This window comes from Rhinopithecus bieti, unplaced genomic scaffold, assembly GCF_001698545.2.
Source record: "Rhinopithecus bieti isolate Rb0 unplaced genomic scaffold, ASM169854v2 scaffold_9693, whole genome shotgun sequence".
Classification (NCBI taxonomy): Eukaryota; Metazoa; Chordata; class Mammalia; order Primates; family Cercopithecidae; genus Rhinopithecus; species Rhinopithecus bieti.
Window position 1 is genome coordinate 326,817 of NW_016806178.1, and position 70,097 is coordinate 396,913.

Consider the following 70,097-nt stretch of genomic DNA (forward strand, 5'->3'; position numbering starts at 1 on the left):
AGGGACCTCTGTCTCTCACCTGTTACCCATACACATCCTGACCAGGGCCTCTCCCCAAGCCTGGGAAAACCTTTCAAGCTTGGCCCTCTCTCACCTGGGCTGTCTCAGCCTCCTGCGCCCTCCCCCCACCCACCCTGCCCCCGTTCCCCACTCCCAGTCTCATGCTGCCCCAGGCCTCACCCCATCAGAGCTAAAAGGACCCCAGGCTGGGCATCTGGAGATCAGGGATCTGGTCTCCCTCTGCCCGTACCTTTTGGGATGACCTTTGGGAAGTCATTCCCTCCTCTGAGCCACAGTTTCCTCATCTGGCTTGGGTTGTGGGCATAGAGTCTGCAGGTGAGGGCTCTGATGGTTGAGTTTCAGGCCAGGCTGAGACTTTGCACATTGTAACACTGAGGCACCCGGCACCTTGACCACCACTCATCCTGGGGACTTGGGAAGGGGCAGAGCCTGGGATTGGGCAGTAACAGCCAAGACCTCCCCAGGGCACAAACGCTGCCTCCCTGAAGCCTGCCCTGCCTGTCCACGCAGGTCACTCCCATCACTTCACCTCCTCCTTCCCTCTGCTCAGCACCAGCCACCACTGGGTCACATCTCTGTCCCTTTGGCTCTACAAGAGCAGCCTGGGCCCCTGCATCCCCTACCTCAGCACAGGCCTGACACCAAGCAGGGACTCAACAAAATATGTGTTGAAGGCTAGGCACAGTGGCTCATTTCTGAAATCCCAGGACTTTGGGAGGCCAAGGCGAACAGATCTCTTGAGTTCAGGAGTTTGAGACCAGCCTGGGTAATGTGGTGAAACCCCATCTCTACAAAAGATACACAAAATTATCTGGGTGTGGTGGCATGCACCTGTGGTGCTCCTGAGTCAGGAGGCTGATGTGGGAGGATTGCTTGAGACCAGGAGATGGAGATTGCAGTGAGCCAAAATTGTGCCACTGTATTCCAGCCTGGGTGACAGGGCAAGACCTTCTCTCAATCTCTCTCTGTCTCTCTGTCTCTCTCTGTGTGTGTGTGTTTGTGTGTTTGTGTGTGTGTGTGTGTGTGTGTGTGTGTGTTGAAAGAATAAAAGCAGAGAGAATAACAAGTGCTGGTGAGACTATGGTGAGATTAGAGCCCTCACACTCTGATGGCGGGGATGTAAAATGGTATCACCTCTGTGGCAAGCAGTTTGGCAGTTGCCCAAAACGTTAAACACAGAGTTACCGTGGGATTCTGCAGTCCCACTCCCAGGTAAATAGATGTTCCAAAGAGTTGAAAACATCTGATCACACAAAAACTTGTACACAAATATTTATACAGCATTATTCTGGATATTATAATAATAGCCAAAAAGTGAGAACATGTCCATGTCCATCAACTGAGGCACAGATAAACAGCATATGACCTTAGCCACACAATGAGGTATCATTCAGCAGTGAGAAGATGGGGCGTCCTGGTTCATGCTACCACATAATAAACCCTGAAAACAGTATGCTAAGTGAAAAAAGTCAGACACAAAAGGTAACATGTTGTACAATTCCATTTATATGAAATGCCTAGAAGCCAGATGCAGTGGTTCACGCCTGTAGTCCCAACTATTTGGGAGGCCCAGGTGGGAGGATTACTTGAGCCCAGGAGTTTGAATCCAGCCTGGAAAACATAGCGAGACCTCATCTCTAAATAAATTATTTAATTTAATTTTTTAAAAAATGTCCAGAAGAGACAAATCCATAGACAGAAAGTACATTAGTTAGGGGACAAGGAAAGGAGAAGTGGCTGCTAACAGGCACGAGGTTTCTTGGGGGTGATGGAATGTTCCGGAGTTAGATAGTGGTAGGTGTCATACAGCATTATGAATATACTCCAAACCACTGCACTGTGCATTTTGAAAAGGCAAAATTTGTGTTATATGAATCTTTTCTCACTAAATAAACAAATAGGCAACAACAGCCACCCCAGGGACACGTTTGGAAGGCCAAACTTGTCTGACTGGCTGGGTGGCTTGTCTATTTGTGTGTTTCTTAAAACAGCATTCTGCAGGACAGTCATTCTTTACTCGGGGAAACCGCCACCCCCTCACTCCACTCCTACCTTGAGACAAGGCCTCTGAGGAGCCAGTGGGAGGAGAGGGGCTCTGGGGAAACCTAGGGGACATTGCAATGGGGTGGTGCCCTCTCCTTGGGTAGGTGCCCCCATGATGAGCAGACTCAAGGTCCAGCTGCAGTCCCAGCTCTGGTACAGGTCCTGTCCCTTTCCTCAGTTTCCCCATCTGCAGTCTGCCTCTGACGGTCTTTCTGAGGTCAGGATGTAGCATGACAGAGCCTGAGAACTGCCGAACTGCTGTGCCCTCTCAGAGACCCCTTTTTAGCATGCATTCCAGATGTGGGACCAGAGGTGGGGAAGTTCTTCCTTTGGTCCGACCACAGTATTCCACTTGGAGACAGCAGTGGGCAGAGCTTCCACTGAGTCACCCTGACTCAACTTTCATCAGCTTCAGGCCCCCGTAGGGGTCCTTCCCCCACCGGATGCTCACTTTGTTGTAATGGGGCAGGATGTGGGTTCCCTGCTGTGGGAGAGCAGCCCCCACAGCAGCTGCTCCCTAAGATGGTTCTGGCAGGAACCAATGAGAGGAGAAGGCTGATCTCCAACCCTGCCAGGGGCCCTGCGGCCCAAACAGAGGGCCTCTCAGCCCCTGTCCATCCCAAGTAGGACAGATTGACAGGTCACCTCCCAGTCTCAGAGCCTCAGGGTGTCTTGGAACAGGTGATCCCATCATCTTCCTCTGAGGTCCAAGCCCCAGGTGCTAATGGACTCTGTGTAGGGAACCCTGGTCACTGGGGCAGACTCTGTCCCAGACCTGATCTTTGCCATTTTGTCAGAGTGGCCCACCTGACTGCTTCCTCCGCTGCGTGTATCACTTGTATTAACCTCGAGCCCAGCAAAGAGAGCAGGAGCTTGGGCCGGGCGCAGTGACTCACGCCTGTAATCCCAACCTTCTGGGAGGCTGAGGCAGGTGGATAACTTGAGGTCAGGAGTTTGAGACAAGCCTGGTCAACATGGTGAAACCCTGTTTCTACTTAAAAAAAAAAAAAAATTAGCCAGGCGTGGTGTAATCCCAGCTACTCAAGTGGCTGAGGCAGGAGAATCACTCAAACTCAGGAGGCAGAGATTGCAGTAAACCAAGATCGTGCCACTGCACTCTAGCCTGGGCAACAGAACGAGACCCTGTCTCAAAAAAAAAAAAAAAAAAAAAAAAAAAAAAAAAAAAAAAGGAAAAGTGAAACCCCTGTTTCTTGAGGACAAAGATTAGATGCATCTTTCTGCTGTGAAATTTTGGTAAACTCCTTTACTCTTTCTCAGCCTCAGTTCTTTGAACTATGAAATGGAGACAGTAATAATAGTATTGACCTCAAACGGCTGGTGAGAAAACTAACCAAGATAATTCATATAAAGTTTCAGAACAGTCCCAGGCAGGTGCATGACATATGCATTTGGCTTTTGTTCGCCACTATTACTACTTGCTTATTGAAGCTGAGCCAAGTGACTGAGCAATGTCCCTTTCTGGCAAGGAGGGTAGAGGCAAGTGTCACATTTCAGAAAGATCCCCGGGCTCCTGTTGAGTCTGTCCCCATGCCAGAACCTGCCCATGGGGGCTCTAGCTCCTGCCCCAGCAGCGAGAGGGGTGCCTCCTTCTCTGGTGCCCAGCCCTAGCTCACCTGCCCTTCACAAGACTCCTTGCAGCACAGCCTGCACCACACAGAAGCCCAGTAAGGGGGTTGCTCTGAACAGGGAGCAGGCTCACATGCTGAGAGTGGTGGAGGGGTGCAGGTTCTGATGACCACCTGAACCCAGACTCCAGGGCAGGACAGGTCCTTACTGACCATAAGGGCTTCCTGCCTGCCCTCTTCCCATGCAATTGCCTCAACCCTGGGACACCAGGAAGGTTGAGCATTCCAGGAAAGCCCCGATCTGCCCAGGAAACCCAAGTACCTGGTGGGGCCTCATCCGGCCCATTGTCCTGAAAGGACAGGAACAAAGGCTCTCTCATCATGGCCACCCCACTAGGGACGTCCAGCCTCCAGCTTTCTGTGGGTGGGGCAAATGATTGACCAGGCTTCCCTCCCTGCAGGCGCCTCCCTCTGGGGCCTCCTGTGGTCCAGTCATCCCTGGTCCCCAGCTCTCAGGTGGGTCACAGGGCATCTCAGCAGGACCACCAGGAAGAGCATCAGGAGGGGAAGGAGCCAGAGAGCCCTCCAGGCCAGCGCACTGCTAACTCCACATCTCATCTTCCTGTCTCATCCCCTCTGCTCACCTCCAGAGACTCCCCTTCCCCTCTCACACTCTTCGCTGGCAGATTATCATGGCCCAGAGATCCCCACCAGAGTCCCAGATATCAGTGGGGATACCAGCCTATTCCTCCAAGCTCCCAGTTGCCAGTGACAGGGAGGCAGGAACAGCCTGGAAATTAGCTGTGGGTTCTCCCTGAGCCTGTGGGCACGTGGAAAGAGAACTTCACCACCGCCCCCTTCTCTGAATACACATACAGGATCTGAGGAGGGAAGATTCTGTGTGGGTGCCTGTGTGCACAGATGTGCATGTCTGTACATGTGTACGGGTGAGCAGGTCATACGTGTGGTCCCATATGCCCGCATGTTGTATATATGCATGCCTGTTTTGTGTAAGTGAGCATAAGGAGTCAAGCCAGAGAGAGAAACAGGAGGAACAAGGAGAGACAGAGAGAGAGAGAGAATAGAAACAGAGAACAGCAGGGAAACAGAATGAGACTGAGACAGAGAACAACAGAAGACCAGAGAGGTAGACAAGCTACAATTCCATCTTCCCTGGTGCTGGTTGCCAAGGCAGACAACTCTCCTCTCACTTCATTGATGTTCTGTCTATGTTTATACCCATGATTTGGGTGGGGTTCAGGAAAGGATGTATCAGGGCTAGGATGCCCCCACCTCCATACTCACAGGGCCAGTCAGGGCCCTCTGCAGGGGCTGCCGTGTCCTCAAGCTGAGGAATGGGTTTGGATCCCTTGGATGCCTTCCAGGGTGCGGGAACGCTCCCAGTGACTCTGGGCTCTTGAGGTGGCTGGGGAAGGGGAGCACCTCTGACAGGCCCCATGCTGGGGGAAACATCCTGAGACCGACCTGTCACAGGCTGACGTGCACACCAAAGAGGTCTCAGGTCTGCTGCAAAATGAGGGGCTGGTGGAGGTGAGAAAACCTCAAGTTCTAATGCCTTCCCAACACCTTTGCCTCGCCTGAGAAGCTTCTAGATTCCACCCACCCCTGTTTCCTTGGGGGAGGGTTTTGTGTGGAGGTGGGAAGAGGCAGGAGTCCAGGTTCTAGGCCAGGCTCTGAGAGGCCAGGTAGCTCAGAGCAAGAGGCTGGCCTTGCACCTGCTCTGCCTAATGAGACAGTAATGCCCACGCTGGCACTCCGCCTCTGAGGGCTGTGGTGAGGCCATGGGGAGATGTCAGGGACAAGAAGAGACCTTGGGAACCAGCTGTGGGAAGAACAGCCCATGAGCTCAGCATTTCCCCTGGCTTCCCCGAAAGCCAGCCCCCAGGAGAGGAAGGTGACTGTGACTTCTGCTGCCACCACTTCCTGCAGCTGGGACCCTGCTCACTCAGAGTGTGGAACCGTCATGGGCCAGCAGTGTCACCTGCACACTCCCTCCTGCCACCAGGAAACCCTTCTGCAGGGCAGGTCCCCAAGCCCCACATCTCAGGCTCCGACCAGGATGTGTCCTCAGCAGTGGCTGTCCGACGCTGAGGGAAGGGGCGGGTCCCAGCTGGGCATCAGGATATGGAGGGTTTGGTTCCAGCTCTGCTACCGAGGTGCTGGTCGCCTCGAGGACTTTCCCTTGCTGGACCTCATTGAGGAGCCTTCCTGTATTGCTGAGCAGGCAGGAACCCCAGAAGCTCAGAGCGGGAAGGCACCAGGGCTTCCCACAAATGAAAGATGTGGAAGACCCAAAACAGGGAGACAGGCCCTGGCACCTAAGCATTCCTTTTGGGCTCTACACAAGGTGTGGGTGGCACTGGAGCGACTGCAGGCTGCCAGATCCGAGGGGTAGCCCTGCTCCACCGTGGGCAGGACGAAGACATCATCTACTCCAGGGCGTCCATGCGTGGGGTGGGAGCCGACAGACCTGAGGTGCTGCCTTCCAACTTGGGCCTGGTCCCCTCACTCCGTCCTGTGCACCCAGCCCTTCGGCTCACCCTTTCCATGGCATGCTGCACTCTCTTGCACCCCATGCTTTGCACATGCTGGTTCCACTACCTGGAACACCTTCACCCCACTTATGTCTGGCTAGTGTCCCCTCCAGAATCGAGAGTGGACAAAGCATGGGATCTGGAAATCCAGGGGTCAGGGTCCAGGCTGTTAGGAAAGGCAGAGTGGGAGGCAGACCCTCAGCAAGCCTGACAGCAGGGAGTGCTTAGCTCAGGGTTCTCAGGGGCCAGGATGGGACAGCAGCTGAGGAGATGGAGGTCGGTGGCTGGGGCAGATTGTGCAGACAGTCTGGATTGTGGAGGAGCTGCCGGGCGCAGGGCCCCGCTTGGCGCGGGCGGCTGTGGGGGAGGCTGAAACTGCAGACTATTTTTAGGCTCCTGCTGAATTGAGAGATGAGGATGCTCCGGGCTACAAGCCCTCATTCACTGGGGAAAGACTAAGGGGGCCCCAGTTCCCCAATCTGCCCCAGAGCTCAAAGTCTCCAGAGCTTCCTCTTTTGTCTCTAGGGACCAAGGGCTGGTGTCAGGAGGCGGACTGGAAGTATCCCCAGCACCCTAGATAGGCAAACACCCACAAGAGGTGATTTCCATACCATTTGCACACTGCCCTGCTTCCTGATCAGAAGGAACAGAAAAGTTCCCTTTCAGAAGACCCTCAGCAGGGCAGTGCATTCACGCGAGTCCACTTTCACCTGCCCCACTGGGCATCAGGAGTGTCCCAGGAGGGTGACACGAACTCTAAAGTCAGAAGCACAAACGGGGTTGTTAGCACCGTGGTGGGGCGTCCGCTAGGCTCGGGGCGGCAAATATATTCCATCTGATCAATTGTTGGTGGCTCCTAAAGAGAAATGCTGGTGAGGATCCATTCATTCATTCCACAAATCATTTATTGACCACCTACTGTGTGCTAGGTGCTACTCTAGGTGCTGTGAAATTTAGCTGTGAACAAAAAAAGACAAAATTCCCTGCCCCCACAGAACAGACATTCTGTAGCAGTGTTGTCCAACAGAAATACAATATGAGCCACACATATAATTTAAAATGTTCCAGTAGCCACACTAGATAAAAGTTAAAGGAGGCCAGGAGCAGTGGCTCACGCCTGTAATCCCAGCACTTTGGGAGCCCCAGGCGGGCAGATCATTTGAGGTCAGGAGTTCGAGACCAGCTTGGCCAACATGGTGAAACCTCATCTCTACTGAAAATACAAAAATTAGCCGGATGTGGTGGTGGGCACCTATAATCCCAGCTACTCGGGACGCTGAGGCAGGAGAATCGCTTAACCTGGGAGGCGAAGGTTGTGGTGAGCCAAGGTCCTGCCACTGCACTTCATTCTGTGCTGCAGAGCAAGACTCCATCTAAAAAAAAAAAAAAGTTAAAGAAATAGGTGGAATTTTACATTTTATCTAGCCAAATATATCTCATATCTGCAAATATTATCATTTCTTTTTTTTTTTTTTTTTTTTTTTTGAGACATTCTTGTTGCCCAGGCGTGGAGTACGAATAGTGCAATCTCTGCTCACTGCAACCTCCGCGCCTCGCCAGGTTCAAGCGATTCTCCTGCCTCAGTCTCCAGAATAACTGGGATTACAGGTACATGCCACCATGCCCGGCTAATTTTTGTATGTTTAATAGAGACAGGGTTTCACCATGTTGGCCAGGCTGCTCTCAAACCCCTGACCTCAGGTGATCCACCTGCCTTGGCCTCCCAAAGTGCTGGGATTACAGGTGTGAGCCACGGCACCCGACCTCTAATATTATCATTACAAAGTGTAATTGATGTAAAAATTTACGTCATCTTTTTCATATTATGTTTTCAAAATCCAGTGTGTCTTTTATACTTAAGCACATCTCAATTCAGATGAGCCCTATTTCAAGTGCCCAGTAGCCCCCAGAGAATGCAAGTTCTAGAGAAAATCGCTCATCTGAGCTCAGGAAAGGAATGCCACGACTGATTAGCAATGTCTGCTCCAGGCATAGGCTAGAGCTGAATCAAGCTGCAAGCCATGTGTGTGCCCACCATGATGTAGGCTCAGCCCCAAGGACGTGTTCACCTCTACCTAAGCCTTTCTGAGCTCATTTATTTTGCCCAACTTGAAGGAACTGCCAGAGTTCTGGGACCTTGACTTGGTTTGAGTGCAGCAGTTCTGGTGTGAACACCAGCCTAGAGAAAGGCCCCAGCATACTAAGAGGGCCAGGGCCTCCCGAGGGTGGTTCTGTGCTCCTTCCCTTGGTGGGAGCTGACTCATGGCCATTGGTGACCCTGAGAATGTGGATTTTGTTTTTGTTTTTCTCCCAAGGTCCCTTCCTCCCAGAGCTAACCAATGCTGACATAAAAGTGTTTCCTGAGCCCCAGATTTAGCCATTTCAGCCCCATTCCACTGGGCCATGCCTACAGACCTCCTGTCTGGCACTCTAGCCAGGATGGCTGCACTTCCTTTTCCAGTTAGCAAGAGGCTAAAATTGGAACATGTAAGGAGCTACAAACACCTGGAAATGGTGAGGAGTGGGTCTTTGGTGTAAGAAATGGGGTGTAAGAAAACATGGATCTCAGGCTCCCGTTATCTTCACCATTATTATTATTATCATTATCATCTACCCCACCCCTGCTCAAAATCCTTCAATGGCTCCCTAGTGTCTGCAGGATAAAGATCTTGCTTTAGTTCTCAGGATCAGGAACTGATGGAATCATCCAGTCTCCCCTCTAGATACTCTCCCTTCTCTCATCTTATTCATTCATTCAATAAGAATGGCTTGAGCACCTACTATGTGCCAGGCACTGTTCTAGGTACTAGAGATATAGCTGTGAACAAAACTGATGGGGATTTCTGGCTTCATGGAGCTCATTTTACTCTAGCCAGCCCTCTCACACTCCCAGGCCTTTGTAAATGCTATTCCCTCTCCATTCAGTCAATCTCCTCCTGGGGAACTTCTACACATCCTCTGAGGCGCTACTCAAAGCCTTCCCTGAGCACTCTGCCCAATGGGTTAGATGCCCCTTCTGAGCTCCCACCTCCTACCTAGGACCGTCACACCTATGGTCACTGTCCAGCCCACTGCCCTTCCCTACCAAGCTTTGAGTGTCTCCAGGGCAGGGGCTGTGCCTTCTCTCCCAGGGACCCCAGAGCTTGCTTCCAGGTGCACCCTCCCAAAGATCAGGAGTGAACAGGTTGAGGCATTAGTATGGGGGGGGGGGGGGGGGAATCCAGGATTCCTCTGGAGAATTCCAGGTCATTCTGAAATCTTTGCCAGGGAGCATCCTCCTCCTGGTATTCCAGGGGAGGGAATCACAGGAGCAAATGCATAGAGTGGTTCCAGCAAAGGAAGGTAGAAGGCTGAGGAGAGATGGGAAGGGATAGCGAGGCCATGAATGCTGGATCCAGACTGATCAGTCTGCAGGTGCAGGGAGCTGTTAAATGATTTGATGTAGCAGAGTGACAAGAGGACACAGCAGCCTTCCCTCAGGGAGAGAGGATGACAGGACATGTGGACGGGGGATAAACCGTAGTGACTCTACATTCCTAAAGTGGGAGGGAAGCAGAACAAAATCTCCAGTTCCCAGCTGCTTTCCCCAGAAGAGTTGAGTTTTCAGTCTCATCCCTCTTCCTCCTTCCCAACGAAAATGCACAAGAGGGGGCAGAAGGATGGGCCTGGCTCCTGTCCCTGTCCTGGCCCTCAAGAAGCCAGTGCTGGCACCGTGGATATCGTGTGGTTATGGCTAGAGCAGATCCTCCCACCACCTGGGCCCAGCCTAACCGTCCTGCCCACATACCGCCAGCCAGAGGCCTGCTGTGCTGTTTGTCCAATGGGGAAAACAGGGCAGGAGGCTTAGTGCCTGGCTGGCCTCCTCCCTGCTGGCTCATTTACACGGAATTTACATGGGCTCATTTCATGCCTTAATGCACACGGCTTCCCTCCCAGCCCAGCCTCTCCTGGTGCCTCCACAGAGACAAAAGAGTGGGTTCCATCACTCAAATCCCCTGCCATGGACCCATCAGAGTACCAAGAGCATCTCTGGAAAGAGGCAGGCTGCTGAGGCCCAGAGAGGACAGGGAACTCACTGGAGACCACCAGCACTCCAGGAGGGACCAAGGCTTAAGCCCACACTTTCTCCACTTGCCGCTCAGCCCATTTGGGGCTGGAATTCACTTCCATCCTTTGCTTTGCCACCAGCCTCCAGCTTGCTGAGCGGGAGCCTGTGAAGTCCCCATCCTGCTGCTGATGCTTGGCTGTACACTGGAATACGGACAGACTGGGATAGACAAGATGTACAGGAAAGGGGGCCACAGAAGCCCAGGTCCAGCCCTGCCTTTTACACAGGAAAGAAATGAGGCTCGGGAAAGGCGAGGGTCTGCCCAGGACCACAAATTGTGGCAGCAGCCCCAGGTCTCTGCCCCAGTCACCCAGGGCTCTCTGGGTTCCCCAAACTCCCAGAGACCCCTGGTCCCGTGTACCTGCTGAGACCTTGGTTCCCCAGGGCACGCTGAGTGTTGAGGGAGAAAAGGATGGGGAGAATCCTCAGGAATGGGCTGGCTATGAGAGTGCAGAGCAAACTGAAGTGGGAGGGAGCGCTGTGGGTGGGGGCGATTCCAATCCTGTGGGGTCTGCCAGAGCCAACCAGAAGCTGGGCTCAGACAGAGAAGTCAACTGCCCCAAGTCTGCCACGGACCCCTTCAGCAGTCACTGCTCAGGAAAAACACGTGGCAGACCCCAAAGGCCTAGGTCCTTGCCTCCAGAGACAGGGGACAGAGAGAAGGGAACAAGGGGAGATGAGGTCTCTGGGGACATCTGGACTTCTATCTGCAGTTCCCCCTACTGTCCCTGCCCTTCACCCCAGAGCCACTGCCCTCATCCTGACCTCCACCCGCCACTGGACAGCCTCCTAATTCCCCTGCATCCTTCCACCCCAGCCTCAGAGGCTCCTTCCTGTATAAACTTATGTGTTCTAAAACCTATTTACTTGATCTTGGAGGGAGCCCTGAGTTTCTACAACTCAAATCCCACCTCATCACTCATAAACCCTCCCCACAGGTCCCTCCCTACTCTCTAACCCTCACCCAGACCCCTACCCTGCCTGGAGCAAATCCCATTCCCTCATCCCCTCAGGCAGCACCAGCCTCCTGCACACACACCCAAGCCTACAGCATCCCACAGGGCCGCATTTGATCAACTTGCCCTCCAGAACTGCCCCTTGAAGGCAGGGAATCCTGAGGCTGTTTCTAGCATGGCCCAGGCCAGGCCTCCCAGGGAAAGTGGTGGGAGGTGGAGACTGGGAATGGGGAAAAGGGGTGCAAGTGCTATTGGGGCTCTGGGGTCAAGGCTCGGGAAAGCAGCACGCTGCTGAGGAGTCATGGGTTCAGGTCCCCATTCCTGCCTCTCACTAGCTACAGACCTGCTAAGCTGGCTCCTGGGCCCTAACCAGGATGTGCAAGAATGCGTGTGATGCTCACGTAGCCAGGGGGTGGCGAGTAATAAACAGGAGCCCCCACCCTCACCCCCTGACCAGGACAGCTTTGCAGGCAAGAAACAGGCACAGGTAAATAAATAGCTCGTTTATTAGTAATATGTTACATTATTAAAGTGCATTGAGAAGAGGTGCAGGGGCCAAAGCTGGAAGGCCGCTGGCCCCAGCCCCTGCCTTGGGCGGCCAGACACAGCTGGAGAAGGGCCCAGCTCCCAACTGAAATGGATGGACAGGGCTGGGGGCAGGGCCGCCTGCCTGGAGAGCTCGGTCCAGGCCATCCCCACCGGAATTTTCACAGTTTAGCCTAAGTTATAACATGTCCTGAGCGAAGGTGGGAGGCTAGGAGCATGGAAGCACAGCCCCTGGGGAAGGGGGCTGAGGGGAAGGGAGGAGGCCCCCCGCCCCCCAACCCTCAACGCCAAGGGCAGAGTCCTGGAACCTCCCCCTGAGGACCCGGCTCGTCCTTCTAAATGAACACGGTGAACCTACGGCTCAGTTTTCTCCTTCATTCTCCCTTGTCTCTCTCACCCCACCCCCTCCCATAACCACCCCAACACTGGGGGCTCCAACAACATCCCCCTCAGACCGGGCTCCCAGGGCAGAGCCAGCTCATGCCACTCTCCAAGAACCCATGCCCATCTCCAGACTCTTATCTCATCCCCGGGAGCCTCAGACTGGGATCACCCCCCTCCCCAACCCATCCCTTCCCAGCCCCTCCCTTTCCCACCCCCCCAGCATGTAGTTTTGGTATTTTCATACAGATGCAGTCGGAAGTAGCTATACATGAAATAAGCCTAACATAAAAATAGAGCTTTTTCCGTCCTTCCGTCCGGAAAGCAAACATCCTTCAATAAACATGCAAGGCGGCTGTCCTGTAGGACCCAGGACCAGAGAGGGAGCTGCAGAGGACAGGGCTGGACAGAGGGTAGCCCTGGGTCTTCAGCAACACCAGCCATCCATCCATGAGAGAGGGAGGGGAAGGAGGCAATGTGGGTACCAAGAGTCCAGAAGGACTCAGGCCTCAGCCCCAGGGTCCAGAGATGGGGTCCCAGCTCTCCCATGGGCTCTTGGGCTGGGAGCATCACTGCATTTAGTCAAGTTTGAGGGATCTGAAAAATATTTTCCAGAAGATAAAATCTTGGGTCATCGATGCCCCAGCTTCACAGTCGGTGCCCTCATTCTCAGCCCCTCACCATCCGTGTGCCACCTGGGGCCCAGCAGCCGCCTGCGGCTGGACGTCTCCAGGCCTGGCATCCTCCCCTGGGTTATTCTGCCCCCCGGAAGAAGCAGCAGGCAAGGAGCTCCCGGGCCAGCCGGCTCTGAGTGTGAGATGTTCTAGTGCCCTGGGCTGCAGAAGCCTGAGGCATGCCCAGCCTCGGAAGGCCCTAGTGGACCAGCAAGCCAAGAGTGAGTGTGGGCAGGACCCCCAGCCAGAGGGAGGCGGCCAGGGCACAGGCATGGCCCAGTAGGTGCTCAGCCATGATGCCATCCTCGGGCAGCAGCTGCCAGTGCTGAGCCTCGCGGAAGTAGGAGCCCTCCTGGGCCTCACAGAAGTAGTGGCCGTACTGCTGTGCCGTGAGGTTCTCGATGAACAGGATGCAGTTGGGGCTCTGGTGACCAGGTTCGCAGCTCTGCTCCACGTTCTCCTTGTGGCGCCATGAGTAGGTGGCGTGGCGGGATTCCATGGGGCAGCTCAGGTAGTAGCGAGAGTTCGGGGCCAGGGAAACCTTCTGCAGTGGGGCCTTGTCTGGGGAGGCAGGGGAAAGCAGCCATGAGGAGGGACCGAGAGCTTCCAGGGAAGGATGTGTCCTCCCCATGGACTGGGATCCCAGGACAAGGCTTCTGAAGGAACACGGGGAACCCAGCCCTCAGCTTCCTCCTTTGTTCTTCCGTCTCACTCATCCCACCAAGAGGGCTCCCTTGGCAGGACTGTATCCTGCCCCATGTGCCTGGGGCCCACAGGATAAGGCCATGTCTCCCTCAGACCAGGACAATCAGGGCAGGGCCATACTCCACTCATTGGGCCACAGCCGCCAGCAGGGCCAGATCAGGTACCTGGTTTGGGGTTGGGACACTCCTTGTGTGGCTCGACTGGATTAATGGATTGCAGCACTGACCTGGAGTGGGAAGGACGAAAGAGGCTCAGCAGATACAAGGCTGCAGACCTGGCCCTCCTGTCCTCACCCCAATGCAGTTCCAGCAGAGAGGAGGGTCCCACCAGAAAAGCCCAGTACCGCCACCTCCTCCAGCCCAACACCTCACCCTCTCCCACGCCCACCTTCTCCCCGGGATGAGGGATCCTGGCCAACGTACCGTTGGGAACTGTAGATGGAGACGCAGCGGCCCTGGTCCCAGCCACAGTAGGGGTCTCTGGACATGAGGCAACCATGGCAACCCCCGCCATAGACTTCACACAGGTCCAGGGGCACCTGGCTCACCTCCCACTGGGAGCTCACATACAGCTTCCTCTGGAAGGACAGCAGGACTGCATCAGGCCTGGGCCCCACCCCACACTCAGTCCTAAGCGTCCAGGCCCTAAGGCCTAGAAGCTCTTAAAAGAGCACACAAATCACATGCAAAGGAGCCCTGTCCTCAGCTGCGGTCACTGCACAGACCATGGGATGCAGTGGGGGGAGGCTCACCCGCTCAGCATCCAGCGACATGGTCTGGATGGCAGCCGCGCGGCGGAAGGGCTGGATCTCCATGATGTTGAAGATGAAGCTGTGCTCCTGCTCCCCCGGCTCCACCACCTTGTGGATGGTGCCCCTGTCTGTGTGCGGTGGGCAGAGGATCAGTGGGCGGGAGCCCCACTGTGGGGCTGGGCAGCCTCCCTCTAGGCCAGGGAGGGGTGGGAAGTCACAGCTCAGGCAAGGGTCACGGGACTGGGGTGGGCAGGGTGAGGAGAGCGTGACTGGGGAGGAATGTGGGAGCCTAAGGGCAGCCCAGAACTTTCCAAGGCTGGTCCAGAGAGGCCATCCTGGGAGGTCCAGGGGTCCCTGGATACGGCCTCCAACATTCCCAAGGCTGCACGGGAAGAACAGAAACAGGAGCCCCACACCAGCAAGGACAGTGTGGCTACTGTCCATGCATCACCTCATTTAACCCTCCACAGCCCTGTGAGGTAGCTGTCATCTTCCTCACTCCACAGATAAGGAAATCAGGCTCAGAAAGGCTAAGCCACTTGCTTAAGGTCACAGAGTTGATAAGCAGCAGAGACCAAGTTGGAATCCAAATCTGTCAGCGCCCAACCACTCAGCTGCTTCTACAACTCCCCTTGTCTCCTGGACTCTTAGGGAATATATTAACTTTAAATACATTTTTTTATTTTGGAGTAATTTTAGATTCCCAGAAAAGTTGCAAAGATAGTACAGAGAGCTCCAATCTACCCTTCTCCAGTTCCCCCAATGTTACCATCTTACATAACCACGGTATATTTGTCACAACTAGGCAACTGACATTGGTGCATTACTATTAACAAAACTACAGACTTTATTTGGATTTCACTAGTTTTTCCACAAACGTCCTTCTTCTGTTCTAGGATCCAATTCAGGACTCCGCATTGCATTTGGTCTTAGGGGATATCTTAATTTTATAAAATCTGAGATCTAAAAAGGATCTTGGATTCTAAATCAAGAGTTCCCAAGGTCTTAGAACCGAGCTGCCTGCCTCCTAGACCAATGCTCTCTCTGTTCACAATTAGGGACCAATGGGCATCCTGACCCCTGGTCCTCCCAATCCTACTTCACCTGCTGTCCCAGTTTCTAGAATAGCCTACCTCCCTCTCTCCCTCCCTCCCAATTTCCCAGGGCATCGCCTGCCCCAAAAAAGCAGTCAGATGATCGCCTGCCTAGGACATTTCCTCTACACGTCTGTGATCCTCATCTGTGGACTCTGAGATGTGGCCAGATGCTCCTTGGGCCTGATAAGCCCCCACCCCAGCCACTGCCTTCACAGACATAATGCCCTGTACCTCCTTCCAAACCAGCCCCAGTAACAGCATCCCCTTGGCAAAATTCTCAGGAAAAGAGCCAATACTTCTCCCAGTTGTGAGAGCCTCCCATTCTCTGCAGAGGACTCAGAAAGCTCTATTTTTTAATCTATCCCCAATATGAATGCTACAGGCTCCAAAATGTGGCCTCCTGCACGGCCCTCAGAGAGAACCAAAACACCTTCCCTAATCACTGAAGTGTGCTCACCTCCCAAGTCTGCAGGAAGGGAATCCATGACCCAAGTCCAGCCTTCCTTGTCCTAGCTCCTGCTCCCAGTTCCACACTGTGTGACCTCTCCTACCCTGCTCCCCAGTGCCATCCCTGGCTGACCACAACAGCTGTGCCAGCCACTACAGAAGCTAATCAAGGACAGGGGCCCAAGGGTGCAGCTGGAATGAATGCGGGGTAAAAAGTCAGGGACTGAGGACCCAGGTCCTGCCCTGTGGGAAATTCCTCTCCCCAAGGCTTCCAGGAGCCAAACAATGGCGCTGGGGTTCCAGTTTCCTACAAGGTCACCAAAGCCGAGATAGTTCCAAGGTGAAGCAGCAACAGGAAATCACATGGGGAATGTGAACAACTGAGGATGGGTGCCTGGGCCTGAATCGAATGGCCCCAGAGGTGCTAGAGGGCCTTTCCAGTCTCAAGGAAGGCAGCTGGCATGGGAAACTGCCACGAACCCAACTCAGGACTGGCTCCTCTGTGTCCTGTGGCTTTCCAGAATGCAGAAGCATCTCCCAGGGCATTCCACCCAGCTTTCCCCGGTGGGGCCTACTCCAGGGAAGAGGAGAAGCTGCCCCTGAGCTCTGTGAGACGGCAAAGCCTCTGCCCCTGGAACTCCTTCCTCATGCCTAATATGTGTCCCACCAACTCCTCGAATGTTTCCTCTCACCTGCACAATCCCAAAGACGGGCGCAGGGCCTGAATCCCTCATTCTGCCTGGCAGAGACCAGGATCCCTGTGGTTCAGGCCCCTCCTCCTCATTTGCCACATCTCTTCCTACCATCTCCTTCCCTGAGTCAGACATCTGGACCAAAGGTGCACCTAGCTTTGCTCAGATTCTCCAGATTTCCGCCTCCAAATCCCAATGCTTTCTTTTCTCCCATCCCCCTTCCCCTCTTGCCCCTACCTCCTCCAGGAAGCTCTCCCTGCCTGACTCTTCCACACCTACACACATTAACCCCCGACAACTCTAGTCACTCAATTATTCCTTCCACATGTAAAGGTCCAACTAGATGTTAACTACATTATTCCTTATACCTTTCATGCCCATTTTTACAAAGCAAACTGAGGGTCCCGGGGTAGCCTCTCACCTGTAGTTAGGTAAAGCACATGATAGGTCTCTCCGTGGCTGGCTTGCATGCGGTGGACGACCACTTTCTGGTAGTGGTATTTAGAGTGGAACAATGGCGTCTTCAGGGGCCCCATAGGCTCCACCCTCTGCGCCACCTCTGGGTGGCGGTCAGCCACCTGGAAGGTCTCTGTGGGTATCGGCTGCTGGTCTGGGAGGCACTGGGCAAGGAGAGCAGGCCCAGGTCAGTGGGGTGGTGGGAGGTGAGACAGAAGGAGGGCTGGGGCCTGGGCCACGGCTGGTGTCACGCTCACCTTGCCAGGCCGAGGGTTGGGAAGGCTTGAGTGGTAGCCCTTGAGTGAGGAGGTGCGGAAGACCTTGTCAATGTCACCGAGGGAATACACGCAGACGGCTGAGTAGTTCCTGCAGTGACATGGAGACCAGCTCAATGGGGTGCCCAGAACCCACCCATCCACCTCTATTCCCCCAGGCCAGCTCTGTGCCTGGCACTGAGTTACCAAACACCCCTGAAAATGGGGAGGGATGGCGGGGAGGAAGGAGAGAAGGAGTTCAGCCTAATTTCTTTGTGCTGCAATCTAAAACCACAACCTTGTATCCTGTTACAGAATCACTGAGTCTAGAGGCCATCTGCTCTACCCAACCCCAAGGCAGGAGGAACCCCAACATGGGCTGAGCAGTTCTCTAACCCTCCCTGGGCACAGACTGTGGGATGCTGATGCCCCAGGAGGCCAGACCCCCAACCCCTTCCCAGCCAGGGCAGCCCCACCCACCCAGGAGCCACTGAGCAGGGTCTTGGCTTCCTCCACTCTGTCCCTAACTCTCCCCACACACACCCAACACTTTTGCCTGCCGTGTTTTCAATCAATGAGAATGATTAAGAAGTGTGAATTATCAGGCTCAGGCAGTGTCTGAGCGGGTGTAATAGCACCCAGCTCCCCGAGAGATGCTTCAGCAGCTTCCTCCCAGGCCCAGGGTCCACTCTGGGCACACACAGGTGGCGGGACACACAGGCACAAGTGCAGTCATGAGTGTACATATAGGGCATGCACACACACCCATGAGTGCAGACTCACTCACGACAGTACACACATCGCACTGGCTGTCCCCCTACCCCACACCCAGCAACAGCCTCACCTCTTGAGCCTGCACCCCTGCTCATGCTACACCAGGCAGGCCCTCAGCAGGGCCCAAGGCCTCCTGTCCCTACTGGACACTGAACCAATGCCAGCTCCGGCCCCAGGACAAGGGCCACTCACCATGGGTTGGAGAAAACGCCATAGACTCTGGTGTCTCTCCACTGGCCACTGGGGTCAGGGAGCAGGAAGACGTCTTGCAGCCTGTTGAAGTTCTTGTTGGTGGCAGCGTCACTGCATACCAGCATGGCTTTCAGAAAAGTGTTCCACTTGGACACTGACAGTGAGCTTTCCCCACCCTGGTCCCCCTGGAAAGGTAGAGGTGAGAAGAGGCCCCTCAGCACCTGCCTGGGCTTCCCCACACCCTCCAGGAAACCACTGCCAGCAATATCAGCACCTGGGCCCAGAGAAGGAAGGCAGGTTGTGAGGGGCCGGGACCTGCCAGGGGTGCCCCAGGACTCAGGGCAGGTCTCCAGATGAGACTCTAGTCAGCAGGCCTGGCTGAGCCAGAGCCCAGGACCAACGGTGCTCGGGGTCAGGGCAGGTGAGAGTGCCAGTTCCCCACAGAGCAGACGGACTCAGACACACATTTACTGACTCACACACCCACACACATGGCCACGCACACTCACCACAGGCAAAACACACACACACCCACACCATTCCATACTCTACATGCCTCCCACAGCCATCATATTGTGCACAGGAGCTCAGCCACCTTTTACCCACACACAGACACGTGAATGCTCCATGTTACACACAGCTACTCCCACAGTCCCAGACAGACCCATGTCGCATACATTCCACACAACTTCTACATGCACACAGACACACAGAACTCACCCTCACTCAGACCTATTCACACACAGATATGCAGCCAGCAGCCCTCACGCCCCTGCTCACCCTGCACAGCTGGGCCACACGGGACACATTGAGAGGAGCCTCGGGATTCTTGTCAGGATTGTCCTCTCGGAAGAAGTAGTAGATCTTGTCATCGTAAGCCTGGTCTTGGTGCACAATGGTGGCTTTGATGAACTGTGGGTCTGCCAGGGACAAAGGCGAGTGGGCATAAAGCTGGGAAGCTTGCCCGGGAGACCACCCCAACCCTGCACACTCTCCTCTCTCCTTTGGGTCTGCACAAACCATGGCAAATCAGATCTGGAAGAGGACTCAGAACATCAGGTCCAACACCCCAAGGGGCCCTAGGCTCTGCACCTCCAGCCCACACCTGTTTTGCCCTCCTCCTACAAAGATGTCATCAGCCCAGGAGCAATGACTTCATGCCTGGGGATTGAGGGAAGGTCCCTGGGGGCCCCTATGTCACTTCTGCCCAACTGGCAGAGCCCTAATGAGGAGGAAGTTGGGGGCTGCCTCCACATGAACTCAGCAGAGGATAAACTTTGGTTCCTGGGGACCCTGCGCTGGGTCTGGGGCTCCCTTTGTTTGTGTTCCCAAAGAGGGCTGGGCCCATCCCACTGCTACACCTTGTCTGTTCCTCTGCCTCCAGCCAACCCTAACTCCTCAGGCCTGTACCAAGGTCCTGCTTTCCTGCATGGCCCCAGCGGCCCTCAGGGAGCCCTCCCAGAAACATCAGGCTCCCATCTGCCACCTTAGGTGCTCACACCCCCTGGTCCACCCTCAGCCCAGTCAGAGCCTGACTCACTCTGCATGACAGTATCACTGGTGTACAGCTCGCTCTCGCCCCGGATGCGGCGGAACCGAGGGATCTTCCCATTGTATTCCTGCTTCCGGATGGTGGAATACACCTCGTCCCCTGGGGATGGTGGGAGGGGGGAATGAGTAAGGGCAGGCAGCTCCTGGAAGTCCCTCCTCCAGACACTGGACAAGGAGCTGACCACCCCTCTCCCAGCCCAGTTCAGAAGCTTCCCCCTGGGGCGCCTGCTCCAGCACTGCCCTACCTTCAAACAGAACCAGGGAGTTCTCATCCGGGCTGAAGGGGGCATAGCCTCTCATCTCACCAAGTGGCACCACAGTGTCATTCACCTGTGGGAGATCCAGAGGGTTGGATGGTCACATAATCCCACAGCCACTGCCTCCCATGATGGCCAGTTTCTCGGCCAGGGGCCCAATCCTCCCAGGGCAAGGGCAGCACTGGACTCTCGCCATCTCCTTCCCACCATGAGGGGCAGAAGCCCACCCAGTAGAAGGCGAGCTAATCAGGCACATGGGGAGCAGCCTTCTCACCAGGTTCCAGCAGCTGGGGTGCCGGGCGTTGGTGCCACAGGCCAGCAGCCCCTCACTCCGCCTCTCCAGGAGAGTGATGTAGTTCTCGCAGTCCTGCCCGGGGAAGAGAGAAGGGAGGAGAGAAATTGGTTGCTGGAAGGCCCTAGCACGTCTAGCACTAGGACCCCCAGGATCAGGGAAGAAGGTGTCGGAAGGGTTGAGCATAGGTAACAGCCTCCCAGGACAGCCCAGAGTGGGTGCAGCTGATGCCATTCCCTAAGCACAGAGGACCACGTCTCCCCATCAGTCTGGGTCTCACAGGGCAGGGCCATGCTTCCTTCCTCAGACCCTCAGGGTCTCCTCTCCCTTTACCAAGTGGCTCAGACCCCTCCATACTCCTTCCCCAACTCACCCGCTTATCCAGACAGGACCCCTTTGTGGAGCCAATGTTCACCTGGGGGAAGGGGAGAAGCATTAGTTCACTCTGCCAGGGGTGAGATGCCCCTGAAATGCTTTCCACACAGCCTCAGGATAAGCCCCAAAGGAAGCAACCATTATTCTCATCTGACAGATGAGCAACTGGGGCACTGAGAGGGTGATAGTGATCTACCTGAGGTCAAACAGGGTCTCATATCCAGAGCTGAGGCCCAGAGGGTTCAGAAGACCAGCCATGGGCTCTGGGGCCCAGCTTCCAGCCTGGGCTTTCTGCAGCAGCGCTGCCCAGCTGGCTAGGCCCATTAGCTCCTGTTTTTCTCCACACCGCCCCAGCTCCCCACTCCAATCTGGACTACCTTTAGGGAGCCTCCCCCAGGAGCCATTTATAGGATACGGAGGTGGGGGCAGTTTAGGAAGAGATGCCAGCTCCCATGGATTCCCTGAGGCCCCTCGGCAGGGCTAGAGGGGAGATAAGAGGGTGGTGGGGCATTGGGGGAGAGAGGCTCACCGTGCGCACAGATGCGTTCTTGCCCTCGGGGAAATCAAAGAGGTAGACCTTGCCGCGTCCTCCCACCCACACGGAGGAGCTGCCTGGCTCATGGAAAAGCACCGTGTGTGGCTCAGTCTGGCCAAAGTCCACCCGGTCCTGCCCTACATGGCCTGAGGAGGAGACAATTAGTAGAAACATTGAAGCCAGGTCCCAAGAGAGAAGACTCTGGGTCCCCTCCACATGGCACACCGGAACCTGCTTGACAGCCAGTGCTTTGTGCTCAGGGTTCTGGCAGGGCCTCAGACAAGCTCTGGGCGGGGGTGGCACCCAGACTCAGAGAGCCAAGGACAGGAGAAGTAAGAGATCCACTGGTGGGCTCCAGCAACCAGCTGTCCTCACTTGTAGCACGGCCCCTCCCCTAGCGTGGCAGCCTCTCCTTCCTTCACAGTAGTCACAGTGTGACTTCAGAATGGGGCAGGATTTAGGGACCTCTTGGGGGAACAGACCCCCTCCTCTGGCACACACTCTTGAGGGGCTGGGCTCCGGCAGGAGGACCAGGGCTCCTTGGCCATGCTCTGGGAGGCTTTCTGTTGCCCTAAGCCAAAGCAAGTGGTGTCCCGCGACCCCGGGCCTTTCAGCAGAGTACAGGTTCTGAGGAATCACAATGCTCAGAATCCCTTCTCCTCCCTCAGGAATCCCTCTCCAACCCGTCCTGGCCCGTCCCCAGCCCCTTAGTGAGCACTAGACTAGAGGAGGAAAGGAATCTCAACATCTACTCCCTCCCATTTCACAGATGGGAAAACAGGCCAAGGGAGGGGCAGCCCAAGGGCACACGGAAGCAGGTCAGTAGCAGATCCTGAACCAGAGCCTATGCTCCTGCCTACCAAGCTGGACTCTGCTCCATGGCCCACTCTGGCCTGGTTTCACCCACGGAGATGTTAGCTCTCCTGGGGGTAAAGATCAGCTCTCCCTCCCCAGCAACTCTGGGACAGGGGGACCTTCACAGAGCACAGCCTGGGCCTTTCAGCAGAAGGGCTGACTGGAAAAATTTTCCCCAAAAAAGAAACTGACTGCAGCCACTGTCTCTAGGGAGATGTCTCATCTCCAGTGACACTACTGAGGTTGTCCTGGTTGTAGGAGTAAATTATAGGGATGGGATGGCCTGTGGCTGTGCCCCCAGCAATCAGCCACAGCCAGCATCTTCCCCTCTGACCAGCCGGGGCCTCACCCAGGAACTGGGTCTGACCACTGTTTTTCCAGTTGCAGGAAACTCTGGGGCAGCCAGCTTGGCAGTGACACCCAAGCTCCAGTTCTGACCAAAAAAACTACCATTTCCTCAAGTCTGCCCCTGATCCCTCTTACTCCCATTGGAGCCATATTGATTCTGCATTTAATGGGGGTATGGAGCAGCTGGACCACACACTGTGCAACCACACCTTCATTCTTTAAGAAACATCCCTTCATGGTCAGGTCACCCCTGGAAGTGAGCATTCTTCACCTCTTCTGTGGCCTGGTGCACTGTGCAGAGGAGAGTGCTGAGGTACCCTGGGAGACATGCCAAGGTCACATCAGCAGGAAGGACAGATCAGCTTGTCCAAAGCTGGAGTATCAGCTCTCAAGAGCAAGGTAGGCCACAGAGAGAAATGCTGAGCTCACTGTCCTTGGGTGGTGTGGTTCTCCTGGTGCACATCACAAACAGCCCAACTGAACAGCTCCGGGGATATCAGCCCTCCCTGGCCCCCAAGCCTCCCTTCCTGTAGGCCCCAGATGTGCAGAGCAAGGGCTGAGAGTTACTGGCACTTCAGTGGGAGGGAGGGAGGGAGAACTGGCAGGTCTTGGGTGCTGCCCTGCTCCCCCTCCCTTCCTGGGATAGAATTAGAGTGCTGGGGTCACGGACACAGTATTCCCGACTCAGCTCCCATGACTCCCCTTCCACCCGCAGCCCAAGCCGCAGCCACCATCCCCTATGGCCCAGCCTGGGATCCAGACAGTCTGCAGCCCCAACTCCCCTCCCGCTCCCCTCCCATCCCCCAATAGCCAGCCTGGTGGCCAGGAAAAGGTGCATGTCTGCATCTGGAGATGCTGGGCTAGGACCCGAGATCCGTAGCCCCTGGGAGTCAAAGCAGAAAAGTCCCAGCCGTCAGACTGTGCTAGCCACCTCCATCAGTCACCTTAGCCCCACACCTGCACCAAGGCCACAGGCCCAGGTCTCCAAGGGGCCCAGCAAGGCCAATTTGGTACAACTACTCAAGGGGAAAGAGGCACCAGATAGGACCCTGGGCTGGGGGGTGGTGCCTCGTCTAGGAGTTGCAGGGCTGTTGAAGAGAAGAGGAAAGCAGTCCTGCCCTAGGGAGTCGAGTCTGATGGCCCCTGATGGCCGAGGCATGGCTGGTCCTGGAGAGTAAGGTCTGAGGGGGAGGCCTGGCCCTACTCTGGGAACACATCTGAGGGGTCAGACAGCCGCACCACAGAAAGCTTCCACAGCTCCCCAGCAAAACTGTCTTAGCATGGACCACAAGGCTGCCCACAAAGTATCTGCTGAAGACATGAAGGGAGGGTGAGGGCTGCTGGCCCCTGGTTAGGAGCTGCGGCACTAGGGCCAGGACAATCCCATGCGGATCTGCAAGCCTGAGCCCAGTTCCCTTCAAACCCTAGCCACAACGGCTAGGGTGGAGGAAGGCAGGGACTGTCCGTCCCATTTTGCAGGAAAACGAACAGGAGCCCAGGAGCACGGCCTCCCGTGACCCCCAGGTTCCTGCCCTTCCCAGCTCACTTCTTGGTGATGCATATGGGCTAGAGGGAATGACACCAGCTCAGCCCCAGGACAAGGCCTTGGCCCATTCTCCACCCCAGCCCCGGCCTGGGCTCCCGCACCGCCCGAGGCCCTCAAAAGGCCTGATTGTACCGGGGAAGTGTCGAGCAGCAGCAGCTCGATGAATACATGAAAGGAAGCTTTGTTTAGGTTGGCAGGAGCGGGGGCTGGGGGCTTAGGGGCAGGAGGGCTGCCTGGAAGTGAAGGCAGCACCAAGCCATCAGGGACAGGCCTCGAGTCTCTGCGCAGGCAGGGGCTGAGCGAGGCCAGGGGCTGCCCCTAAAAAGGCCAGGCCAAGGGAGTACGTGTCATATCCCTGAACATTTTCTTTTTGCTGCTTTATGAACTCAAAGAGAGAGGAGAGGTAGATAAAAGTTGGATGGGCCCAGAACAGGCGGGGAGGGAACGCCAGGCAGGGGACACAGCCTGAGCAAAGGTAGGGAAGGTGGCTGTACAGAGGGCAGAGGCCATGCGCTGCAGCCTGGCACAGTCCTAATGACAGAAGAATCGGGAAGGTGAGCTGAGGCCCACGTGTGATGGGGGAGGGAAGATGCAGCCTGTCCAAGGACACACTGACCCACTGCCCATCACTCTCCCCTGCTGCCTGAACTCTACGAGCAGGGCCAGGAGTGGAAAATGCCTCCCCATCCTCTGGCGTCCCCCACCTCCTGGCTCCCCCTGCTTCCCATCCTGCTTGTCTAAAAGGAGCACCGTCTGGCACCGTGTCTCCCCCCTCACTACCCAGCCTGACGCATTAGTGGCTGACTAAGTGGTAGCTAAAAGCTCCTAGAATAACCAGGGGTTCAGGCAGGGGATGGGGCTAGGGACACATGGGGAGGGCATAGCCCAGAGGCAAGCCAGGCACAAGACAACCCACCCCCCACCCCATGTGATTCTGAGCCAATCCTCGCTCCTGCTGGACCAAGAAAGTACATTCAGGCTGCCCCATACCCAGCCGGACTCCATAGTTCCCCTGAGTCCCATTTCTCATGGTGGCAGGGCCAGCAAGGCCCAGCTCCAGTCAGATAGGCGAGCTGTAAGGAAGGCTGGATTGTAGGAGATAACCTCCACCAGACATAGCCCTGGGGCCGGGTGCTCACGGGGCTCTGATCCCATCAGAAAGAATGGGGCCTGACTCCTTGGGGCCCCTACCCTTGATCACCACCCCAGCAGCTGACCGACTGCGGCAAGTCTGGGCCTCTGGGGTGCGTTTCCTAAAGCAGGCCTGCTTGGTGGAGCACGCTTCCTCTTCTCATTCACTCTGGTGCTGTCACCGTCTGGCCTGCTGTCCCCATACTCTTGTTGTTTGTGAAAGAGGAGTGCAGCTCCAGGGGAGGGCAGAGTGGGAGGTGTTGTTGCCCATGAAGGGGCTGGGTCCCATGCTCTGGTCTGGCAAAGCCAGCCTTGCAACCTGACCCACTGACCCAGTGGGCCTTGAATGCTAACCTCAAGGAGCCCTTTGAAAGTGGGCAGAGAGTCAGGCTCTGAAAATGGCAGGAATGTGGGCACCCCCCCAGAGAATGCCTAAGTCAGGCAGTCAGAGAGGCCCCGGGCCAAGGAGCAGAAAGCAGGCCGACCTCAGGTTGGAGAGCCAGCACATCTGGCAGGAGCCTCCTCCCACAGTTGTGCCCCCACCCCTGCACTGCCAGGCCTACCTCACACCCTTGCCCAACCACATGCCTGGCAAACAGAGTAGAGGGAAGGCCCACATGATGCCCAGGAATTAGCCTGCAGCCTCTCCACCTTTTGGAATCCCACATCCACATGTCAAGATGGAAGGGAGAGGATCTGAACAGTCATTGAACTGAAGGACATGGAGGCCAGAGAGGCTGTACCACTGGCCCAAGGACACAGAGCGAGGGAAGCTCCAAGTTTCCAGTACCCATTACCCAGCTACTTCTCTCCAGGATCACATCCTGGGCTTCCTGGAGAGCCTCTGATTTGCAAAAAAGCTGTATATTCAGCCTCTCCCTACTTCCCTGAATCATCCCTACTCTACCCTTCCCTCTCTTGCTCACTAGGTGCCGAGTCACTAACCTGATAACTAAAGGGAATCACCCGCCCACCCACCTTCCAGGTGAGGCCCTGTTCTCCCAGGGGCCTTTAGTGATCAAAGCCTTAAATCCAAAGGAGTGACTAATGGTGGAAGTGTAGGTGCTGTGCATGTCGGAGTGGTAGAGGAAACCCTTCCACTAAGGGTGGGAGTACAGGAACAAATGTTTCTGTCTCTCCTGATATGGCCAGGAAGAGGGTGTGAGAACCCTGGTTTCCAGGGTGGCACTGGCTTGGTGCTAAGGACAGGTCATGGTTGCAGGTGGGTCCTGGCAAAATTCAGGCAGGGTTAGGTTCTAGATTAGCTAGCTGCCTGGCAAGGGCAGAGCCTGTGTGCTGGGGCAGGTGGTGGGGCCTCGAGATAGCACTCAGCTCATGAAGGAGTGAGTAGTCTACCTTCTTTATGAGCCATGAGAAGAATGAGCTGTGTGCTGGGCCAAAGGGGAGTATCCTCCCACCCACCAAGGTCAGCTGTGGGTGGGAGGGGAGTATATCTCATGTGTGGCTCAGCCCTGACTCCAAGAAGTCTCATTATCTCTTTGGTGGCCGGACAGCTGGCTGGCTGTGACAGTGACTGAGGCTGGGCCTTCCTGGGTTCACTTTCCTCCTCTGTGGTTTAGCTGGGTGTGAGTTGGGGTGGGTGCTGGTACTTGTTTGGGCCTGGGTTTTACGACCCGCCAGGATTCTTGAAACAAATCACAAAACAATCAGGGTTAAGTCCATGGGTCTTTCTGAGAAAGTGTGACTCTCTGAGTGCCACAGAAGTCAGACAGTTTTCTGGAAGTGGAGGCAGCAGAAAAAACTTGACACTCTCATCTGCTTCCACTGACCAGCCCACCAAACCCCCAGCCACCCTGTAAAGAAGGCAGGACAACCTGTATTGCCGTTTTACAAACAAGAAAACTAACGCCCTTCTAAGCCACCAAGGTCTGGATGCTCTCCCCACGGCACCACTGTGCTCAAAGGACCAGAAGAAGGTTTGGCTACTGGGGAGACTGTCTGGGGCAAAGTCCTGGGGAGAAGGGTCAGTGTGGAAAGCAGTGTGATGAGGGGCTGTCCTGGGCAGGATTCAAGGACTCAGGGAAGGAAGGCCGGCAAGGAGGCCCTGAGCCCAAGCCCAGGGAAGGCCGGAAGCCCAGGACAAACACCATGTCCTGTCCACCTTCCGGCTGTTCTCCAGCCCAGCAGGTTCCAAAAGCCCCACAGTGGGGCCGAAGTCAGCTGGTGGCTCCTTCAAAGCAGACAATGGGTAGCGGTGCAGGGCCTGCCCCTGGGCCCAGAGCCAGGGCAGGGGTGGGGGAGAGGGCAGAGGATGGCTACACCACCCCAAGTGGAGGGAGGGAGGCAGGTGGAAGACTGTTGAGAAACAGAAGGTTACCCAGTCTTAGCCTTAGCCTGAACCAGCAGGGGAGACCGAGCAAGGGCAGCCAGCCAGCAAAGCCCATTAGGGAGAACTGGCAGGGGCTGGGCTGCCAGGGCTGCATTCCATCAGAAACCAGAGATGCCAGAGGAGGAGGAGGAAGATGATGACGATGATGATGATGCCCCTACCACCCAACCCTTCCATCGCATTTACTATGTGCCAAGCACTATTCCAAATGAGTTTTAGATATATTAACTCAATCACCACTGAACTCTCATGAAGTAGGTTCTTTTATTATCCCCATTTTGCAGATGAGGATCGTGAGACACAAAGAAGCTGAGTAACTTACCCAGCATTACACAGCTACTAAGAGGTGGAGCAGAGGTTCATACTCAGGCAAGCTGACTCCAGAATCTGCGTTTATAACATTGTATTCCAGAGATGGGCCCTTGGAGGCTTCCAGGCCAGCCATTCCCAGACAGATGAGGAGACCAAGGCCCACAGAGGGTGAAGCCCAGTTAGAGGCTACTTGGCCAACGAAGGCCTGACCTCTGCCCATAACACCCTGAAGACAGTGTGTAAGTGAGCACGGGTGTGCAGGCCCAGGTGAGTGTAGTGAATTCCTATGCCTTGATGTTGCCCTGGCATCCGTTTTGAATATAATCTGGGCTTTCTTACACCAGAAGCAGGGCTGTCACCCTTGACACCGTTTCCAGCTCCCTGCCCCCTCCTAGTTCCTCAATGTGCTCAATCCAGATAGCTACCATAGACAGTCATCTCCTGGTGACTGCCTCCCTGTGGGACAGCTACATACAGCCCATTTAACTGGTACTGCTGACCCCACAGCCCGCATGGACTGTGCAGACAGGCCAGTGACCTTGTCTCAGTCACAACATGACCTCCTGGAACTCATGACTGCTTGCTGTAAACCCACCAATTGAAACTCCCTGTGGAGGCCAGGCACGGTGGCTCACGCCTGTAATCCCAGCGCTTTGGGAGGCTGAGGCGGGCAGATCATTTGAGGTCAGGAGTTCTAGACCAGCCTGGCCAACATGGTGAAACCCTGTCTCTACCAAAAATACAAAAAAATTAGCCAGACATGGTGGTGTGCACCTGTAGTTCCAGCTACTTGGGAGGCTGAGGCAGGAGAATCGCTTGAACCCAGGAGGCAGAGGTTGTAGTGAGCTGAGATCGTGCCACTGCACTCCAGCCTGGGTGACAGAGTGAGACTCCATCTCCAAAAAACAACAACAACAAAACAAACTCCCTGTGAAAAACTTGTTTGAATAAAACCTTGGACCCCATAAAGATGCTGGCCCATGGATCCCTCCACCCTGCACATGTTCCCTGACCTCCACGTGTGTGGCCTCAGGTATGCCAGGTATCCCTCAAGACCTGTTAGTAACAAAATCTTTATTTCCACCTGTCTCTCTCTTAATCATGGAAGGGGTCTCTCCATCTTAAAGATCCTAAGTTACAACAGTGGGGCAGGAATCTTCTCATGGTGCGGCGTGGGGCCCTGGTCCTGAGTGACTGATTAGGAAGACAAGTCTCTCAAGATCTCTGCTCAGAACATAAAGCACTCTGTGGGGCCGGGCGCCATGGCTCATGCCTGTTATCCCAGCACTCTAGGAGGCCAAGGCAGAATGATCACGTGTGTCCACGAGTTCGAGGCTGCAGAGAGCTATGATTGCACCACTGCTCTCCACCTGGGAGGCAGTGAGATCCTGTCTCTAAAAAAAAAAAAAAAAAAGTACTGCATGCTCTGAAGCTGACCACAGTGAAGGGCAGAGTGTGCTCACCAGCCAGGTCCCCACCCAGCCAGCCCTGGCCAAAACACTCACCTCCACTCCTCAGCTCAAGGACCCACCATGGCTCCTATCTGCCCATCCAAGCAGGGCCCAAAACCTCAGGGCAGGGCAGTCAAGGCCCACCTCATTTCTGCACAGCTCTGCCATGGCTCATTCCCATCTCTGCACTTTGCTCCTGTTCTCCGTTCCCTGGATTGACCTTTCCCCTTTTCTCTGTGCACATGGATCTTACCTGTCCTTGAAAATCTAGCTAAATCCCTTGGATCCAGGAAGTATTCCAGATTCACTGCCCGTACCTTCAACCTTGTACCACAAACCATCTGGCAGTACCATCTTTGCTCAGATCATGCTGTCTAATGGGATTTCATCTGGCCTATGGGGTCCTGAAGGTGAGGACAAGGCTTCCTCTTGCTCCATGTCTTCCATTGCTAGGGAGCAGCTCAGACAATGAAGAAAGGCAAGACTAGGGCAGGCCAAACTCCCATGCCAGAGGGACAGGTATCCTAGAACAGATGCCTGGGTCACCAATGGGGTGCAGAAGTCATCACAGTGACCTTCCTTCCTCGACAGGCTGGGCCAGAGCTCCTGCCTCAGCCTCCCAAGTAGCTGGGATTATAGACGGGTGCCACCACACCCAGCTATTTTTGTATTTTTAGTAGAGATAGGGTTTCACCATGTTGGCCAGGCTGGTCTTGAACTCCTGACCTCAAATGATCCACCTGCCTCAGCCTCCCAAAGTGCTGGGATTACAGGCGTGAGACTCTGTACAAACAACAATATGAATAGTTGTCTGTGCTGTCCTCTGCCCCCACCCTATGCCCTTGCCCCTAGCTCTAGCCTGGCTCCTCCTCCTCCCCCAGGAAGCCTTCCTTGATTACACCATCCCACACTGACCTTTCCTGCTCTCACCTTCTGTCACAGTCCTAGGCTACATCTGCAGGTCATTCCTGACTTCCCCAGGGGTCCACCCTACTTCACAGGCAGAAGACCCACCTCTCCAGGAATGTGGGGGGCTCCCCAAGGGCAAACCCAGGGCTTCTCTTCCTGACTCTCCCCCAGAGGAGCTGAACACAGACCAAGGCCTGCTGCCCTCCATGATGAGGAGTTACCCGGGGGTGCTGGCACAGAGCCCAAGCCTCTGGCTGGAAGCATGGGGTGCAGAAGGCACGGCAGGATCAGCCTAATCCCAGGCTGTCATGACAGTTAAAACCAGATTAGCCCGAGCTGGGACACAGACCAACCTGTCCTTGGCACCCAAGGCCCAGACCACCTGAGGAAAGACCAGAAGGGGTATATGGAGCTGGTCCGAATCCAAGGTCCTGAAGAGAGGGCACTGATGGCTGGTGCGGCTCCTAGAACAGACAGCAGTGGGGCAGGAAGAGTCTGGGCCCAGCTGAGCTAGCTGAGGAAAAAAGGCACTCAACGAGCCCCCAGCCTGGGACAGAGTATGACGGTAGACAGAAAGCTGGAGACAGGCTGAGAGCTGGTGCAGAAACAGGCTCAGAAGACTCAGCCCGGTCCCAGCTCTGCCTGTCTCACTGGGTAACCTCGGGCCAGTCCCTGTCATCTCTGAGCCTTAGTTTCCCCATCTGTGGAATGTTTGGCTGGCCCAGCTAATCTCTGACATTTCTTTTCTGACATCCTAAGCTAGCGCTGTCAGGCTGTGTGGGTTGGGGTCATCCGAGGTCCCTCAGAAGAACTGAGAAAGAACCAGCAGCCTCCTTTCTGGGCAGAAAGGAGGAGGTAAGTGGGGTACAGAGAGAAGTGGGGTGCAGAGAGGAGTGCGGGAGCCAGGGAGCAGTGAGGGAAGAACCATGGGAGTCCAGGAGGCAGTGGGGCCAGGCCACTATGCAGGGCCTGGGGAAGGCGGCAGCTGTGTGCCGTGTGTTCCAGATGGGATGCAGCATAGGGATGGAGGTCCTCCAGGAGGCTGGGCACAGTTCTGGAGAGACGGTAAGGCCAGGGCCAGAGAGAGTAAAGGGCTTGGAGAGCCACCCCATACCATTCGGGGCAGAGAGGGGACAGTCCCTTGAGGCCTGGCTGGCTAGAGAAGGGGGAACTCTGTCCTCTGAGGAGGCAGGGCCCAACAAGATGCTGGGGCTCTCCATCCCCTGGCTTTCTTTCTAGCCTGTCTGGCTCCCTGAGGACAGGACAGCTGGCCATACATCTGGTGGCTGGCCCTTCCTGCAAGGGTACGGAACCCTGGCTCTTCTGAAGGCAGGACAGGTTAAGAGCCCCTTCCTCCCCCAACCATGGATGAAGGAAGGCTCCTGGGGCAGCCACGCTGGGCCAAAAAAGGAAATCAAGAGAAGTGGAAACTTTTCGTCGCAGAGCTGCCGACCAAAGCGGGGGAAGTGCAGTCAATCTCTTGTGACAGAGCCCTGTGAAGCTGGGGGTGGACAGGCCGTCAGCTAGTGGGCCATCCACTCCCGCTACTGCCCCTGAGGGCTGCCAGACCTGCCCCTGGGCTGAACTTCACATCCCACCTTGCCTGGCCCTCCTCAAAAAACAGAGCCCACCTTTCCCTGCTTCCCCCAGGGCCCCACCCTCAGCCCAGATAGTGATCTATCCACACCACCCCCACCCCCGCCACCTCTAGGCTCCTTCCATCTCTACAGAGGAAGAGCAGGAGAAGACAGAGCTGAGGGACAGACTTTCTCACCTGGAGACTGTCCTGTGGTCAGGAGTCAATGGGGAAAGCCGTGGTCTCCCTGGACCCAGACCCAGCCTCCCACCAGGGAGCTGTGATGGGGCTATGGCCTTGCCAGCACTCGAGAGGCCTTCCCTGCCTGCCACGGCCTTTCTCCAGTGGATCCAGCCTTCCTCCCCACTGCTGGGCCAGCCATAGGATGACAGGTATCCCCTCACCTATGCCCAGCTGGACAAGTTTCAAACTTTTCGGAAGCCCCCAGGCCCAGGCTGACTCAATATCTCCTCATATGGGGGCCCCTCACATGGCTTCTCTCCTCTCTGTGGTCCTTGCTGTAAATTCTTGGGTTTAAAATCCTATTAAGTGGGGTGCTTCCTCCCGTTCCTCCCTTCCCCCAGCTGACTCACTCCTCCTGCCATTTCAGCTTGCTACCTCTTCCAGGAAGCCCTCCCTGATTGGGAAAATTGGGTTAGACATCTCCTCAGTGCCCATAGCTGCTCTCTGTTACACATTCTGTTGTACCTGCAGGTTTATCTGCCCATCTCCATCTACACTGAAAAGTCTACAAGGGCATAGAATCATCTTGTTCCATGATCTCCAAGCTCATCATCACCACCGGATCCCCAAGCTCAGCCCCAAGACCGGCACGAGGTTGGCCCCAGCAAACGTTTGCTGAGTGAATATGTCCACCCTTGAAGGCACAAGCTAATGAGCCATTTCCTCCAAATGATCCTCAGCCTTTGGCCCATGAGAGAAAAAAAAAGGAAAGAACATGAAACTTAAGGGTTTCCCCTGACTTCCCAGGTTTCAATTTCTCCTCTAGATTTCTGGAAATCTAAGATTTAAACAGGCCACCACAGACTCTGTCCAGCCCCTCCCATCCCAGAGAGATAGAAATCCTAAGGCATTAAATCTCAGACAAGGATAAGCCCCCTCCCCTACCCTCTTTGGGCACTTGGGGAAACTGAGGTTCAGTAAAAGGCAAACACTTGCCCAGAGTCACAGAGCAAATTAGGTCACAGCCTGAACCAGGCTCCCGACCTCCCAACTCTCTCCCCTATACCACGGTCATCCTTGGACCTGTGCCAGCATCCATTCCACCAGACCTGCTCTCAGAATCTTCACTGTCCAGGACAGAGGGGTCACAGAGCTTGGTAGGAAGCTCCTGATGACCTCACCATGCATTTCTCTCGGCTTAGGAAACTCCCCCTCTCCTCCGGAGAATTGCCCCCCCACCATGAGACTCTGCAGAGGAAATTCACCTTGAAGGTGATGAACACATCTAAGTCCCCAAGGGGGCAAGGATTTCCACTGGAAATGCTGATGCTTGGGGAGTCCCAGATGTGACCTCATCCCCTGGAGGAGGTAACAAACCTCCTGCCCTGGGGAGCGGCCCCAGAATGGCTCCCCAGCAGCCACCAAGTCAACAATAACATCCCATTGTTTAATAGGACAAAAGCAAGGGAGGGCAGAACCAGCTGGGCAGGTTGAGACTGGGGATGTGCGCTCCGTTTCCCCATGGACAGGCTGGTTCACCTCTGACCTTGGGGTTCAGGACCTTCCATGCCTTCTCTACCTCCTCCAACCACTGATAAAATGGAAGAGGGGTGCACAGCTTACACAGGCATGCCAACCTCCTTTTAAGCCCCAGCCCTCACCTGCAATCTACTCCCTTCCAGTGGCTGCTTGCAGGAAGATCAGGACCACACATGCACATCCTTGACTGGCCCATGTGTCAGCGACAGCCCTTGGGAGACAACCCCTAGAGCCTTTCTTGCTCTGGCAAGCTCTAAGGGTCAAAGACAAGTGCGGAGCTCAAGGGCACCCAGCAGGTACATGATGGCCCATCTCTCTCCCTGGCCTGAGCTACACTGTGCCAGACTTTCATCAGGCTGCAGAGGCAGCAACCTCCCTGATCAGTGCAGGCTGGGCCCCTCTCAGAGTTCCCTGCTTTAATCTTTCTCTAGAACTTGGGGATCCAAGCAGCAGAAAATAAAGAACTTTCCATACTATTCCAGTCCCCACAGCTGTCCTGACTCAAAACTAAAATCCCCATCTATGCCTCACAGAGAAACAGCTCCAGAACCACCACCATCCCTGATTTTGTCATTCCTGGATACCACCATACTCCCACCCACCCACTGGTAGACAGAGCTCTAGGCTTCCAGCAAGACCCCCTCTTACCCTATTCCTGGGTTTGTCCTACCCAAGCCCATTCCTGTCCGATTACCATGTGTCACCCCACAGGAGACAGGAGGCAGCTGTCAGTCGGGCACACCATCACCAGCTGGTGGCCCTGGGGGTGGGGGGCAGGTGAATGGCAGGGCCTGTCTGGCCAGTGGGGCACCTGGCACTGGTGAAGGAGACCACAGACTGTCCTTGGACAAGACTGGTGAACGGTTGGCAGACCCCAGCCAGTGGGGTTCAACAGTGCATTACTAAGCAGAGGGCACAGCCAGTGTGGCTACAGCAGTGAACTGCGGGTAGGGGAGGTAGGCCATGGAGCTGGGCTGGGAGCTTCGAAAAGTGGGTAAGAGGACTGAAAGCAGCTTTAAATAGCCTCAGGGTGGGAACTAAGTGGCCAGGATGGGATGTATGCATTAAGCGCTAAGAAGCAGGTGTGCATTAAGTGGGGTGGGGGTGGGGGGTCATGGGAAGACTGTGGGACAGGCAAACAGAGCCAAAATGCAAAGGGTTTGATGCAGGGAAAGATTCCAGAACACTCAGACATGCCCATTTGTCCCCTCCGGAGTGCCCACATGCTATGATGTCCAAGACAGCTAAGGGGACTGAGGGAAGGCAAAGCTGCTGGGAGGGCAAAGGAAGCTGGGGCTGGAGCTGGGATTGCAAAGTGGTGTGCAGGTCTCCTACATGCACAGGCGGCCAGAGCTCTAGCAGGGCTGCTGGGCTTCCTCCAGGAGCACCTCAGGCTGGGTAGCCGAGTTGGTCCCCAGAACACCTCATTCATAGTCCCTGAACCATCTAAATCCTTCTCCCCTCCCTAACCCAGAACCTTGACTGGTCCTGTGCCAGATCAGAGCCCCAGCCTGCACCTAAGCACCCACACTGCTCAGTGACCTTGGGCAAGTCACATTCCCTCAGCTACTGCGGCAGTTCGGGCCACTCGTTTTCCTGTACGTTTTTTTTTTTTTTTTTTTTTTTCCCCTCTGCTAATAATACCTGCCCCAGATAATGCTCAGACTCCCGCAATCCCTGCAAACTGCCAAAGGCATCAAAAGGCTCCCGGTGGGGCCAGACCCGACCAGTCCCCCCAGTCCCCACTGCGACTCCCTCACCATCACCACAGGGGGGCTGCAGACACGCCAAATTTGGGGACAGAGCCGAGTCGGCCTGGGGGCGGGGAGGCATTTGTGTGCAATGCAGGGGAGGGGAGATCAGTTCCTCACGGCAGAAAGCCTCAAACACCCGCCTAGCCGGCTTTCTGTCCCATAGTACAGGGTCTAAACTGAGGTGCCTTGGGGGAGACTCTGGTCCCCCAGGTTCTCATACCTACCCTGGCCTAAAGGCTGCACCCCGCCCTAGATCCAATGCCTGGGGGTCCCAACAGCCGTGCCCCACCCAACGGGCACTGTCCCCCAACGCTGGAGCCGATTTCTGGTGCCAACTGCCACGTGCAGGCAAGGGGGGAGCGGCCGGTGCCGGCACTGCGGAGGCAGCGCCCTGGTACCCCAAGCCCCCGCACCACACCACGTCCCGCCGCCTCGCCGCAGGGTGCCCACCCCCTTGCCTGGCCCGAGCTCCAGGCCGGGGCGGGGCGGGGGCAGGCGGCGGGGTCTTTGTTCGCGCTGCCGAAGCGCGGCGGCGGCGGCAAGGGGTCCGCGCCCCCCTCACCGGCCCAGCCTGCGCCCTGCGCGCCAGCAGAGCCCGCAGCTCAAGAGGAGGGGACTGGGGTTGGTGTCCCGGGCGGGGAAAGGGTCCTGCCCCGAAGCCCCCGCGCCAGAGAACCCAGAGTGGCTCGGGGCTGAGAGAGGGGCCCGCCCCCTCCCCTGGCGCCCGGGCGTTGCGGCTCCCGGCTGCCAGGGACTTGGTGCGACTTAGCCGGGGCTCCGGCCCCGCCGCTCGCTCGCCGCAGCGTTACAGCCGGCGCTGGTGTGCCAGCGCGCACTCACACACACTCACCCAAACCCACACGCTCCACGCGGGGACAGCGCGGGGACAGCCCGGGACCCGCAGAGCCGAGTGCACGCACTCCCTCCGGGTGCAGCATACTCCGCACCCGCCCCGCGCAGCGTCTGATCCTGCGCCCGACCACCCGCGCGGCGCCGCCTACCTTTCCAGACGGCGAAGATGCGGGGTCCGCTCCTTGAGTGGCCTTGGGCGGAGGCGGCGGCCGCCCAGAGCAGCAGCAGCAGCCGCAGCAGGAGCACCGACCGAGCCGGTGGGCCAGGGACGCGGGCGCGCGGTGCGCTGGGGGCGGCACGTCCGGGCGGAGGAGGCGTCATCCCGTGGCCCCGGGAGCGACAGCAGCAATCAGCCGAGACTGAGCCAGCGCCCGGCCGCAGGCAGACCCAAGCGCTAGGAGGCGGAGCCAGCACTGACCCCACCCCGCCCCTCCCCCCGCCCCTCGCAGCCTTTTCTCGCCTCACTGGCTTTCCTGAGTGAGAGCGGAACCGCTGGGGGAACCTTCGCCACCCTCTCCCGGGCAACTCTACGGGGAAAGCCCAGCTGCGGACAAGCCAGACTTGTGGTCTGCCAGGGGCCGCAGGCCCTATCCCCTCTCTGGGCCTCAGTTCCACTCCCTGCACCCCATAAAAAGATTGGCCTAGAAGTCGTGGAGGACCTCTGTCCAAGGGCACAGAGGAGTCCAACACCCAACAACCTTGCTATGGCCGGCTAAGTGGTTCGCACCCTGAGGACTATGGTCCTTGGAGGATGGGTTCGCCTAAGTGGACACAGCTCCCTGCTGAGCCTACCAGCAGGTACAACGATGATATGTGGGGAGCACTCAGGGACCCGCTATTGCTCTGCCTGGGAGAACACTGGAAATTTTTCATCTTGGCCTGGCTCCTTCCCCTCCCTCTCCTTTCTCCTCCCTTCCCCAGCCAGCAGCCTTCTGGGCTGCCTCCCCCCCAGCCAGCTGGTGTAGGCTCAGAAAATCCAAACTCATTTCCATGTGAGTAGAGGGGGATATAATTAGGAAGGCCCCTTCCCCAAGTAGAGAGGGGAGCATCCCCCATGCCCAAGACTCACTGTGGGGGAGGGAGGGTGAGCGCAGCTTAAGGGGATCTCTGCCCACAAAGTACCTAGGGCTCACCTATCTCAGGCAATCTGACCATTCAGTGGGGACTCCCTTGGGGGGTCCAGGCCCAGACCCTCTGCAGTTACCTGAGCAGCCCAGCCAGCTCTGCCATCAGTTCCTCCTCTCAGAACTACGTGCCTGCCCTTTGTAAAAGGGTCTCCTCTCTCTAGACCAGAGAGGGCCCAGATCTACCACCTCCACTTGTGCCCCAGGGAACCATGAATGGAAAATCTACCCAGCTCAGTAAGTACTTATCTAGTGTTTACTGAGAAGACAGGATGAGGAAGGAGCAGAGGTGAATATCCAACCTTCAGAACTCACAGACCTAGATATGATTCACGCACTGCAGACACCAGCAAAGGCGGTGGGCTGGCTGCCCTCTGCCCTCTGCCCTGCTCCATGGGGCCAGGACCATTTGGTTGTTGTTTTTACCCCCTGGAACCAGGAAAGTTTTGCGACCAAGAAGTTTGACTTTACCATTCTACATTTTGCTTCCAGTTGTCCCCTCCTTCTTCCGAGAGCCCTGAGGCACCCCAGCAGGCCAGGAAGGTAAACTCAAGGCACCTCCAGAGACGGTGCAGAGCGAGGTTCCTGGCCCACTGGGTGGAGCCAACAACCCCATGATACCCAGGGGCACACTGCCCCAGAGAGGGAGGCTGTAGACAGTCTAAGAGCTCCTCCTCAGGCCTGCACCTAAGCCTGTGGCCCTGAAGCCAGCAGTGGAGCCTGGCCCAGGCTAGCCTCTAAGATGGACATTCGGTTTCATCTGCTAAATAGGTATTGCCCCTAGTGTCTCTCCTGTCTATGCAAAGCTAGACAGTTTGTCAGAGCAAACTAAGAAATCACCTGTCTCTGCCTTTTGGAACTAAGAATTCAAATGGATTCAAAATCAATGATAACATTGCCCATGTGCACAGCAACTCACAACACATAACCCATGTTCACCTACATCATCTCTGCCAGTCCTCCACTCTCTTCCTCTCACTGAGGGAAGGAGCATAACTCCATTGCAGAGAAGAAAACTGAGGTACAGGGAGGGACAAGGATGGACCTGCCCAAGGTCAACCGGTAAATGGTAGAACGAAGATGGGTTTTCTGACTGCAATAACAATTGCTAACACTGTGGTTCCCATGTGCTGTGCCATCTCACAGCCTCATCTGAACTCATTCAATCTTCATACTCCTATGCAATTGGAGCTATTAGTCACCTCCCTTTACAAATGAAGAAATCAAGGCACAGACAAGGGATGTGAAGTGCCAGGATCGCACAACTTCTCTCTGTGTGATGTACCCTGGCACTGCTGCCTCCTGTCTGTGGCTGAAGTCTGGATCCAAACCATCCCCAGAAGGACCTAGACAGGGCCCAGGTCACCAGGTGCTGGGTAGAAGGGCAGACCAGGGAATGGGCTCAATCTCCCAATCAACAGAGCAGCAGATGGAAACTGGGGTAGATGCCAGATAATTTTTTTCCAGACTTGGGAGTAGGGGGGAAGGAAGTAGTACTGAAGACCATCCTCCCCACAAACCAGCCAACCTGGGGACAAAGGGCCAGGCGAGATGGCAGCCCACTCTCTTGGTTGGCTGCAGGCAGCCAGGGGAGGAGAAAACTAAGCCCGTGACTTGAGGCAATAACTTTATAAGGGGAAAGGCAGCTAGATTGTGGGGCAGACACTATGACCAGAGTTTAGGCATGGGTTTTCCTGCCTCAGGCAGCATAGGAAAATCAAGTCGGAATGGTATAGGTGGTGTCAGGGGCCTGCCTGCCTCATTGAAAGCCAAGGCTGGCTCTTGAGCCTGGACTAAGAACAAGGGCACAATCCCCACTCACAGCCAGTGATGGAAAGTGGACCAGCAGAGGAAGCAACAGATGTGGATGCTGATATGTCTGATGGGGAGGCACATTCTTGTCCCTCCCTTCCCCGTGATTCCACATTCAGGGGAGGGAGGAAGGAGGCTGGGAGAAATAAATGATGCAGGGCTTCAATCTATAAGAAAAATACCTTGAGGAGACCACTTCCTGAGCCCCATGGACAGCTGAGGCACAGCCCAATCCAAGAAGACTCCTTTTGGAATGAAAGAAATGGATACACACAGAGCTGAGATTAATGGTCCTGAAGCACTAGCAGAAGCCCCAGGCAATCCCAACATTCCAACTAAAGCCTCTCACCTTTCAGGGTCCAACTTAACTCATCCTTCCATTCTCCAGGGTTATGTGACCTCCTCCTCAGCCCTGATTCCATGGCTACACACGGCCTTCACAGGAGTGACCCACCCCAAACAAGAGGCCTGTGGGAGGTAGAAGGATTCCCTGAGGAGATAACATATGCAGATGTGAGGTCACCCACACACAGTTCACTTCCTTTCATAGATACGATGATCCAAGAATCCCAATTCTTAGGATTAGAAGTAGCTCTCAGAGAGCATTCAACCCCCAACAGCCCCCTCCATGCTAGATCCCACCCCTGCTTTGAGGCCTCAGAGCTTGGTGGCCACCCAGGCCTCCTGGCTACTAACAGCAGCAATAATTCCTATTGCCTACCACCATTACTACCTATTGCAGGGGGCAGAGACTAGGCACTGATGAGAACGAGGGGAGTGGGTCGGCTGGGGTCTGCAGAACCCTGTCCTGTCTATAAGGTAATTTCCACTCAGCTCCAGCCCATGGAACCATGAAGAAGTAAACCCAGTAGTGAAAGGTAGTATGATTTTCAAGGGAAGCTGAAAATTGAGGGCTGGGTACGGTGGCTCACGCCTGTAACCCCAGCACTTTGGGAGGCCGAGGCAGGTGGATCACCTGTGGTCAGGAGTTCAAGACCAGCCTACACAACATGGTGAAACCTCATCTCTACTAAAAAATACAAAAATTAGCCAGGCATGGTAGCTAGCACCTGTAATTCCAGGCGTTAATTACAGGAAAATCACTTGAACCCAGGAGGCGGAGGTTGCAGTGAGCCAAGTTCGCACCACTGCACTCCAGCATGGGCCACAAGAGTGAAACTTGTCTTACAAAAAAAAAAAAAGAAAGAAAAGAAAAGAAAAAAGAGGCTGGGCATGGTGGCTCATGCCTGTAATCCCAGCACTTTGGGAGACCAAGGTGGGAGGATCACAAGGTCAATGATTTCTGTCCTAATCATTCTATGTGCATTTTTATCTGACAAGGTCAGGAGTTCGAGACCAGCCTGGCCAAGATGGTGAAACCCCATCTCTACTAAAAATACAAAAATTAGCTGGGTGTGGTGGCACGCACCTGTAATCCCAGCTACTTGTGAGGCTAAGGCAGGAGAATCTCTTGAACCTGGGAGGTGGAGGTTGCAGTGAGCTGAGATCGCACCACTGCACTCCAGCCTGGGTGACAGGGCAAGACTCCATCAAAAAAAAAGAAAAGAAAAGAAAGTTGACTCTTTGTTGAAACTCTCACTTTTAAAATATTGGCAAATAATTCAGAAGTTAAGAAGGATGGATACGGGCAAACAAAAACAGGTCTGGGGCCCATATCTGGGACCCCCAACATACCATGTGCCCACTGTGACTATCTCACAGGCACAGGCACAACAGTCACTGTACCTGGCCCAACTCGTGGCAGACCATGTCAGGCAAGGAGTGCTGAGAAGACACTTCTCAGGCTGCATAGGCCATGCCTCACCCTCCCCTCAGTGCTCTGCCTGCCTCCAAACCTCAGCCAGGACATTCCCCTCAAGTGCCTGACTCTTCCTCCTAGACCAGTTCAGAGATCACCACCTTCCATACATCTGTTCAGCCCACTGTGAATGGAGAACTTCTCAGAACTGCCACCACCCTCTTAGCCCTGACTCCCAGCAGCATCCCATGCCTACATCTCTGCTTTCTGTCCTAATCATTCTACGTGCATTTTTATCTGATCAACCCTACCTAAATTACTAAGATCTAAGTACGGCAGGTCAAGTTAAGACAGACAAAAAAAGTAAAAATCCAAAGAGGAATATTCAGTCAGCAGAGAAGAGACAGACTTTTTTTTTTTCCTTCTACCAGGGCACTCAGCTCACCTGAAAACACTACAGGTCCTGTGCCTTCCACAGACAAATCAGCAACATCCTTAGACCCAAGCCCCAAACTTGGCCAACTTGGCACTGGGCTGGCTTGTGGTGGGAGTGCCACCTGGTGGCCACTCTGGAACAGAGCCTAGTCTTAGCAGAGACTAAGTGCATCTTTGCTCTGTCCTAGTCATACATTCTACATGTGCTTTTATGTGATAGACACTCCCCAGACTTTCTAGAGACAAATTTCTCCCTCCCATTCCTATGCCCCTAATCCATCTCTGAGCCTCTATTCTCACTGTCCAAGGCCTAAGGCAGGGCAGAATCTCATGGACGTCATATGGAATCCATCTAGACTAACAAAATCTCCTGAGTAGACATGGCTGGGAGGCCAAAGATGAAGTCTCAGCCTGGATACTGACTCAAGGAAGGCCCTGACCCAGTCCAGGGCTCTGTTTCTTTGTGTACAAAATGAGAAAGAGGAGCTAAAACTCCATATCTTCTCCTGGTCTATCTTCTGTCTATATCAGAGAGAGACAAAGCTTTCTCATTCCATCTTCTGCATTTCCTTCTGTAGGATGAATTAAATATGCTTTTAAAGTGATGTCAGCCAGGCGTGGTGGCTCATGCCTATAATCCCAGCACTTTGGGGGGCCAAGGCGGGTGGATCACCTGAGGTCAGAAATTCAAGACCAGCCTGGCCAACATGGTGAAACCCCGTCTCTACTAAAAATATAAAAATTAGATGAGGATGGTGGTGCACGCGTGTAATCCCAGTTTCTCAGGAGGCTGAGGCAGGAGAATCACCTGAACCCAGGAGGTGGAGGTTACAGTGAGCCGAGAGCATGCTATTGTACTCCAGCCTGGGCAACAAGAGCAAAACTCCATCTCACAACTAAACTAAACTAAACTAAACTAAACTAAACTAAACTAAACTAAACTAAACTAAAATAACATAAAAATAAAGTGATGTCTACGGGAGAGATGATGTCCCAGGACCCTCCCATCTCTGATGTGATCCTTGGGCCTGCTGAGGCCACTTCAATGAGGAGATACACATGCAGAAGTGTGGTCACCCACAAACAGTTCACTTTCTTTCATGAATATAATGATCCAAGAATCTCAATTCCTGGAATTAGGAGTAGCTACCTGAAAGCCACTCACAAGACTCCTTATGGCGGCCATGCAGGTTCTGCTTATATGCCTCCAGTGATGATGAGCTCCCTCACAAGCCAGCCTTGCCCATCTTGTTTAGCTCTGACACAGGGGCTTCTTCTTCAGTGGAAGACTCCCAAACAGTGGTCCTAAATTTGCCGTCTGAGGCCACAAGGACATGTCTAATCTCTCTTCCTGGAATAGAGCCCTTCAGTGATTTCACAGAGGTCATATCCTTCTAAATCTGCTCTTTATTCATGGTAAATACCCCCAGTTTCAAATAGATCCCTCATGGGGCTTTCCTTGAGAAGCTCTCTAATCCTGGTTGATTTCTAAGACATAGTCAGTTATTTAACAAACTTTTACCAACCCCTCCTAGATGCTAAACAGTCCAGATTGTCTCTCTCTCTTTCAAAGATCAGGCCTCAGATCAGAACACAACACCTAGTATGGAGGCTGAGCAGTAAAGGGCTGAAAGACTGGCTTCCTTCCTCCTTATTCTAGCACCTCTAAGGGCACTCTTAATGGGTTGAGACACCACGTTGTTAAATCCTCTTGATCTTGGCCCAGGGTTATCCCTGGGCCAATTCTCAACCATCAGTAGTGGCTCTCTGGGATGCACATTTGAGAAAGATCAGTGAATCTGGGCCCAGGAGAAGAAATGAGACTCGATTCTGCATAAGAGCAATTAATTTTCTGGTCCCCACTGCAAGACCTTAGACTTTCTTTGCTTCTGTCCTTGTTAGGGTTACTTCATTGTCTGGGCCCTGATGCCATCTAGAACATTCAAAGGCCCAGCTCTGAGTGCCTAGCATCTCTGATACATACACTCAATATCCACTTATAGAAATTGAGGGGAAATGTCAAATATGGCACAACTGATGCTCCAAGAAGTTAGGTCATATGTGGAAAAGCAATCTAAACCTCAGTCTGACTTAGAAGCCTAAGTCCCCTCCAAGACCTGAGCTGCCACTCCCAAGATAAGTGGTTAGGAGACCCTTCAGTCAGCCAGGCACAAGGCCCCAGGTAGGTGCACTGATGGAATCATGCTGACACAATCCCACCCAACCCCTAGAAAGGCCATTTCCCCAGCATACAGGAAGCACTCATCTGTACATAGGGCTAATAATATCTACTTTTCAGAGTCACTGTGAGGATTAACTAAGATGGCACATGTGAGTGCCTAGCTCAATGCCTGGCACAGAGAGGATGCTTGATAAATAAGCACTACTGTGCTGTGCAGTGTGCTATTAATATTAGCTAGTTTTGCCAAGATAGAATAGGCCAGTGCCTGGGTTGCCACGAAAGCGTTTCAAGCATAGAAGTTGAATTCTATTCCCAGCAATCTTGGGGCCTATGAGAGCGAGACAGGCCCAGGCCCAGGGGAACTAGCGGCACAGCTGAACCGACCTGAACTCAGCCCAGGGCCAGAGGGGACTCCACCTGCTGGAGAGGCTGGGTAAGCAGAAAGAGGGAGGCCTGAATAAACTCCCCAACATCCTCAACAAACACCCACTGCCAAAGTCTGTGGCAACAGCAACAAGAAGCCACCTCAGGGTAGGGCTCTGAGAGCTTGGTCTGGGGCCCAGGCCAGATGGGGCTGAGGCGAGGAGCAGATCTGGGGCCCATGTGCCCAGCAAGCTGTGCCAGCCCAGCCCATACCAGCCCAGCCAAATTTGAGTTATATCAGGAGAACGGATCTGTTAGAAAACTCACCCATCTCTACATATTTGCATATTCTATTTTGGGGTCTTTTCCTTTTTTTCCGTCAGCTTCCTAGAAAAGTTCTTGTGATCACTTCCAACTTCACCTCTGCTGAACTGCAAAAACTCACACTCAATCCCATCTCTCCTCTAACTACTACTCTCTCCCTCACCAGCAAGGTCCCCCTGCCCTCTCTGCATCCACTGCCCCTCACCTGTTCAGTCCTCAACCCCTGCTATCTGGCTCCGGTTCCATTGGAATGTCTCCCCAAGGTCACCATGGCATAAGTCAACAAGTCCAAGGTCAGTCCTTCTGTTGCTAGGTTTGTCTGTGGCATCTGACCCCACTGAGCATGCCCTCTTTGTCCAGTTCCTTCCACTCCCTCAGCTTTGCTTACTCCTGCTCTCATCTTCCTGGAAGCAGCGGATCCTGCCCCCGTTCCATGCCTCACATCTATCAGTCACCATTTCCCATAAAGCTGAACTCCTTAGTGGGTATCCCTTTTCCTCTACCTTTCTCTGAAAAGCTTAATTGCCTTCTCACATGACACAGGCCCAGTGTTCAACTTAGAACTTCCTCATCACTACCTCAGCCCAAAGACATCCAACTGTCTTTAATTATACACATCCCCACCTGGCTGTCCCATGGCACCTCATTCCAAATTGTCACCCCAGTCCCTTATTCTTACTGCTGCACCACCATCCGCCCGCTCACATCCTGCCTCCCTTCCCACTTTCAGCCCCCAGAGCTAGTCTGTCCTTCACACCTAGCAGCTCCCCTCCACCCAGCTCCCCTGCAGCAGCTCCAGTTGAGGCTCCCTCCGTGTCCCATCTGGAGGATCCAGCCAGCCTCCTAGCTGGCCGCCTACCCCCAGTCTCACCTCCCACAAATCCAGCCTCCACACGGCTGTCAGATTATCTCACACACAGATCTGGTCCCCCACGGCCCTGCCTGAAGCTGCCTCAGGGGTGCTCTTTGCCCTCAGGATAAAGCCCTAGCTCCTCAGCTGGATCTAAGCCCTCATGATCTCCCATTCCTCCACACTTCAGAGGCCAAGGGCAGTGGGAGGAAGGGCGCCAGCTCTGGAGTAAGACAGACCTGAGTTTCTGGGACCACTTGTCCACTTCCTGCCCATGAGACTGTGGGCAGATGATTTCAACCCTTGGAACCTTGGTGTCCCCATCTGTTCAGTGGAGACAACAGTATACTTGCCTTTCCCAAAGATCTGGTATCAATTCTAACTCCTAAAGCCTCTCTACCTCCTCCTCTCCTTCCCCACTGCCACGCTGCCAGGTCAGCCTACCAGCAGTTCTAAGTGGATCACTGCTAGAGCCTCCTCCCCAGCTTCCTCATGCCTGCCCTCCCTTAGCCTTCTACTCCCAATATATTGACCACACAGCAGCCAGAATGACCTTTCTAAAATACACATTGGACTCTCTCCTGATTGCCATTCTATGACTCCCATTGTCCAGGGTTAAGTCTAAACCCCTTACATGCCTTTAGATGATCTAGCCTCTGCCCACCCACTTGCCTTGCAAGCCACCCTAACAGACAGGGCTACAGAAGCCAGGTTTGCTCCCCACTCCCAGCCCCCTCAGTACATATACCTTCCTGCCCAATTCTCCCTTACCCTTCAGGTCTCAGTGTAGTGCCACTTTCTCCATGAAGCTTTCTCTCACCCTCACACTCCCACCCCAGCCCACATTAGCCCCCCTTCCTGTGAGCGCCACAGCCCCTAGACTTGCCTCGCCCAGTTCTCATTAGGCTTTAATGTAATCATCTGTTTGTCCATCTTACCAACAATACAGCATTGTCAGAGCTAGGATACCATCATGTTTATCTGGCACAGAGTGGAGGCTCAGTCAATGGTTTTTGAAAGGATGAAAGGTGGCCAGGTGCGGGGGCTCATGCCTGTAATCTCAACACTTTAGGAGGCTGAGACGGATGGATCATTTGAGGTTAGGAGTTTGAAACCAGCCTGGCCAACATGGCGAAACCTCATCTCTACTAAAACTACATAAATTAGCCGGCTGTGATGGCACGCGCCTATAGTCCCAGCTACTCAGGAAGCTGAGGCAGGAGCCCAGGAGGCAGAGGTTGCAGTGAGCCGAAATCGTGCCACTCAACCCCAGCCTGGGCGACAGAGTGAGACTTTGTCTCAAAAAAAAAAATTTTTTTTTTAAATAATAAAAATAAAAAGAAACTATGAAAGGGACAATGGTGAGGAAAGAGTCCTTGGCTCATGGAAAGCCCCAGGCTCAGTGGGGGCACTTATCAGACTCAACATAGACTACTCGAAACATGGCCACAGGAAGCAAAGCCAACTTGCCAAGCCCCTGGAGGAAAGAGCCAACAAAGAAGGGAAAGGGAAACCATGGGGACAGCTCTGTTCTGGGAACTGGTATTGAGGGTTGGTCCAAGGGATAGGGCAGGGTGACCCAAATGTTCTGCAGCATAATGGGGTGGGGGAGTGAAGGAACCTCAGCATCTTTGAAGGCAGTCCTCAGAGGCAGGGTGAGAGCTGCCACAGAATGGAAACCAGCTCTGGGCAGGCTGTATCATGGGCACAAGAAGGGCTGTGTCAGCCCCATTTGACCAAGACAGACCCATGAGGATGGGACTGGCCTTTGTTTCCACCACAAACAAGCAAGAGACACTGTGTTCAAAGACAGAGCTTCCTGGTCTTTGCTCTCAACCACAAGTAGGCAGCTGGGCTCCAGGCAGACCACTGAGGCACACAGAGGCCTAGCACTGAGAAGGCCAGTTCTGAATCTTTTCTGTCAATGCAAATAGACAGACTTCTCAAATTTTCTGGAAGAGGCAAAGAATAACATACTGTTCAGGCCATATCTGGACGTTAAGAGTATCACTGATACACTGGAGGTCATCCAGAGAAATGAACAGGATGTGTTGGGAACCAAAACCAGAGGGACAGGTCAAAGGGGCAAGTCAATGACCCACCATGGCATTCCGTAAGTAATTAAAGCCCCACTAAAGTAGAAGAGAAAGCAGGCTTGTTCCGAGTGGTTCCTTAGGGCAGAGAGGGGACCAAGGGGTAATGCCCTGGCAAATAGTTAAAGGACAGAATAGGCTGTAAATGGTAAATCTTTTGTTCCTGGAGGAGACAAGCAGAAACCAAACAACCATGACTGGGAATGGTGGAGATGAAACGTCTGCCAAGGCAGAGGGCAGGAACAGACCTCTGAGCCCCTTTCCACCCATGTTATTCCCAAATGAACCAAAATACCATCTGAGGGGAAGAAGATTTTTCCCAACGAAGTATTCAAAGCACTTAAAACCCACTTTCTCAACTTGGACATGTCGGTGATGCCACAGGGAACGTCACAGGGAACACCATGCCAAGGGGAACGTGATTGAGCACAGGCAGATGGAGCAGCAGCTTGGGGGTTGGTGCCCTCTCTTCAATATTAAAGCTGAGCCCTATTCATGTTGGTGTTGTTCTTTAGTATTGCTATTTAACTGCTCTTGTATTTATGCCTTCAGGACAAGGAGCGCCCTGCCTCCTGGCAAAGCTCTGAGGCCCAGGTTCTGGCATCATTACAGAACAAGCATCAAAAAATGCTTGGTAAGAGTAGGCTGGTGGGGTGGACAAGGAAATCTTTGGAAGCCATTGAGAGAGAGAGAAATGTGGAAGGCAAGCTGCCTCCGTTTGCTTCCCAAGAAAGTCGACCCAGCCACTCCCTAGACTGGACGTCTCGGAAGCATAAGCCTCTTCTGGGCACAGCTGTAATCCAGCAGCCACCCTGAAGATTGGGTCGCAGCCCTGCCCAGCCTTCGGCACATCCTGAGGCTGCCAAACTCCAAAGCCCCAGAGAGTCTGGGGGCTATGGCTGGAAACTTCTCCCAGAAGTGAACATGGGTATCTCACAGCATCCCATGATGTGGGGTCTAAAATCCTCCATCCAGGGCCCAGAACCAGGGGCCAGCCCTGCTCTGAGGCCACAGCATCAAGACCAGCACACCTTGTTTGCCCCACTGCCTCCACCAACTCAGATCAGCCAGAAAGGTCAAGAACTGGACAAAGGAGGAGAGTTGACCATCAGGTGGGTATATTGGGGGAGGGAGAGATGGAGGCACCTTCATGAGTGCCTCCCATGGGCAGCAGCCTCTGTAACTTGCTGGGAGTTCAGGGGAAGCAGGGAGTTCATGGGGCTCCTCCAGCAAAGATGAGCTCCAGGGCTGCTTGGATGTCCCCACCGGTGGCCTGCAGGGCCCGCAGGCTCAGCTCATCGTCCTGGATGCCCATGTCTCGTAGCTGCTGTAGCTGGGGCTGCCACTGGCTCTGTGAAAAAATAGGAACGGGCAGAAGCTGTTAGCTGGGATCCAGTGAAGACTCACTTAGGTCTGTGCTTTCCGGGGAAGGAAAGGAAGATGGGGGAGTCCTCAGCAAAGCTGTTGATGCTGAGTTCCACAGAACACGGTACTTCTAGGAAGACTAAAAGATAGGCTTGAGGGTTAAGAGAACAAATCCAAAGTTTTACAATAAAAAAGGAAATTCTTGGCATAAGGATCAAAAGAGAATGTACAAATTATTCACTGTCTGAATTCCAAGAGGCTAAATTACTTTCTTTCTCTTGCTATGTGTACACACACATCAGCAAGATTTTGCTCTTTATGTGATGAGTGTTACAGATTTTTTTCCCAGTTTGTTGTTAGCCTTTGGACTTTGCTTTGGTTTTTTTGTTTGGTTTGGTTTGCCATGCAGAAATTTTCACCTTTTTTTAAATGTTTTAAATTTTTGTGGTATATAGTACGTATATCTATTTGTGGAGTGTAAGAGATGTTTTAAATTTTTCGCCTTTACAAACTCAAAATGCAGAACTTTTATTTAATGGCTCCTGGATACTGAGTTTCGGCCAAGAAAGCCCTTTCCTACTATAAGGATTTGAAGAAATTCACCCATATCTTCTTCTAGTACTTTCATAGCTTCATTAATATCTCTATTTCATGAAGGCAGGGATGAGCACAATTTAGGGAAAACAATGTGTTCACATGTGGGAAGAAGGCAATGCAAAGGGGAAGAAAAGCAAAGTCAAAGAGGCAGGCAGGAATGAGAACATGGAGGGCTTAAAAAAATCCACACAAATCAATTTGAATTCATTTTACAGGCCAGGTGGAACCAGTGAAAGCTCCTGAGCTAGGGAATAAAGTAAACAGGCATCTAGCAACAGGGGAGATGCAAAAATGGAGAAGACAAGTCATTCACACATCCTGCTCCTATTCCCTTACTATCCACAAGGACTACATGGAACACGGAAAACCACACAGGCTTGAACGCTATCGTTACAACTTCATGGCCTTTTGACCCCAGACAAGTTCCAGGAATGATGCTCTACCCATTGGCTTACTATGTGGAATAGAGGAAAAGAGATGTGAAGCAAACAGCTCATGCATGGAGCTGTGAACTACAATGCTGGCTGGCCCCTCAGGTCTGCCCCTTAGCTGCTAGGGTGACCTTTCCCCTCCTTAAAGCTTCCCATGAGCCGGGTGTGGTGGCTCACACCTGTAATCTAGCACTCTGGGAGGCTAAAGTCGGTGAATCACTTGAGCCCAAGAGTTCAAGAAGAGGCTGGGCAACATAGGGAGACCCCCATCTCTACAAAAAGTACAAAAAATTAGCCAGGCATGGTGGTGCATACCTGTAGTCCCTACCTCAGCTACCCAGGAGGCTGAGGTGGGAGGATCACCTGAGCCCAGGAAGTTGAGGCTGCAGTGAGTTGTGATCACACCACTGTACTCCACCCTGGGTGACAGAGTGAGACCCTGTCTCAATCAATCAATCAATCAATCAACGCCTCCCAGGGATCCCTGGTGACTGCTACATCAAGTCATCAAGTCTAATCTCCTCAGGTTGGCATTCAAGCCCCTCACATGTAGGTTCCTGCTCTCTTTCTCTGGCCCCATCGGCGGATCTTCTACACTGGACACTGCATCCTAGCCTCGTAGTTTTGAGTACATCACATATACCTCCACACGTGCACAAACAGGTAGCTGTCTTCACCTGGAAATCATCCCCTTCCTACCTCAAACACCCCCTCCCTAGTTAGCTAACTTCTAATTCTTCTGACAATCAGTATAAATACCCCTCCCTCAGAAAAGTTTTGTCTGACCTAGGCCCTTACTTCAAGCAGCTGGGCTTCTTGCCTTGCTGTTCCCCAGCTCAGTACCTGCCTGGTACCCCTCCATGGCAGGGATGAGAACCAGCTTGCCTCTAGCCCAGCATCTGGACTCCAGCCTAGTATATATATGCTCAGTCAATGCTCACTGAATGAATGAATGAAGTGGCCATGATTATCTAAGCCAGGTGGTCTAGGGAGTCAAGCCATGGTCAGTAGGGGCAGGAGAAGCCATAGTGACCACTGTGTATGGTCTGAGAGTGTGCCCTTGCTGGGAACACTCTGTACCTGTCCCACTGCCATGCTCCAGCTGTTCCCAGAATGAAGCATGCCAGGTGTGAAGGACCCCCAGAGAACAAAAAAAGGCTGGGCATCCAAAATAACAAGGAAGCCACATGGAAACCAGGAAGTGGGGAAGACTGACCTGAAGGCTGGGCTGCCCAGAGGCCTGAAGGGCATGCTGTAGGGCTTGGCTGAAGAGATCATTGGTGATGGGTGTCCCTGACTGGACACCAGAGGACATTGGTGAGGTCCCTGAGGAATGGCCCTAGAGACAAATCAGTGGTCAGTGCCACCCTCAGAGCCATCTCAATCTTATAGCAGATACTCGCTGTTGTCCTATCACCCCATAGTGCTCCTGAGGTACCCAACTTCTGCCTCCCAACAAAGACCTGCCATGAGACAACCAAACAAAGGTACCTAGAAGCTCTCAATGTGGGCAGGAAAGGTTCCATTCTTTTCTGCACTGAGCCCCTTGTCCCAACCTAGGACCCCAGCACTGGGAGAGATGGCCTTGAAAGCTGAAGTGATAGGCCGGGCGCGGTGGCTCAAGCCTGTAATCCCAGCACTTTGGGAGGCCGAGACGGGCGGATCACGAGGTCAGGAGATCGAGACCATCCTGGCTAACACGGTGAAACCCCGTCTCTACTAAAACTAACAAAAAAAAAAAAACTAGCCGGGCAACGTAGCAGCGCCTGTAGTCCCAGCTACTCGGGAGGCTGAGGCAGGAGAATGGCGCGAACCCAGGAGGCGGAGCTTGCAGTGAGCTGAGATTCGGCCACAGCACTCCAGCCTGGGTGACAAAGCGAGACTCCGTCTCCAAAAAAAAAAAAAAAAAAAAAAAAAAAGCTGAAGTGACTTGTTACCCAGAAATGCTTAAGCTGGTAGTGTCTGCTTCCTGTCAGGGATGAGGAAGGGCATATTGTGTGAGGGGAGAGTCTTCTGAACTAATAGGAGGGACTACTCAGGACCATGTTAAAATCTAGACCTCTGAGTCCTCAAGGCAAGTGAAGGGGAGGTCGCTCAAGCTGCAGTAAGAAATCCCCACCAGGAGTCCAGGGTTCAGCTTAAACTAGATCTAGCACCAGGGTCAGCAAAGGCAAATCTATTCTACTGCTGGGGAGCTTGTTCCTTGGGGACCCAGCCTTGATCTTCTAGGCCCTGTCTTCATACCTGGGTGCCAGGAGTTGGTGTGTGCGAGCTGCTCTCTGGAGTGCTGGCCAGGGCCAGGGCGGTGGCCAGCTCACTCTGGGTGATGGGCCGAGGCCCAGCAGCTCCACTGTACCCCAGGGAGGCTGGGCGGGAGCTGGGCGTACTGCTAGAGGGTGTGGACCTGGAGTTCTAGGGAAAGAAGACACTCAGAATCAGGCAAGCAGTACTCTGAAACTTCCAGATGAACTTCACCCACCTCCAGGAATAGTTCTTGGGGAAACTCTTAAGCTCCCAGGTTCAGAAAGGAATCCCAAAGCAGAAATAGTATGACATGGTCTTGGCCCCCCAATGGCCTGTGTCCACCTCCCAGCCTTGGGAGTGCCAGGTCCCAGGATGCAGCTCATTCCCAGCACCAACTCCCCCAAATGGCAGGCAGGCAGGCAGTCCACTTACTGGGTGAAAGTCGTCCTCATCATCCGAGAGCCCTTCAAACAGGAAGCCACCTGGAGGAGGACGAACAGATTTCAGGAGGAAGAACAGAAAGGCACAGGCGCAGCTCCAGAATCTCAGCTCAAGTTACTCTCCAAATTCATATTTTCATCTCTCCCCTTGGAAAATTACAGGACAGATGCACTTCCTGACTCAAACCGAGAGTTCCCAAGGAACGCCCTCTGCCAACGCTATACATAGCTGCTGAGTAAAGCAAATTCCTGGGCCACTGCCGGCTCCTAAGGGGCCCATATTACGCTATTCAGGGGCTCACCTGGCATATCCCGGTATGAGCTGGAGGGCATGCTCCGGGAAGAGGAGTCAGTCCCTGGCATCGGGGCACTGCCTGCTACTGAGTGCAGAACCAGGACAATGGCATTGACGAGGGCTGGGTGAGCAGGCACCAACCTAGGACAGAAGCAGGAAGAAACCCAAGGGTGACTCCAAAAGAGCACCCTCGACCATGACAAGAGTTCTGGGTGCCCTCTCACAACAATGCAGCCACCTGTGCCTGCCCTCAAATTCCTTGGTCTTCAGCATCTTCCGCCAGGAAGATTTATCCTCCTGCTGATCTGCCCCCAGCAACGGGAGCAAGGCCTTCAATTCCTGGGTCCACTGCAGATTCTTCACCCTCTCCGTAGGCAAGGCACGATGGCAAAGGTGCAGCCTGGGAGGCTCAGGGTTCTGGCCTGAGCACATGAGGAGCCTCTGGTCTAGGCACCACTACTACATCAGGCAACCCGGACAGGTCCCTTCTTTTCTCAGGGTGGGGCTGTTTTCTTCACTTGCAAAATGAGGACATGTCCTTTCCAGCTTTGACACTTTATGGATCTGTACACCTGCTTCTCCTTTCACCAGTTTAAAATCCTTGGAAAGCTCCCTAATTTCTACCAAATGAAACCTAAACTGAGCCAGGCAGGCAAGATCCTTTCCCTCAGAATCCTGCTTCCTCCCAACACTCTTGACAAAAGCCCTGCTCTTGGGCTTTGCTCTTTCTCACCCCCAACATATTTAGAGGGTAGACTTGGTGACAGACTATGGATGGGCTCCCAGAGCAGACTGTAGGCTGACAATTAGCACATGGGGAGAGAGAAGGTACCCTCTAATAGGACAGGTACACTTACGTATCAAGCATATTGGGATCAGCAAAGACAGAGAAGAGGTCCTTGTCCTGGAGAACCCCTGAAAAAGAGCAGAGCTCACCTCAGGGAAAGGAAATCAGCCAGATCCACGAGGGAGAAGAGGCTTTGTGTCTCAGAGCAACCAGCTCAACAGGGACACAGGACAACAAGCCAATCTTCATCAGAAGTAGAGGAAACAAAGCACCAAGCAACATAATTCAGGTACTCCCGATTTTGCTCTAAGGAGGATGGTCCCCAGCTCTCCACCTCCCCCTGCACTTCACTCACATCACAGACTGGGTACCAACACACCTGTCTCTTTCTCCCGTATCTCTGGGCTCTTCCCTTACTCAGGGCTCTTCCCTCACTCAAGGTGTGCAAGACTCCTTCCCTGATTGCTGTGATGTGGGCTAACTACTGTCCTCATTTGGCATCCTCATACCCTTATTTACGATGTTAGTTAGGCCATTATCTCTCTGTGGGACTGAGAGCTCTTAAAGTGCTGGGTATATCAAACACACCTTGATTAGTCTCCCTCTTCCCACAAGACCAGTCATTCTTCAAAAGATAGTCTAAGTCTCTTTAGAAGAACTGTCTTCTCCTGTTTTCTCCTTTTCCGACAACTCCTATTTCTGCAAATTCAGTCCTGCACTTACCAAGAGCAATGGGGTCACTGCTGAGGCCTGGGGTGGCCACAATGATCTGATCCAGAGATTCCTTATTGCCGAGCATCTTAAAGACCTGCAGGAGAAATGGGGAGGGCTGAGCACTCCAACCAGCTCAATGCACTCATCAAATGCCCACATTGTGCTGAGGACTTCCTGCCTTTAAGTGCTTGCATGTACATCACCACAATGGAACAATAGCCCCGGAAACAGATGAACCTCTTTTTGGTCTAAGATCGTAGCTTACTGGAGGGGAAACAAACAATTAAAAAAAAGAAAAGAAAAAAAAAAAGGCAAGACCACAGTAAACCTTCAAATCTCTGTGCTCCTTTTCCCCACCTACAGTTTAATGCTTCCAAAATAAAAGCTCTCATTACAAGCGTGGTAACAAAGGTTTCTCTAGGTTCCAAAAGTCCTTTTCAATCTCTGTACAATTACTATTTCATATTTGTATATATTGCTAAGTTCACAGCTGTACTAATTTTGCCTCTCAGCTCTCCTACAGAAAGACATCAGCCCACTTCCCCAGTAAGGACATCTAGGTCAAGGGGCGATAAGCAGGCAGTTCAGCCAAAGTCGAAGAACAAGGTCCAGCAGAAACAGTATGTGGATCTTTTGGCTGTCACCATACGGGCAGGTTGTATGATTATCATTAGAGGGAATCAACAATGCCTGACTGAGACAGGCTCTTTGGGGAAAGACAGGGCTCTACTGAGGCCCACAGACATGGCAAAAACTCCCCAAGGAACTCTTGGTTGTCATGGAAACGGGCTTCCAGCTCCCACTCCACACCACTCGCCAGCCAGCGTTCACACCCTCTCCTACAGTCCTGGCTGGGGGCCGTGGCACACACTCACCGCTTCCCTGTAAGAGGAGCTGCTGTGCAGGGCAGTGTGCAGCACCCGGAACTCTCTCATGGCAGCCACTTTGTCCACAGGTTCTGGCGGACAAGACACTCAGAGTTACCCTACAGCACAGGCCCTGTCTCTTCCACAGACATGGTAACATCATTTCAGCATGTGCCAAGGAGCAGCCTGGTCTGTGCATTCCCTTCCCTTATTACCCCTTAAGAATGTGAGTGCCCACTCAGAAAAACCCATTTGTGCCACGGATGTGAAAACTGCTAGTAAGCATCTTTACATTCGCTTGTAAGCATCTTCCACAGATAAAACAAACAAATTCAACCTGTGGCAAAGGAGAAAAATAGTGCTCTGATCAACATCCCACTGCAGGAATTCCAGACTAATACCATTTGGTTGTTGGTGTTTTGCCTTTGTTTTCGGACACAATCTCATCTCTTGCCCAGGCCGGAGTACAGTGGCGCAGTCTCGGCTCACTGCAACCTCCACCTCCCTGGTTGAAGCGACTCTCGTGCCTCAGCCTCCCGAGTAGCTGGGATTATAAGCGTGCAATTATCCACTCCTGGATAATTTTTGTATTTTTAGTAGACACAGGGTTTCACCATATTGGTCAGACTGGTCTCAAACTCCTGACCTCAAGTGATCCAGTGCCTCGGCTTCCCAAAGTGCTAGGATTACAGGCGTGAGCCACCATGCCCCGCCCTGGGTCACACTTTTTAAAGTATGGTTATCCTCCTGAAGGACCACTACTTGTGACTGTACTGACTGTGTACTGCCCAACTCCAGGGGCACCACTCCCAAAGCAAGGTGAATAGCACTCCTGGGGTTCAGTGTGGCAACCACATCCTTATTGACAGTCCTGATCATGAGGCTGTCTTTTGAAAAATAGTCACCGTAAGTAAATTACCTAATTTATTCATTCAACAAACATGTACTAAGCATTTACTCCATGCCTGACTTTGGACAAGGAACTAGAATGTGAAAAATAAGAACCCCTGCCGTCAAGAAACTCTTACGGCAGTAGGAGAAATGAGACTACATCAAACACACAATTACAAAATGCCACGCTGAGGACCTCAACAGAGATGTGGATCCCAGCTAGGGCACCAGGAACACAAAGGCAGACAGCCACCACTGAGAGGGAGGGTAAAGACAGAGAGCTGCCTCCCAGAGGAGACCATTTGAAATGGGTATCAAAGAGAGAGCCGATATTTGCTGGGGGGTGAAGGTATTCCAAGCCTAAATGAGAACATGTGCAAAGGCATGGGAGAAGAAAAGAATGTGGTGCTTTGAACAAACAGCAAGTCATTCTTTGTGGCTGCAGCTTGGGGTACGCATCCCAGCTCAAACAGCAGGCTAATAAAGTGAGGTCCTGAAGGGATTTGTAACCTGCCATGGAGAACCACCAAAGGGATCCAGCTGGGAAGACAGACAACAATGGGTTCTCCTCCTACAGATCCTAATCTGTAGAAGAACACGAAATGTGATTCCTTTGTGAAGAAAAGCACTCAAGGAGAAAATATCTAAAACACTGTTACAAGACAGTTTCTTCACAGATCTAAGAGTTTATTGTAACCTTCCAATAAAAAGGTCATTTGTTTCAAAAATAATCCTCCAGGTAGAAGGTGGGAGGAAAAGGACTCTTAATATCTTAAGCCAGTATTCAGCTAAGAGTCATGGCTGTCACTGTAAGATCTCTGAGCTAAATTCATTCTTTGAAAGTGGAAGGCAGCCAGCCCAGCGGAAATGGTTTTCCTCTTGAGCCAGGAAAACCCCTGGTCCATATCCCAGCTCTTGCATTCACTTTCTAAGTAGCTGACCTTGAATAAATGCCTTTCTAACCCTTTTCTTCCTCCATAAGATGCTAATGCTGTTACTTACCCTGCAGGGCCACTGTAATGATTAAATGAGGTATAAAAGGGAAAAAACCTGGCTCACAAAAGCCACAAATGTTATTTTCCTTCTGTTAATGCCCTCCAGCCAAAGAGCTGAGGGTCATATCTGTATTTAAACTAGTTGGGCGTACTGCTCAGTACAGAGAGAAGAATGAACACCATAGGAAACCATCGGCTGTCTCAGTAAGAGGATATTAGAAAGGACTTCTTGGTTTTTTTTTTGAGACAGAGTTTCGCTCTTGTTGCCCAGGCTGGAGTACAATGGCATGATCTCGGCTCATGGCAACCTCTGCCTCCCGGGTTCAACCGATTCTCCTGCCTCAGTCTCTCAAGTAGCTGGGATTACAGGCATGCACCACCATGCCCGGCTTATTTTTTATTTTGAGTAGAGACGGGGTTTCTCCATGTTGGTCAGGCTTGTCTCGAACTCCCAACCTCAGGTGATCTGCCCGCCTCGGCCTCCCAAAGTGCTGGATTACAGGCATGAGCCGCTGAGCCCAGCCAGAAAGGGCTTCTTACACGATTTTGGCTTTGTCTGGGTGATTTGGGGAAAAATTTAAAGAAGTGAGGTTTTACTCCGGATAGGATGCTTTTGGCAGTGGGAGTGATTTTATAATTGAGTATTTTAATAACTCTTACCTAGAAGGAAGGAAAACTAGAGCAAGGTGGAAGCTGTAATTGGCAAAGAAGCAGCTGTTACTCTCATCAGCCAAGACAGAAAGATACTTGGTCACTTTTGTGATTTGGATAATGCTCATGTTTTTGTCTCTGTTCAGCAATGATAGGGATCTTGTTTTTGTCTTAATCCATAGTGGTCTCAGAGTGGCCTTGACTGATACTGGGGATCTGTACAATTGTTCATGTTCCCCAAAAGGACTCCAAGGCCAGGCTGTGAGTGCCAGGCCAACCTCTGGATGTCAGGAACTCCGTTCCTCTTTCTCACTTCCCATCAGGGTATGAAAGACATTTTTGTCTTTTACGGTTATAACTGAAAGGGGGGTAAATTTCAAACTGATAACTAGTCACAGCAATCATGAACATTATAAAAAGATGTCAACCTGCCAGTTTAACAAAGCTAATCTCTTTTACACAGCTTAGCTTTATTCTTGGAGAGGCTTTTAAAACACACATGCAAAATTTAAATCATGAATTCCAAGCACCTTCTATTTATAAACCAAAAAGGCATCCGAGGCTTTGTATATTTTCTCCAAGAGCTATTTAAATACTCTTTGAATATCTTCAGGAAAATAAATTACCAGTATAGCAAGAGCAGTTAGCTGACTGAACAAATCACCACCTGAGGCAGTTTGTAGGAAGATTTGTTAACAAGGGAACAAACTGGGGCATTAGGAAAGTGCCAAAAGTTTCCAGTTTTTTCTAATGAGAACAACAATAATAAAAGGATACAAAGTTTACTTTGTATCACTGAAAAATAAACTGTTAAAGGAGTTTAAGTAGACACAAACTCACTATCCCATTAGGAAACAGTGGATGACAAACTTAGAAAGTGAAGAAACAGTCAGGAATGGTGCCTGTACTTTGGGAGGCTGAGGTGGGGCGGATGGCTTGGGTCAGGAGTTCGAGACCAGGCTGACCAACATGGAGACACCCCGTCTCTACTAAAAATACAAAAATTAGCTGGGCGTAGTGGCACATGTCTGTAATCCCAGCTACTCAGGAGGCTGAGGCATGAGAATCACTTGAACCCGGGAGGTGGAGGCTGTAGTGAGCCAAGATCAAGATTGTGCCACTGCACTCCAGCCTGGGCAACAGAGTGAGACTCTGTCTCAAAAAAAAAAACAAAAACCAAAAAACAAAGTGGAGAAACAAATCTCCCATTAGTGATACCAGCAGTAAGAAGGTCAAAATTGGACTCTGTTTATCAGCATGGTCTAATCCAATAAGTAATAAAGATATCATTTATCATCAGCTCAGTAAATCATCCCTTTGTTCCACCCAGGCTTGTGTCTCAAGAACACATAGACCTTTCCCTTGCAGATATTACAGAAACTCTGCCTGCTTAAGGGCTGACCCTCACTCACCTGGTTTCTGATCAGGTTCGGGCCAGGACTTTCGCAGAACATGGACGGTGGACCCAGGTTGAATACCATAGAAGTCAAGTGTCTGGTCATCTTTTAGCTTCCGACCACAGTAGATCAGATCTAAAAAAAGAACTGTCCACTTACATTTTGCTCCTCAAAACAAATTTAGATGGTTTTTGTTCCCTGAGAACCTTATTTTGATTGGATAGATACCTGGAGCATGATACATGTTTTAAAAGATACTCTTATTTAATAACTTAATACTTTTTTTTTTCTTTCTGAAATAGGGTCTTACTCTGTTGCCCAGGCTTGAGTGCAATGGCACCATCACGGTTCACTGCAGCCTCAACCTCCTGGGCTCAAGCAATTCTCCCGCCTCAGCCTCCTGAGTAGCTGGGACTATGGGCACATGCCACCACACCCAGCTAATTTTTGTAGTTTTTTGTAGAGATAGGGTTTTGCCATGTTGCCCAGACTAGTCTCTTAACTCCTGGGCTCAAGGGATCCTCCTGCCTTAGCCTCACAAAGTGCTGGGATGACACGCGTGAGCCACCACGTCTAGCCAATTAAATATATTTTAACAACTATTTGCAAATATAAACTCATAAAACGGACTTACATAGAATCTGGCCAGATATGGTGGCTCACGCCTATAATCCCAGCACTTTTGGAGCCTGGCCAACATGGCGAAACCCTGTCTCTACTAAAAATACAAAAATTAGGGCCAGGCACGGTGGCTCACACCTGTAATCCCAGCACTTTCGGAGGCCGAGGTGGGTGGATCACCTGAGGTCAGGAGTTCAAGGCCAGTCTGGCCAAGATGGTGAAACCTCGTCTCTACCAAAAATACAAAAATTAGCCAGGCATGGTGGAAGGCGCCTGTAATCCCACCTACTCAGGAGGCTGAGGCAGGAAAATTGCCTGAACCTGGGAGAGAGAGGTTACAATGAGCTGAGATCGTGCCACTGCACTCCAGCCTGGGTCACAGAGCGAGACTCCGTCTCAAAAAAAAAACAGGATTCACATAGAATCTATCCATAGAAAAGCTCTAGAGTTTAACATTGTGAAGACTGCCCAATTTAAATCAATGGAAAAACAACAAAACAGGATGAACCCAATCCAGGTATGACTGAAAACATCTTTTTTGCCAGTTGGATCCTTTAGCTATTATAAATTACCTTTCCAGTATAATTTAATTATATTTAAATTCCTCCCTCCTCCACCTGGACTGCTCACGCCATTTTCATTTTCCTTTTTACTGCCTTTTTTTTTAACCAATCAACCAAGCAAATCCTCCTAATCGTCCCTTAAGACCTACCTCAAATATACTGAGGAGCCTCCCCTGACCAACTTCTCCTTCCCTAACTCACCCCAAACGTCTGTTCTTTCAGAAAAAGAATTCACAACATTGGCTGGGAGTGGTAGCTCATGCCTGTAATTCCAGCAGTTTGGGAGGCCAAGGTGGGCAGATCACAAGGTCAAGAGTTCAAGACCAGCCTGGCCAACATGGTGAAACCCCATGTCTCTGCTAAAAATATAAAAATTAGCTGGGCATGGTGGCACATGTCTGTAATCCCAGCTACTTGGGAGGCTGAGGCAGGAGAATTGCTTGAACTGGGACCCGGGAGACAGAGGTTGCAGTGAGCTGCAATCGCAAAACTGCAGTCCAGCCTGGGCTACAGAGCAAGACTTCGTCTAAAAAATAAATTTAAAATAATAATAATAAATAAATAAATAAATAAAATAAGACAATGTCATAAAGAACCTGGTGATAAAGTAGTTCAGTATAATACATGGCTGAAAATGGCAACCAGTAGTTTCATTATATGATTTGTGTTTCTATTTACCCAACACTCACTTCCCTGGAGTGTTAACATTATGAGGCAACAAATCCCAAGCCCTTACTTTACTCTTGTAATTCCAGAAGTATCCTCCCCTAAAAGAGATCAGAGCAGCAGCCCAACCCCATTCCAGAGAGACTCACCAATCAGCTCAGGGTCTGGAACAGACTCCTGGAGTTTACCAGCAATAAGCTGCTTCAGAAATGAAATACTATAGCCCCCAAGCGAGTATTCTCCCAGTTCTGTCTCTGGCAACCGAAGAATAGACTTTGGAGCAAGTGGCTGGTCAGCCAGCTTCACCGCCAGGTGCCAGTCTGAGAGAGACATCCTCTCTCTTTCGCGCTCTCTCTTTCTCCCTGTAAAAGAACAAAGCCTCAGTGGTTAAAAGACAGACCACCACCCTACTCCACCCCCACCCACCAAAGGGTTGAATAAAAGACAATTCAACGTGACACTGTTGAAGAAGCACAGGGTGCCCCATCAGGAGGCCAGAACTAGAATCTGGGGTTCTCTCTCTACTCATACTGTGATGGACAGCTCTCTAGGCCTCAGTTTCTTCATCCCTAATGTGGACATAAAAACGCCATCCAACCTAATAGTAATGTTATGAAAGAGATCATCTAACCCTCTCCCTTCTGTATGCTCCTTTTCCCAATTTTCTTCAACTCTTGTTTGAACCAGTAGAACAGCCTTATAACAAGTTCCCTAACTCTTGCCTCTCCCTATCAAATATCTATGCTGCCACTTAACAACCCGTCATTCTAAAACACAGATCTGATCAAGTCACTTCTTTGCTTAGAACTCTTCCAATGTCGGGCTGGGTGCAGTGACTCATGCCTGTAATACTAGCACTTTGGGAGGTCTAGACAGGCAGACTGCCTGAGCTCAGGAGTTTGAGACCAGCCTGGCCAACATGGTGAAACTCATCTCTACTAAAAATACAAAAATTAGCCGGGCATGGTAGTGCACACCTGTAGTCCCAGCTACTCGGAAGGCTGAGGTTGCAGTGAGCCAAGATCTCACTTCACTGTACTCCAGCCTGGGTGACATGAGACTCTGTCGCAAAAAATAAATAAATAAAAATTTAAAAAAGCAACCCAGAGGCGGTGGCTCACACGTGTAATCCTAGCACTTTGGGAGGCCGAGGCGGCCGAACACTTAAGATCAGGTGTTCAGGCCGGGCGTGGTGGCTCAAGCCTGTAATCCCAGCACTTTGGGAGGCCGAGCGAGGACGGGCGGATCCATAGGTTCAGGAGATCGGGGGACCATCCTGGCCTAATACGCGTGAAACCCCGTCTCTACTAAAAAATACAAAAAACTAGCCGGGCGACGAGGCGGGCGCCTGTAAGTCCCAGCTACCTCGGAGGCTGAGACAGGAGAATGGCGTAACCCAGGAGGCGGAGCTTGCAGTGAGCTAGATCCGGCCACTGCACTCCAGCCTGGGCAGCAGAGCAAGACTCCGTTCAAAAAAAAAAAAAAAAAAAAAAAAAGATCAGGTGTTCGAAACCAGCCTGGCCAACATAGTGAAACTACGTCTCTACTGTAATAGAAAAAAATTAGTCAGGCATGGTGGCAGGCGCTTGTAATCAATCCCAGCTACTTGGGAGGCTGAGGCAGGAGAATTGCTTGAATCCGGGAGGCGGAGGTTGCAGTGAGTCGAGGTTGCAGTGAGTCGAGGTTGCAGTGAGTCGAGATAGCGCCACTGCCCTCCAGCTTGGGCGACAGAGACTCCGTCCCCGCCCTCCCTCCCCGCCCCCCACCAAAAAAGACATCTTCCAATGCCTCCAAACCATCTATATAAATTAAGTATAAACTTCATCGCCTGGCTTACAAAACTCCCTACCAGGCTCCTTCCCCAACAGAGCCCTACCCTGCCAGGGGCCTCCACAACATGTAAGTACACACTCATAACAAAGCTCTCCCCTATTTTACACCTCTGCTCATCTAACTCTGCAAGTAATTTCTCTTCCCTTTTTGGCCTCTTAGCAAACTCCTACCGAAACCAACACAGATTCAACAACCTCAGTCCCCTCTCTTTCCTCTGTTGTTCCCACATCCCCTCAGAACAAAAGGGCTACAAATATCTGCCTGCTCCCTCCTCCACCCCAATTCTTGAAGGCCCTTGGAAACAAAAGACTAAAGTTTTCCTCATCCTTGTCCCCACACCTGGCATATATGGACCCCAGAAAATAAATCAGAAACTCTTACGGCGGAAGAATCTTGCAAAGCAAGATAAGTTCTTGTTATAGTCATCATTATTGCTTCCAAAGAGACCTCTGGTAGGGAAGAGGAAAGAAAAGGCTGTGAAGCTGCCTAGCAGACCTTAAAGCATCCTCAAGGTACCTTCCACATCAAGTTTATACCAGAAGGAGGTCGTTTTATATACCATGTCTCACTTAATCCTCACAACGGTTCCCTGCGGCAGGCATTAGCCACATTTTAAGGATGAGGGAACCAAGACTCAGTAAAGTCACTGGCCCAAGGTCACAGATCGCTAGCAATGGGGCAGGGGCACATATCTGGTGGCGACCTCACCGCTCCAGTGGGACCAGCTAATTAGCTGACACACATCGAGCCCGCGCTGCCCAGGGACCCAGCGCCCTCACCCGTCCCGCGGAAGGAACCCGGCCGCACTGCCGCCGGTGTAAACACTCACTCTGGCCCTCTAGCCGGAAACCGGAAATTCCGCGCTGCATTCTGGGAGTTGTAGTTCCCGCTGTGGCCCCCGCCCCCTTATAGACAGCCTAGTTGCAAGGCTTCCGGTTCTAGGGGAGGGCGTGGCTTCCTCGCTCTTTGAAATGACCGGCGCCCGGGCCTCTTGGTGCTTTCGTCGGAGAGGGTTGCATTTCCAGTCATTCTTCAGCCTGGTGATTCCCGCGCTCCCCTGAGGAGCTTATGAAGTACGTCGGTTCTGCCAGGTTGGAACGCGCTGCTGGACACTCGGCCGTAAGGCGGATCCTGAATCCCCTCCCACTCCGACCCTTCCCTCCAGAAGGACCGGTTCCCAAGAGGCCTCTTAAGACACATCCCAGGGGTTTCCCACGGCCCTCACGATGAAAACTGCTGTCCGCTGGTGCTGGCAGCCTCTTCTGTGCTCCTCGCCGCTGACTTCCTGCGGCGGGCCTACCTGTGGAGGCATACCGGGAACCGGACGTTGACCCCCTCCAAAAGTTGGGTCCTTGAAGAGAGCTACTAACTTGGGTTCCTGATACACCCTCTACATGCAGTGGTGAAGCTTATCTAACAGTCATTCATAGAATCAGTTTGGGGAGGGGAATTTTCTCTGAACGCTCATAGAGAAACTGTGTTTTAGGTAACTGAGAAAGTTCTGCATGGTTAAAATTGAACAGAACTTTTTTTGCACAGAAATTAGGATTACCAAAAATACTGAAGAAAGTCTACCTCTGATTGGACTCTTCTCAAGGAATTAATAATTCAAGAACTAAGGAAAGAAAGAAGTGATTGTATGAAAATACTGAATTGATCGTAGCAACTGAAGGCTGATCCTGTGTGGGCAAATGAAGGCTGATCCTGTGTGGGCAAATGTAAATGCTGAATTCCCACATTCCAATGTACGGCCTGGGATTAGGGCAGCAATTGAGCAGGGTAATGTTACTGAGAGCAAACAGATCGCAGGGTCTGAGAAGGCCTAACATTAAAGGTGGATTACCCCTCTGTTCTCATAAGTTATGTGGGGGGTTTTTGAAATGACTTTCACTGTCTTCAGGGAGTTTATCTTCGTGTATGTTGTGGGCGTATTAGGAACCCAAGGCTGTTCCCAAAGTCTCCCTTTCCCATCCTACCCATTTTTAGATACACCCACTCTTTCAGTAATCCTTCCTAACCAGATCTTTAGACTCCTTCCTCTCCTAAGTTACTTGCACCTGAGCTCCATAATTTATCAAAATTATATATTATGAATACTTTCCTCAGTTCATGATTTTTTTTTAACTCTTAATGGTATTAGATAATTTAATTTCATTAAAAAAATTTGTTTTGAGACGGAATCTTACTCTGTCGCCCAGGTTGGGTTGGAGTGCAGTAATGGCTGATCTCGGCTCACTGCACCCTCCACCTCCCGAGTTCAAGCGATTCTCATGCCTCAGCCTCCCGAGGAGCTGGGACTACAGGCACCTGCCACCATGCCCGGCTAATTTTTGTATTTTTAGTAGAGACGGGGTTTCACCACGTTGTCCAGGCTGGTCTCAAACTCCTGACCTCAGGTGATCCACCTGCCTTGGCCTCCCAAAGTGCAGGGATTACAGGCGGGAGCCACCACGCCTGGCCTGATATTTTGTTTTGATGGTTAGTGCCTTTTGTGTCCTATGTAAGAAATCTTTGCCTGCCCTCATTGTGAAGATATTACCCTAGTTTTTCTTCTGTGTTATTCTATCTTTCACATTTAGGTCTATGATTAATTTCACATTAATCTTTGTATATGATAGGAGTTAGACATCAAGATTCTTCTCTTCCATATGGGTGTACAGTTGATCCAGCACTATTTAAAAATTTTGTTGCCACTGAATTTCAGTGGCAGCTTTGTCATAAATCCGGTGACTGTGTATGTCTGGGTCAATTTTTGACTCTATTCTGTGCCATGGGTGTATTTTTCTGTCATTGTGCCAATATCACACATCTTGATTTCTATAACTTTAGAGTAGGTCTTGATATCTGCTAGCCTTTTTCCTTTAAGAGGGGCATGGCTGTTCTATCACCAATAGATGACAATTGTTAACTTTTGTTTTATGCTTCCTTTTTTTTTTTTTTTTTTTTGAGACGGAGTCTCGCTCTGTCACCCAGGCTGGAGTGCAGTGGCCAGATATCAGCTCACTGCAAGCTCCGCCTCCCGAGTTTACGCCATTCTCCTGCCTCAGCCTCCCGAGCAGCTGGGACTACAGGCGCCCGCCACCTTGCCCAGCTAGTTTTTTGTATTTTTTTAGTAGAGACGGGGTTTCACCGTGTTAGCCAGGATGGTCTCGATCTCCTGACCTCGTGATCCTCCCGTCTCGGCCTCCCAAAGTGCTGGGATTACAGGCTTGAGCCACCGCGCCCGGCCTTATGCTTCTAAAAGTATAATTTTACTTTTAATTTTAAATATATGCATTCAACAAAATTTAGATTACACTGCACATTTGTTTAGTAATCTACATACTTTACTTAGCTTGAATATTTCCCTTGTGCGCATTCTTGAGACTTTTTACTTTGAAATAATTTCAAGTTTACAGTACAGTTGCAAAAATATTACAAAATAATGCCCTCATACCCTTAACCCAAAGTCCCCAGTTGTTAATAGTTTATATTTACCTCGTTATTCTTTCTGTCTCACTCTCTCACTATGCATATTGTTCTTTTGTTTTTCCACCCGTTTAAGAGCCAATTACAGACATTACCCTAAGTATTTCATTATTTCCTGAAAACAAGGATATATTCTATGCCACAGCCACAGTACAACCCAGCAAAATCAAGAAATTAATAAATACAGTACTACCATGTAACTTACAATCTCATTCAGCTTTCATCAACTATTCCAGTTGGGTGGAGGCTGATTATCTCTCTGCCATTTTCATAAGTTATGTCATAGATTTTCACATCTGTCACATCAGTCATTTCTCCAAAGAGCCTTAGTTCCTTTTAGTGAAGAATGAATGGTATTTAGAAGCCAAGTCTGGCTGCTAGGTTTGTTTATTGTTACTGAGATGTCATTATTTCCAGTCTATCTCAGTGACTAGACCTAGCAAATAAATGAATATATTTCTATTAAATATATTTAAATATGTGTGCATATAGATGTGTATGTTATATATACATATGTATAGATCTATATATGTGAACATATATATGTACACATATCAAAATATATGTATATATAAAATGTATATATATAAAGTAGGCGTTCACACCAGTAACTCAAATTCCAGTCCAATAGCACATATTTTTCTCTAGTCTTCCTCTTCTCTATAATTTTACCTCCCTTCTACAACAGTAAGAAACTTGATTCTCATTTTCCATGATATACTTGTATTTTCTCATGTTGAAATTCAGGGTACCTGATATGGTTTTGCTCTGTGTCCCCACCCAAATTTCGTGTTGAATTGTAGTCCTCAGTGTTGGAGGAGGGGCCTGGTGGGAGGTGATTGGACCATGGGGCAGACTTCCCCCTTGCTGTTCTCATGATAGTGATTTCTCACGAGATCTGGTTGTTTAAAAGTGTGTAGCACTTCCCCCTTTGCCCTCTCTGTCTTGCTCTGCCATGTGAAGATGTACTTGCTTCCCCTTCACCTTCTGCCACGATTGTATGTTTCCTGAGGCTTCCCCAGCCATGCTTCTTATATAGCATGCGGAACTGTGAGTCAATTAAACCCCTTTTCTTTATAAATTACCTGGTCTCAGGTAGTTCTTTATAGCACTGCAAGAACAGACTAATACAGTACCATAACAATGGAGCCTCCTCTTCAACTTGATTCTTGAGTCTTTTTGACATAACTCTGGAGATTTTTTATAGCTCCCTGCTATCTAGCATGACAAGAGTTCCTGGCTAATCTTGTACTTCCTGCCCTAGGCATAAAAATTAGCCATTTCTTCAAGAAATTCATATTGTTTTCTGTGGGAAACTGTATATTAAGACCACAATCTGGGCACTAGGGATGCTTATTGCTACTGAATTGTTTGTTACTTGTAAGCCACATTAATGGATGGAGCTAGAGGGAGATCTCTATCCACAGAGATAGAAATAGAGAACATTTATACTGCCACTTCAAAGTCAAGACTACAGAGGTTGGGTTTGGTTTTGGTTTTTGGTTTTATGGGTTGTTTTTTGTTTTGTTTTTTGAGACAGGGTCTCACTCTGTTGCCCAGGCTGGAGTGCAGAGGTGCAATCATGGCTCACTGCAGCCTCGAACTCCCCGGCTTAAGCGATTCTCCCACCTCAGCCTGCCAAGTAGCTGGGACTAAGTTGTGCACCACCAGGCCCAGCTAATTTGTGTATTTTCTGTGGAGGCAGGGTTTCACCATGTTGCCCAGGCTGGTCTTGAATTCCTGGACTCAAGCAATCTGCCTGCCTCAGCCTCCCGAAGTAAGACTACAGAATTTTAATTTAATCTTTTCTATATTACATCTTTATTTCCTTTCTTCCACACTGAGAATACTAGTTCTCAAGAACATAAGGGACAACAGTATTTAAATATCCCATAACTACTCATTTCCTTTATGCTACATCACATACACAGCAGTCTCAAAATAACAATACTAATGACACTATCACCACCAATATAATTACTGAGAAATTTAAAAAAATGTTTGCATATGCCCTTCTCATTCTATTCCCTCCATTCCTTCTCTCCATTTTAACAGATGTGCTGTATATTATCTGAGCCTATACTCATTACTCTACCTTCCTCTTTTTAACTCTCTTAATACTACAAAGAATTCCATGTTTAGGCCGGGCATGGTGGCTCATGCCTATAATCCCAGCACTTTGGGAGGCCAAGGTGGGCAGATCACGAGGTCAGGAGTTGGAGACCAGCCTGACCAACACGACGAAACCCCATCTCTACTAAAAATACAAAAATTAGCCAGGCGTGGTGGTGTTCACCTGTAATCCCAGCTACTTGGGAGGCTGAGGCAGGAGAATCGCTTGAACCTGGAAGGCGGAGTTTGCAGTGACCCGAGATCATGCCACTGTACTCCAGCCTGGGTGACAGAGCAAGACTCTGCCTCAAAAAAAAAAAAAAAAAGGACAAAGAAGAAATGACTACCTTTACAGCTGAAGTTTTATTTCACAAATATTCAGGTGCCTATTATATGCAAGATATTGTGTCAGGAGCTGTGGAAAATGTGAAAATGAAGCATATACAAGAAGCTCAGAATTCTGAAGGGGAATATGCACATGCATAAATTTTTCCATGAATAATTTTAATATAAGAGAAAATATGAAGTATGCCCTTTTCTGTGCCCCTAAGGTGCTCTGTGATCACAGCTCACTGCAACCTCAACCTCCTGGGCTCAAATGATCCTCCCACCTCGGCCTCCCCAGTAGCTGGGACTACAGGCACATGCCATCATGCCAGGCTAATTATTTTGTATTTTTTATAGAGACGGAGTTTCATCATGTTACCCAGGCTGGTCTTGAACTCTTGTCCTCAAGTGAGCTGCCCACTTCATCCTCCCAAAGTTCCGGGGTTACAGGCATAAGCCACCATGACTGGCCTTGCTTTTCTTAATTATTGGATGTGTTTCTCTGTATTGTCATTAACTATTCACTTTTCTTTCTCCCACACTGTGGTAGACTGTGTTGATGGCCCAATTCATCACATTCTCTGTAGCCATGCCCTTTACCATGTGACTATGCAGTGCCCCCCACCACCACGAGAGGAGTAACCTCTCCTGCCCCATAATTCTAACTTCCAGTATGTGACTTGGTTTGGCCAATGGAAAGTTAGCAGATACCATGGCAGCAGAGGCTTGAAATTGATCTGAACACTGGGAGCTGCCCTTTTGCACCTCTAACATCATGAGAACATGACAGACACATGTCATGGAGCTGAGACTCCTGAGTTGCTCCAGCTGATGCCAGCCTTGGTTAACTGCCTGCCAGACCGCATATAGACATATGAGTGAGCCTAGCTAAGAAAAGGGTATGAATTATAATTATACAACTTGATGAATTTTCACAAAGTGAACATATCTATATAATCACCACCCAGATCAAGAATTAGAACCTTAACAACACCTCAGAGGCACCTCTCGTGCACCTTCCCAGTCATTACCCACTCCTCCTCCAAAGGTAGCCATTATCCGGTTTGTGGGTTTTTTTTCTCTTTTTTTTTTTGAGACGGAGCTTCTTGTTACCCAGGCTGGAGTGCAATGGTGCGATCGCGGCTCACCACAAGCCCCGCCTCCTGGGTTCAAGCGATTCTCCTGCCTCAGCCTCCTGAGTAGCTGGGATTACAGGCATGTGCCACCACACCCGGCTAATTTTGTATTTTTAGTAGAGACAAGGTTTCTCCATATTGGTCAGGCTGGTCTCGAACTTCCAACCTCAGGTGATCCACCCGCCTCAGCCTTCCAAAGTGCAGGAATTACAGGCATGAGCCACCACACCCAGCCCTGTTTGTTTTTTAATAGGGAAAGAGTATCCTAATCAGAGACTAGAATGCTTGGCAGCTCTGGTTTTTACATTTATTTCTGACTCACTGTGTCTGCAAAAGCTCCTTTCTGAGTCTGTGTGGTTGAGAACCAGACCCTGAAGTCCTGGTACTTTCAAGATACCTGACAACCTGTGAGTCTGTGAGCAACCAGCCAATAGATTTCCCTTGAAAAACCCTAACCTCCACATTGCCATGTGTCCACTCCACCATCCACTTCTTGGGTATTTGTTTGAGGTCTCATGGAGTTCAGTATCTTATTCTGGAATCTCATTGTATCATTCCTGATGCTGATAAGGCTGGGTTGGAGCTGATGCAAAGTTGTTTTTTTGTTTGTTTGTTTGTTTTTGGAGATGGAGTCTTGCTCTGTCACCCAGGCTGGAGTGCAGTGGCATGATCTCATTTCACTGCAACCTCCACCTCGCAGGC

General features: G+C 52.0%; 2 protein-coding genes across 5 annotated transcripts; both read right to left on the reverse strand.

The window, feature by feature from the left end:
* Window positions 1-11,753: 11,753 nt before the first annotated feature.
* On the reverse strand, window positions 11,754-36,436 carry SEMA7A (semaphorin 7A (JohnMiltonHagen blood group)). The gene is made up of 14 exons (XM_017874927.1): window positions 36,204-36,436; window positions 21,243-21,394; window positions 20,712-20,753; window positions 20,321-20,413; window positions 20,035-20,119; window positions 19,779-19,889; window positions 19,019-19,158; window positions 18,239-18,423; window positions 17,276-17,384; window positions 16,984-17,182; window positions 14,327-14,454; window positions 13,998-14,152; window positions 13,740-13,801; window positions 11,754-13,431 (listed from the first exon to the last, which is right to left on the reverse strand). The coding sequence occupies exons 1-14, from the start codon at window positions 36,373-36,375 to the stop codon at window positions 13,070-13,072; spliced, it is 1,995 nt and encodes a 664-aa protein (XP_017730416.1). The 5' UTR covers window positions 36,376-36,436; the 3' UTR covers window positions 11,754-13,069.
* Window positions 36,437-48,092: 11,656 nt separating this feature from the next.
* UBL7 (ubiquitin like 7) lies at window positions 48,093-63,213 on the reverse strand. Of its 4 annotated transcripts, none has more exons than XM_017874931.1 (12): window positions 63,132-63,149; window positions 62,734-62,801; window positions 60,669-60,881; window positions 58,685-58,804; window positions 54,745-54,827; window positions 53,879-53,963; window positions 53,226-53,283; window positions 52,376-52,509; window positions 52,066-52,115; window positions 51,634-51,801; window positions 50,606-50,728; window positions 48,093-48,347 (listed from the first exon to the last, which is right to left on the reverse strand). In XM_017874931.1, the coding sequence occupies exons 3-12, from the start codon at window positions 60,850-60,852 to the stop codon at window positions 48,210-48,212; spliced, it is 1,143 nt and encodes a 380-aa protein (XP_017730420.1). In that variant the 5' UTR covers window positions 60,853-60,881; window positions 62,734-62,801; window positions 63,132-63,149; the 3' UTR covers window positions 48,093-48,209. The 4 variants fall into 4 exon arrangements, with proteins under 4 accessions (XP_017730420.1, XP_017730419.1, XP_017730417.1 ...); XM_017874930.1 differs by having other exon boundaries at window positions 63,061-63,133; XM_017874928.1 differs by lacking the exon at window positions 62,734-62,801 and having other exon boundaries at window positions 63,132-63,213.
* Window positions 63,214-70,097: the final 6,884 nt, after the last annotated feature.

Bases quoted from the DNA above. Each gene is read 5' to 3' on its own strand.
- SEMA7A (XM_017874927.1), bottom strand. From the start codon at position 36,375: ATGACGCCTCCTCCGCCCGGACGTGCCGCCCCCAGCGCACCGCGCGCC. The intron at 20,414-20,711 runs GTGAGTTGGGGA...TTCCCCGGGCAG, and splicing joins GGTCCTGTCTGGATAAGCGG to GACTGCGAGAACTACATCAC. The intron at 14,455-16,983 runs GTGAGAGGCTAC...CACCGCACACAG, and splicing joins TGTGCTTTACCTAACTACAG to ACAGGGGCACCATCCACAAG.
- UBL7 (XM_017874928.1), bottom strand. From the start codon at position 60,852: ATGTCTCTCTCAGACTGGCACCTGGCGGTGAAGCTGGCTGACCAGCCA. The intron at 58,805-60,668 runs GTGAGTCTCTCT...TTCTTTTTTTAG, and splicing joins TCCAGACCCTGAGCTGATTG to ATCTGATCTACTGTGGTCGG. The intron at 54,828-58,684 runs GTGAGTGAGGGT...CTTGTCCGCCAG, and splicing joins CGAACCTGATCAGAAACCAG to AACCTGTGGACAAAGTGGCT.